At 40.9% G+C, this 63,261-nt stretch overlaps 1 protein-coding gene across 1 annotated transcript; it reads right to left on the bottom strand.

The window, feature by feature from the left end:
• Positions 1 to 7,059: 7,059 nt before the first annotated feature.
• SLC1A1 (solute carrier family 1 member 1) lies at positions 7,060 to 60,391 on the bottom strand. The gene is made up of 12 exons (XM_086479818.1): positions 60,301 to 60,391; positions 45,366 to 45,506; positions 28,134 to 28,226; positions 25,871 to 25,985; positions 23,515 to 23,557; positions 21,539 to 21,646; positions 19,961 to 20,145; positions 17,815 to 17,922; positions 13,224 to 13,346; positions 12,502 to 12,696; positions 11,864 to 11,998; positions 7,060 to 8,617 (listed from the first exon to the last, which is right to left on the bottom strand). Exons 1-12 carry the CDS (start codon positions 60,389 to 60,391, stop codon positions 8,371 to 8,373), a joined length of 1,584 nt encoding a protein of 527 aa, XP_086335944.1. The 3' UTR covers positions 7,060 to 8,370.
• Between the last annotated feature and the right edge of the window lie 2,870 nt (positions 60,392 to 63,261).

Here is a 63,261-nt window from a genome sequence, read left to right on the forward strand (position 1 = left end):
TGAGCATTTGTATTACACAACAAAAGAGCAATTACCCAAAGAGAGTTGTTTTTCACACCAGACCTATATGGGAGCATGAGCGGGCTGCTACAACAAAATCAGATGGGAAGCTTGCACAGTTTTTAGCCAGGACCAAACCTCTCATGCTGCTAGTCTCCAAAGATGTGCTTCTTGGTGACAGGACAAATACCATTTATCCATATTACAAAACAGCTCCCAATGAGAAGACAAATTTCTGTGATTTTACTAGCCTCTCTCCCTTCATCAACAAAAGAAACAATAGCCTTTTGGACTCCAAAAGTTATTTTTGAGTATTTTGACACCCTGACAACCTGCTCTGGGATAGTTAAAGTAAAGGTGTATTTGCCTTATGAGCTGTTTTTCTCCCTGTGCTTCCTATGCAGGCAGAAGCAAACAGGCCCTTGAGACTCCTGAGGCCTCTGACTGTGTAGTTCAGGAGGTGCTGGATTATGTGCACACACAGTATCAGAAGAATGCACGAGGGCAACACAAGCATATTTCTTCCTGAGACAACCAGGGAAGTCATGCTATTCATAACCATGCAGACTGGTCCTGGAGAAACACAAGCCCTAGGGAGCTCGCTGCTCAGGTAAACACTAGAAATGTTTCTTTGGTGTAGGGGTCAGCTGGAAAAAACCAAGAAAGCTGTTTAGTATTCGTCCTCACATGCAGTCAAAGAGCATGTGTCTCCACTGGTTTATTTCTATCATGTTATCAAATACCCTGTACACAACCATATTAACAGTGGTGCTCAAGGCCCCTGCAAAGTGTACTCCTGCTTTCAGGTTTCCTGTTTTAATCTGGGAATAACAATAAGTACGTTCTCTGTCTGGAGATAGGCCAAAGGCAAATGGCACATAGCCACTGGTGAGCTCTTCCCTGTCAACCAGCAGGGAATGGCCTTTCATACAGATGCCAATCATCTGAATGAGCTGTATGTACTCTCTCACACAGCAGACATTCTAAAAACTGCGCTGCAGCGATGTCATTGGGTTTTGCTGGCATTAATTCACTAACCACATATGGGGCAACAAAATTTATGTCATAATGCTTGAAGCTGAAATCGTTCTTAGCATAATAGCTCCTAAAAGCATTACCTATGAACACAATAACAAGAAGAGTGTGCAGCTGTTCCTGAAACAAATTTTCCTGGTTGCTGATATGACTGCTGTCTGGTATGCAGGACATTTTCATGCCAACGTGGTGCACTGGCTATTTTGCGTTAGCCATGCCCCAGTGTGCCCCAAACGCACTCCAGGTGCCACCCCACTTTCTTCACAAATGGCAAGGCATATGTAATCCCTCGTCAGGATTCATTTTTTGAAGTTCTTTGGGGTAAAATGTCCCCTCAATTTCTTTGTGATCATAGTCTGTTAAGGAGCATGCAGGCAGCTGTTCCCTTCTCACAATTTCAGCTACTATGAAAATTTCATCTGGGAACATTTGCTCATACCCTTTCTCAAATATCCCTTTTGTTCTAGACCCCTTGATGCAGTCTCCCTTTTTTGAGCAGAGCCACAGATTCTTTAATTTTAAACACAACCCCATATATGGTTTTCCAAACCGTTGAAGAGTTTAAAGTGTTTGTGTCCACAGGCCTGGCTCTGATAGCTCAGCAGAAGCTACGGTTAGAGCTTTTTGTAAACTTTGACAACACATCAATGTAGCAAGAAGAGTTGCATACTGTAAAATATCCCCACACCTTGTTTTTGAGCATCCTGTTAAAAAGCCCTATGACAGAGGCTTTTGCTTAATTATTAGTAGTAACAGGGTGAACATTATCTGCTTTAATAGCTTGTATACAGGCGGGTTTAAAAAATATTTTCCCTGGTCCATGTGTAATTTCTTAGGCTTGCACTGGATTCTAAAATTGTTTTAAAAGCCCCTACTGGCTCAGAACATGTTTTGCCTTTGGATCAATGGCTAAGGCAAACTTGAATAGTATGTCTATCACTGATAAGGTGTACTAAACACCATCATTATGATGGAAAACTGTTGCATATCCACCAAGACTGCTTCCCATGGTGCATCCATCTCTGCCATAGCCCCCCGTTTCTTTTAAAGTGCTTTCTTGCTGCCTTGTCTAAGATATAAGCCAGCTTGCCACTTGGCTTCTGTTAAGATCAGCAATTTGCACTTTAGAAGCTTCAAAAAGTAGATTTATACCCCCAAAGCTTCCCACCTTCCCAGCAGGACAGTAGATCTCTGCTAACAGAAGCTGTGGCATAGAGGTCTATCCACAGTGTATTACACACCCTTCTGAAAGGAAAGACTGGACAATCCGTTTAACTCAAGTACAGAGAAACTTGGCTAGCAGGGTATGAGGGGAGTTGGTTGCCAATCAAGACTTCTGCAGGCTTTTTCCTTTTTTCCTTCAACACCACTGTCACCTCTGTGCCCATGCTCCTTTCTTTGGCTGCTGCAGGCCCGGATAGGAAGGCAGGCAAGTCATGGCACGCTCCTGATTGTCCCTCACTTGGTCAGAGCAATGGTCAAACCATTTGTAAGGTCATTGACTGAAGGATTGGACAACATATATAGAAGCAGCCTGCACCCTATAGTGGTCTTACAGGTAGCTAGAACATCCCCCATAACCATGGGCAAAGGGCGCTCCCCCTGCCACCCCCATCTCTGTGTGACTCTTACCTCCAGATCCAGTTTGTGGTTCACAAGCCCATCAGCCAGTTCATCTGGTTTGCACGGAAGTTTGAGGGATTCCCTTATAGTCTTTTCCTTCTTGCTCCAGCTCACAGGATCGGTCTTTGCATGAGACAGGATTTGCACCAGGGGCCCCTTGGTGGCCTCCTGGGAAGAGTCCATATCCCTGAGGCACATTCCAACACGCCTGTGCTCCACCACCCTTTCAGCGTTCTTCTGCCCTTTTCAAGTCCTCCTACCTTGGACATGCAGTGCTTGTTCTGCAGCCTGGTAAAGTGCAGGACCCCGACCTGGCCTGTTCATTCCATTAGCTCTTATTAAAGAATGTTCTAGTCATTTTATGCCTTTGCTTTTAGGGCTATGTATATTTCTCTATCTTGATAAATATGTGTACGTTTTCTACTATTTGGAACAGGATAGTAGTAGTTCCTGTATGACATAGTACAGTGTATAATGTATCTATGTATAAATAAATAAAATACATATCTATAAATATTTACACCCCCCTTTCCGTTTATAATTCTAAATACATATATATTATTGTGGTGGGTAAGCCTTGGCCATCCACCAGCTGCCCACTCAGCCACTCCCTCATGCCACCTCAACAGGACAGGAGGGAAAAGTAAGATGAGACAAGGACAGGGAGATCAGTGATCAATTACTGTCACAGGCAAAACAGACTCGACTTGGGGAAAATTAATTCAATTTATTGGAAATTGGGGAAAATTAATTCAATTTATTGGAAACTAAAAATAGAGTTGGATGGTGAGAAGCAATCTAAACCACCCAACCCCTCCTTCTTCTCAGGTTCAACTTCCCTCCTTCATTGCTGACTCCTCTACCCACACTGAGCAGCACAGGGGGATGGGGAATGGGGGCTTGCAGGCAGTCCATAAGAGCTCTTCTCGGCTGCTCCCTACTTCTCACACATTTTTCTGAACGGTGGTGACAATGTAGGTTTTTTGGGGCCAATTGAGACTGTTGAGAACAGTGCAACATTTGATAAATACTATGAGGAGTAGTGGGTCAGAAAAAAATATCTCGTCTACTCAAGATTTTGCTCTTGCCAATGTCCAATGGAGATACTGACTTCCACAAAGACTATTTACAAACTTGTCACAGCTTTTCCCCATCGCACTTTCCACATTTTCAGCATGCAACGCTGGTCTGATGGTCCAAGTGCTGTGACTTGGTTGCTGTTCCTTGCCTTGTCTCCCTCTTGTGCCTTGGCAATCCTGCCTTGTGCTCTGCAGTCCGACAAGTGCTGCCAGGTGTTGGGCAAAGAAAATCTGCAGGTAGAAAACATGGAAAAACAGGAAAACTCTGCCTGGCCATAGCTCTGCACAGCGGTGCGTGCTCCATGGTTTGGCATCTCACTGGGTGACAGGAGATGCTCCAAAGTACACTGTACATGTTCAAATGGGGCCTGAAACTGTAACTTAGGGGATGGACCTAACCATAAGCTTGGGTGAGTGGTTGGTTGTGTCTTTGAAGATCTCAAACTAAGGCAGTTTCTGTTCTGATCAGGCAAGATTAAAGAACAAGTGAACTTCACATCATGACTGTTTTATGCAGTTTAACCTCTCGTACAGCTGATACAGCTGACCTGTGCATGTCGACAGAGCTGTGCATGTTATCAGCAGTCCTGGCTGACTGGGGAGGTCCCAGCAGATTGGAAGTCAGCCAGTATAACACCCATATGTAAGAAGGGACGCAAGGATGATCTGGGAAATTACAGGCCTGTCAGTTTGACTTCAGTGCCAGGGAAGCTGATGGAGCAGATCATCCTGAGTTCCATTATGCAGCACATGCAGGACAACCAGGTGATCAGGCCCAGTCAGCATGGGTTTATGAAGGGCAGGTCCTGTGTAACAAACCTGATCTCCTTCTATGACAGGGTGACCCACTTGTTGGATGAGGGACAGGCTGTGGATGTCATCTACCTCGCCTTTAGTAAGGCATTTGGTACTGTTTCCCACAGCGTTCTCCCAGAGAAATTGACTGCCCTTGGCTTGGATGGGCATATGCTTTGCTGGATGGAAAACTGGTTGGACGGCCAAGTCCAGAGTTGTGGTCAATGGAGTTAAATCCAGTTGGCGGCCAGTCATGAGTGGTGTCCCTCAGGGCTCAGTACTGGGGCCACTCCTGTTTAACATGTTTATCAATGATTTGGACGAGGTGATGGAGTGCACCCCTAGTAAGTTTGCAGACGACACCAAGCTGGGTGGAAGTGTTGATCTGCTTGAGGGTAGGGAAGCTCTACAGAGGGATCCAGATAGGCTGGATCGCTGGGCCAAAGCCAGTTCCACGAGTTTCAACAAGGCCAGGTGCCAGGTCCTACACTTTGGCCACAACAACCCCATGCAGCACTACAGGCTTGGGGAGGAGTGGCTGGAAAGCTGCCCGGCAGAGAGGGACCTGGGAGTGTTGATTGACAGCCGGCTGAACATGAGCCAGCAGTGTGCCCAGGTGGCCAAGAAGGCCAACAGCATCCTGGCCTGGATCAGCAATAGTGTGGCCAGCAGGAGTAGGGAGGTGATCGTGCCCCTGTACTGGGCACTGGTGAGGCCGCACCTCGAATACTGTGTCCAGTTTTGGGCACCTCTCTACAAGAAGGACATTGAGGTGCTGGAGAGGGTACAGAGGCGGGCTACCAGGCTAGTAAAGGATTTGGAGTGTATCTCATATGAGGAATGGCTGAGGCATCTGGGGCTGTTTAGCTTGGAAAAGAGAAGGCTGAGGGAGATCTTATCGCTCTCTGCTACTACCTCAAAGGAGGTTGTAGTGAGGCGGCAGTCGGTCTGTTCTCCCTAGTAAGAAGCGATAGAACAAGGGGAAACAGCCTTAAGCTGCACCAGGAGTGGTTCAGGCTGGATATTGGAAGAATTTCTTTACTGAAAGAGCAGTCAAACATTGGAACAGCCTGCCCAGGGAGGTGGTGGAGCCACCAACTCTGGAGGTGTTTAAGAGATGGATAGATGTTATACTTGGGGACACGGTTTAGTGGTGCTTGTAGAGCTAGAACAGAGGTTGGACTGGATGATCTTGAAGGTCTCTTCCAACCAAAACTGTTCTATGGTTCTATGACTCTATTTTTATGACCAGGTGCTTTCTTTTCTCAGTGTTAAGAGTTGACTGCCAGTCCCTGAGTATTTCAGCCGGAATGTGTGAGTGGGTAACCTTGTCTTCCATGACTTAGAGCTGTACACGCTATTCAAAATGCTAGGCCCAGTCCTGTAGTAGCCTCTGCAGCCCCAAAGACCCTACAGGAACACAAAAACATGGTGCAAAGGGCCAAAACCTGCAGGTGCTTTTCTGATGGGAGACTCTCCACCACTTTCCAAAGCTCCCAAACCAGGAGGCTGCAGAGAAGAGGACGCATTGCCATGAAGGATTTCTCTACATATACAGAAGGTACATACTCAGAATATTGTGTCAGGAAAAGCATCCTTGGACTTAACAGTATCTTCAGTATATGGTTTGGTCTCCTGGTGATGAATAGATGCCAACCCCTTCTTAGTTGAATCTGATCCATATAAATAAATAATAAATAAATAATCCCTTGCTTAGCATGTGTTTAATAGTATACTCCCAACCCAGATCATCTGTAGTTAAAGGGCTTTCTTGCAATCTCAGTGCCGTGTTCTTAAGCATTTATTTTATTGGAAGAAGAGAGTAATTCTTGCCAAAGCTACAGCTGAGTCACTAGTGAAGACAACATAAATCCTAAATTCAATTGATTTCGGTTTTCTTGCTATAGTTGAAGGAACTCAATATTCTACAGTGAGGAGAGGATGGCTAAAACAGGAGTAAAGAGAGAAATGGTTTATTTAGAACACATTAGGAACACTGTTCACAGTACATCATAACAGGGTGACTACATAATGGGGTGATCATAAAAGGGTGACTTGAAAAGGAAAGAAAAGACAAAGTAGCACTACTATAGGCTAGTTGTGGAAACTGGTGGGTTTTTTCCTCCTATAAGCAAAGCTGTACAAATAAAAACTGTCTCATACTATTTCTGCACAGGTAAAAGATTGATTTACTCAATCTGTAAATTTTCTTTATTTTGTATAAACATACCAATACTTAGATTAACACTTCCATATAGTTTACAATGTTCAATTTAAATACAGTATTATGTCTCATTCACTTGTTGATTTAAGGTGCAATTTACCAAAACCTACAGTAAATATTTTCTTCTTAATTAGTTCTCTTTGGCACGCTTTTGGTTTATTTAAATACAAAAGTGTAGGATTGAATCGAGTATATAACACTGCAGGAACTTGAAGGTTTTTTTGTTGGCATATGAGTGCAATTTTAGGTTTACTACAAGCTTACTTACAAACAAAGAACTGTATATGAATTTCAGTTTACTTTACACATAAAATGGCTAATGACTATAACGTGCTAGGCAAAAAAAACATTGTTACAGCAACTCCTCCCTCGAAAGAGTTATTTTTGCACCATGGAAATCTTGTATAAAATGTTTTAGAAAATGGAGACTTCTTATGAGGAAGCTCTTGGTGCTTCTTTTCCTACAGCAAGCCACGACTTTCTGGGTCTAGAAATGCTTCCTAAGATACAGTTTAGCTGACATGTTGGCACTGTAGTAGTGTTGCAGCTACAAACTTGAATGCTCAACTGGGAAACTAAACCAAGGAGCAAAAAACCAACCAGTTTGTGTAAAAAGCTTAGTGACAGTGGCTTCTTTCTAGAAAAAACGTATGCCTACATTCTGTATTTATTCCAAGGAGGAAAGGTTTAGAATTTGCACTATGTGTTGCTATGTAGTCTATTTTCATCTTCATGACCTCTGCCTACCTCTGGGCTGATTAATATTTGGTTAGAGTCAAAGGTGAAGAACAGTAAACGGACTTATTTCCGCTTCTGATGGAAGTGTACTAGGGGGCCACCGAAGTGGACTGAAATTGGTGAAGTACCACTTCACAAAAACACTTCAAATGCCAGAAGGGCAAGCCCACAGGAATGTATTTCACATCTGAAAGCAAATCCCAGCAGCTGGCACTCACGTGAAAGGTATAGGGAAACGTAGATACATAAACACTGGAAATTCTTCCGTGCCCAATTATTTCACAATTAAAGAAAAATGAAACCCTGTTCACAGTAAAGTATTTATTACAAGGCCTTTCTGGTCTTTTCATTCCTGCATCACCCAAGTGGTATCCTCTCAGCTGCAGAAACGAGTATTTTGGCACATGATCAAGTTACAGTAGGTGTCAAGTACAGTGCAATCTGTTTAGAAGGAAAGGATGTTAAAAGGGATTTCATACAGGTGCTTTGTAATAATGTGGGTAAGATGTGAAATGCTGTGCTACTCCTGAGTAAAACACATTTAGCTGTCCCAGCTAAGATACCCATTTATGAGCATGCTGATTCCAAAGAGGCCATTTCATAGGCTCAGCAATAGTGTATATTCTTTTTTTAAAAAAAAAAAGTATTTTACAACTGTCTTTTTCTTCAACCTATCAGCAAAGACTAAAAGTGGTGAGTTCAAATTGTAGGAGAGGAGATGAGAAGGGGGCAGAACTGGTAAGGAGAACCAGAGTCTGTGTAGTAAATCAAACACACGTGAGATGTAATTAATTCTCAATTATCCTTTAAGCTTTTTGAGATGTTGCATATGGCCATGTCCTTTAGTGCTCCTGTTTTACCTGAAAGCTACTGGCTTTAGAACTGAGATGTCTGCGTGAAGGATATGGTGTCAGATTTATCTACAGCAAAGCCACCGTTGATGTACGATTTCTTGGTCTCTGTTTCATCATTATCAAGTATCGTTGTTTCCAAGGCAAAAGGATTGACTATGTTGACTTCAGAGGTGACATCCATCTGCTCCAGCTCCTTTTTAGAGAGCTTTTCCACTATCCCTGTACCAAAAGCATCTCCCAAGACGTTCACCATTGTTCTGAATCGATCCCTATGGAATAAAAATGCTGTCAGACAAATCATTCTGTATGCTACTCAGAAAATCCTTTTAGTAAAAGTAAGCTACTCTAACAAATGCAGAGCTGTTTTTCCCCCAGTGCAGATTCAGGGTAGTTCTGCAATTAAAAGAAAAAGATCTTGTAGAATACGAAACAGTATTTGAAGAAATCTGGAGTCACTTTCACGACAAATTACTTTGTACAAGGTGTGCAGAACTGCAAGTCACTAGACTGTTAGAGCAGTAATCACACTGCTGTGCACAGCCTGACAAAGGGATCACTTCTCAGGCCCTGAAGTATGTTACATAGCTGGTTCTCTTTGTGATGAGACTGCTTTTATTGGGAGGAGAGACTGTGGGGTGCAGCAGAAGAGTCTGCATTGTGCCTTTTGTCTTTCTAACGGTGATTTCCTCAGCCAGAGGAGCACCTAGCACAGTATCTTCATTATTCTGGCTGAAATCCTGGAAATGGGAAAGGCTATCTTCTGTTAGCTTCTCATTGTTAAAGTGTTGAAGCACAAAGTTGTATTAAACAAGTCACTTAAAGGAATATGATACGTCTGTACTGTTGTTTTTTTCTCCCAACAGAAATGTGACTTGCAGGCCTTAAAAATCTGCCACTACTTGGCAGAGGAGCAACGAAACCATGTAAAGTAGCTAAGTTTGAAAATTGGTGTGGAAGTAAGGTAGGGACAGTGGAAGGTCATGCTTCCCTGTTTTTCTTTTCAGCTACACAGCACTGCAAGGGCTTTGTGGCAGAACGAGTTGCTCTGTCTGTGCAGAGATGTTGAGGTGAATATACTCACAAACAGAAGGGACTGCAAAAACAACAGTGAAGTGAATCGGCGTGTCTCATATACATATTCTTCTACTACTACTGCTGAACTCCAGTGCTAAAAAGTGCCCATGTGTTCTCCATGTGGAAAGGAAATATATGGTAGGGAAAGGAAGAGAGAGGGGTAAAGTACAATTCTGGTAGGATCAGTGTGACAAGCGAGGAAAACAACAGCACTGGAAACTCATCTTTCATAATACTTCTCAAAACTTTTCTGTTCTTCATTAAAAACATGGAAGTAGTCCTCAAGCCTATGTAATAAAACCTTGGTAAGTTCAGAATTAACTAGAGCATTGTTAATGAGCCACTACTAGCAGGTTGCTAAATAATACATTTTAGGCAATAAGTACAAAAGGCAAAAGTGTTAATTATCTACGTGGCATCATGATGTGCATTCCATCTGCTGAGGTGCAAAATGCACTGGCAATGATCCCTGGTACATGAAATTAATCTTTAACTTGCTTTACACAGCAAAACACCTTAAATCTGAAAAATATCTCAATTAGAATCAGAAACAGCTTGAATTCTTTGTCTGTTTCATGGTGGAACAAGTAGCTTCCATGTATTTGTATTGTGCTAAGAATCGCATAAATAGTGGATTTTCAAAGTGGAGATGAGATCAGATCCGCAAAATTATGATTACTGTGAGAAATAGGGGATTACTGTTCTCTTTCTCTCTCTCTCACTCCCATGAAAGAATTAGAGAGCATCAAAATACATTATTAGGACGTAGATTAAAACAAATAAAATTAAATATGTCTCTGTGCAACACTTTGTTAGGTTGTGGAATTCCCTTCCACAGGACTTGTGGAAATCTAGAAGTCCATATGGGTCCCAAAAGCAACGAGGCATTCATGGAAGGAGAAGAAATCACAAACAAAAAACACGTCTAGCTCAGGAACTCTGTGAGCTGCAATTTGCAGGAGGCTAGAAGAGTACTTTGGGAAAAGAAGCAGAATACATTTGTTCTGTTCCTACACTCTTCTTTAGATACCTGCTCTGAGCCAGCAGTTTGTACTGATCTTCACCATCCTTAACAAAACTAAATGCCCACTGGGAAAAGAAGAGAGTTGGAGAAAACAAAATTATGGTGGAGCACAGCAAACAAACCTATTAGACCCTATTGCAGACAGCTGATGGGGAGAATGTACTTGTGACTGGAGCTGTTTTGTTTGGAGCAATTACGCTTATACAGAAATTGAATTGATTCTTGGATCCATTCAACAGCCCTGTTTTTCTGGAGACTAGCACTTCTCTCTACAGCTTGTAAAACTGAGTTATATAGCCAAATAAATTATATCTATCTGTGAAATACATAGGTTGCTGCCAGAAATCCTTCAAGAAAATTATTGGAAAGGGTGGGGGAAGAACAGGGATGCATTTACCTTAGGTGTAAATATGAGCCTAAGAAGCAGACATGCAGAGACTATGAATTGATTAAGATCTCTGCATTGATACCAATGAAATACCATCAATGCCGAGTGAACAAGACTGGTCTGAGCACTAAAGCTCGCACAGTTTAGGAGTCAAAAAAGCTGTATTACAGACCAGCAATACTCCTTAACTTGTGAATCTTGTTACTCTTTCCCAGTGAATCATGGGACAATACTGAATGCTGATGTCCTCTTTCTGAACTCCAGAATATACTCCATGATTCTTTGTAAGTTGAACAGAAAAGATTTCTGGTGAAAACACTTCTCACCAGAAAGAGCTGCTTAATGGGACTGAGGGGTTTTGATGTGCTCTGAGGTGAGAAGGCTGGGATCAGGCATAAGGAATGCTTTCTGAGTTTGCATGTGTGTGCTCGTTGAACAAGGGGATGGGTCTTTATAAAACTGTCAGTGAAGAACAGCCCTAGCAAAGTAATGCTGGCAGCACAGACCCATGTGCAGCCTGCCATATGCGTGCACGTGGAGTCCAGGACCAGCTTTGCTTAGTTCATGTTGTGCTCCACTACCTCTTCACCACTGTATGGATTTTATGTGCTTTGCAGTAATCAGCTGAGGTGTTTTGCTTGTGTCTGCACTTGATTTTTATGAACAGTGTATGAATTTAGCATAGAATTTAGCCAGAGGCACTCCTCGGTACTGTCAAATTTGTCTTTCCTGAGTATTATGCTCATGATTTATCAATGCTGTGGCCACTATTTTAAGGCTCATAGCACCTCTGGATGTGAGGTTATTCACTACCATCCCATGCAGTAGGACTTCTCTCAGAATTAAAGCCACTACTGCATTCAACTCTATCTTGATCAAGCCTGGCCATATGAAGAATCTTTCTTCAATTTCTGCAACAGTCCTAAATGATTTTGTTGCTTTCTTTCTCAGACCCACATGTCCCCACACAACTTACTTAAACATTAAAAAAAAGGAAAAATAATTAAATATCAAGTGCCTCAAACTTACAGAAGCCAGTCAACTGCAATGATCAGAGTAACATCTTCGGCGGGCAGGCCGACGGCACTCAGTACAATCACCATGGTGACAAGTCCGGCTTGGGGGACACCTGCAGCCCCAATGCTGGCTGCTGTAGCTGTGACACTAAATCCCAAACAAAGCCCAGAAAACGCATTCAGAATACTTGTTGCTCACAGAAACTATTTTCTGGCACAAATAGGCTTATTTCACTGCAAGAAAGAAGCCCAAATGTTCCAGTTTCCCCGCTGAAGAGTATCTACTCAAAGTCTGGTGACAAGTCATGTACAGAGACTGTTATGGTTACACTGCAGAACAACCGGCAACGCATGACTAACAAGCAAACTGGACAGATCATAGGCAGAGGCCAAGTTGGATTTGCAAGTGTTTGCAGTGGAAGAATAATGACAATTTCCAGAACGATGTAGTATACCAGCTACATTTCCTGGCCCATCCCACCTCCTCATCAAGTTGCACAGGCAAGGCCTCGGACCAAGAACTGAGAATGTGTCTGGTACTTCCTGTGTTGTGAATAGCTTCAACTTTCCCACGGGGTATCTCAAGTTAATGTACCATTAATTAAAAAAAACCCACCTCCAACTGAATGTGTGTGATGGCTTTAGTCTTACCTAATGGTAACTATTTGGCCAATATCCAGTTCTAAGTCATTCAGCTGTGCAATAAATACAGCTGCTACTGCTTCGTAAAGAGCTGTGCCGTCCATGTTGATGGTAGCTCCAACTGGAAGAACGAATCTGGTAATTCTTTTGTCGATGAAGTTTTTTTCTTCCGCACAGCGGAAGGTGACAGGCAAAGTTGCTGAGCTGGCACATAGATAAACACACAAAGTAAGCACAGGCAACACCATACCATCTCCCTTATCCTTCCTTTTCCTCAGAGCCTGATCTGCTCTAAGACTCAAACGGAGATCTAAGACAGGCAGGAAGCCTGCACCATGAAAATGCAAAGTAACTTTTGTTATCTCTTCTAATTGTGGGAAGAAATAACAGGGTTATCCTCAAAATTACATGGTAAAATTGTCATGACGTATGTAGTCACAGAAACAGTGCAACTGCTTACACTCTAGCAAGTCTGTGACTAAGGAACTGAATGGCAAAGAACTGTCTCCTCTTGGGAAGGGCAGACTCTCAGCTGGTGTAAGGCCAGCGCAATCTATAGTGCCCCTTTGGTTACTACAGAAATAATAGTGAAAGTAATGTTTCAACCTCCAGAGGACTGAGAATTGTGCAGGTGAAACCAGGGTATGTAACAAAGTAGCAATAAAATCAGAGCACAAACAATGCAATTACTACTAAGAACATTACAGAAAATAAATGTTTCTTTTGTTTACCTGGAAGAAATCATGAGGGCTGTCAGAAGTGCCTGAGCCATCCCCATGGCAAACCGAAAAGGATTTTTCCTTACTATTACTAAGTAGATCAGCGGCAGAATTATAGTGGAATGGATTGCAAGTCTGCAAAATAAAATCGACTAGTTAAACAAATGGATCCATCTCCTTGCCTTGTTTTAATAAGATGGTGATAACAGGTATCTAGTTCTGTCCTCAAGTACACTTATGAAACACTAGAGGTGACTTTCGTGACACCTGTTTCAAAATTTAGAGAGTATATCATCTTATAAATGCAGACTAATGCTGTTCTACACTTTCTTTTGGAAGGGAGAGAGAGATTATTAATTGTCTCTCTTTCCAACGTAGAATAAGAATTATGAGCTAATATATTGGAAATAATTTTAAACTGATGAATGTGAGAAAATTAAAGTAATAAATAATATTTAAACTGATATGCAGAGGGTGATTTGAAATAATGCTAAAACACTCCATTCTCCTGCCAATTCCTTACAAAGCAGACTAGAGACAAATCAGAAAAACAAAACAAATTATTTTTCTGAGTTTATCTGCCTTTAATATAAGACATATTTTGGAATTAAAGGTAAATATGGTTCCTAGTCAGGGACAGATCAAGTCCATATCTTTCTGTAGAAACTTCAAACATGATCCTATAAAAAAACCTACACTTACTTTATGGAAAACTGTGTAAGCTTAGGTCTACAGTTAAAACGTAGTGAGGTATTTCAGACTATACAAATGAGATATATGTAGTCTCACCACCTTTTGATGTTGTAAAATACTGTAATACTGTCTTTTAAAGTGATTAACTTTTAAAATTGTGTTGACATGCAAAAGATCAAATTGTTCTCTTGACTTCAGCTGCTCAAGTGTATTTGTCTGGATATTGGGGTGGGTCTTAGGGACAAATTCATCCTTCAGCTTGTGCATTGGTTTTCAACATTGTGCATTAATCCTGAATGCATATGAATGCAGAGCTTTGTGGGTGTTAAGATTAGAGGTAAGCATCTTGCTGTGAGTACATCTGAAACGAAATATATGTGAAGGATCTGTGAAACATCTCCTGTGTTTCAAGGTTGCAAGCAATTACAGCAACATCAGCTTCTTGTGAAAAGAAACTATCATAGCCTGGAAACATAAAGCCCAGAACTGTTGTCATGTATGACCTTGGGATTTTTATTCTGATCTCACAAGATGTTCTTGTGAATGTTACTGTGTTGTAATAGTTCTTTATGATTTCAGAGCAGCTGATAAAGACAGCGATAAATCATGGTACCATTTGTTCTTCCAAAAATAAACAATTAAGTGTGTGGTAGCCACAGCAGAAAAATCCACAATAGCACCAAAAATCACCCACAAAACCTAACTATCTGTTTTCTTGAAAAAACAATCTTTGGAAAAACAGCAGGCATTAAATTTTCATTCTGTATGCGAACAAATGATTTATTTAGTGGAATGTAAACAACAGCATGCAACATGTATTGACAAAATTTTATGAAGAACTCTAGAAAGAAATCTACCAATTTATATAATGGTGCCTGAGAACAAATTTTTTTTCATGCATGAAATGCAGCTCACAGCAAGCACCAGTAATTTTTTACACTAAAAATCATAATCAGCAACTGAAAAGAGAAATTCTAATAGCATTCAATTTTAAGACAGGAAGAATCTTGTTCCTTAGAATCCTGAACTGGCATTCCTTATAGTGTCCAGAAATGCAGCTGCTTTGCTGCTTTCAGAAGAGACAAAGGCACAGCAGCTTCCTTTTTATTTTTCACCTCAGGCTGTGAGTCCTCTGGCACTTGTATTATGTCTCCCACTTTGACTTTCCTTTGTTTTTTCCTGACACTGCAACCCTTTAAAGTGAGAGGCTGAAGATATTTAGTGGCCAGTTGGTGCAGAGGCAGTGGGGGAGGTCTGTTGCCTCATGGTGACCTGAATGACACATAAGGACTGAGATGTGTTGAAGACAACAGTGGGCGAGAGCCAGTACGGCTGAAAATGTGAAAGGTGATGAATAGTAAAGCTGGGAAGAAGGTGAGATAGAAGATGAGCTGGAGAGGAAAGTTAAAGGAAAGGACGAGGAGGATAAGACACACCAGCCCTCATGCTCTTGCACATTTTTCTTGATAGGGAACACAAGAAATATGTATAAGATAATGTGTAATTTTCAGGATCAAGCTTAAAGGCAGGATGATGGAGAGCTACAGAAGATGCTGACGAACAGAACACACTGCAAATGGACAAGGTCAAGCAAATAAGGATCAAACCCAAAAATATGGTGGGAACAGCAGTGTTTAAGAAACCAAAACAAAGAAAGAGTACAGATTTGCCTGTTTGCTGAGAGGTGGGGAAAAGGGTATTCTTGCAGGCTGGAAAATGTAGAACAAGCACCTTTTCCCTGCAGCCTATAGCCCTGTGTGTACATCGTCATCTTTGTTCCTGTGATCTGATTACAACATGCTCTCCCTGATGGCCAATTTTGTAAAGAATGTGCTGGTGTTAGCCCTTCTCCACAACACCTTGAGCATCACCCGGTAAAGGCCATCCCTTAAAAGACAGAAATGCTGCAGAGATCTACCCTAGCACCCATCAGGGAAAACCATGGCATGTGCAAGGAAGTTCGGTGGAACAGAGACTTTTTCCCTCTAAGGATGCAAAGGTGGGTACCCTTACTACATGCAATCTTTTTGATGGCACCAGCGAATCTACTCAAATTTGTTGTGCCTGTCAAGCCCACAGTTACCAGCCAAACGAGAGACTATATGTGGTGGTAGTTACTTTGCAATCAAAGTACTCCGGAGAAGGCACTGTGTCTCCAGCACACATCTTAAGGAAGATACACCCTATCACAGTACAAGTCATAAGCACTAATAGGTAAACAGCCAGAAAACTTGCTATCAGATCTAAAACTGCAAAATTTGCTATCTGATCTAAAACTGAAGTCAAAGGGCAGTAATAATCCATCCAACATATTCCTCCTCTGAGTTAACTGGAGTTAATAACATAAAAACCTGCAGAGGTGATACAGTGTCACTCTACCAAACTTGTGGTCATGGTCTCATTTATATACAAAATATTAGTCTTGATTTCCAGTCTCTTGGTAAACATCAACTTTTGCATCCTTTAAGAATTAGATTTCTCTTCCAAGTCTAAATGGAAACTCACAAAAAAATGCATTATGCATTAGACAAACATAATTTGCACTCATCTCAGTAACATTTTTAAGAAGTCATGATTCAGTGCTATTTCTGGAGCTGTAATTCTTACTTACAAAGTCATTATATCTCAAATTAATTTTGAACAGCTAGCCCAAACATACTGGCTTACGCATAAAACAAAAGAACAACTTTGAAATAAGTCTGATTATCTAGCAAAGATTCATGCAAAAAAAAAAGGAGATCCTTCTTGACTATTTATAGAGAAGTTTGCATTTAAGACTAATATATTACCCTTCTCTCTCCTTGGTTGTCAGAAAGCATGTGAATGGCATTTGAAGAACACCCTTCATATGCATAAAGTGGATCTTAAACAACTTCGGATCTAGCCTCTAAACAAAACATGAATAAATCCTTAGTATACTGAAGGAGTTATAGGAGTGGATGCTAAGGCAATGAACCAAGATAGCCTACAAGTTATGCTTCACTGAACTGGAAACAGAAATTTAAATGCATTATTGGGACTGTAATATCCATTTATCTATCAAAAGGGTTCTTTGTAGGATAGTCTTCAGACATATATGATGATCTGTATTATAACCTGTATCACTTGAAGCAGGTAAGTCGCCCCTTTTAAGGCTCCACATCTGCAAGGCTCCACATTATGAAGGTGGAACCTCCTCCATCCCAGACTGCTCTACACAGCCAAGGGTCTAGAAAAAGAATAGAAAAAATGTTTTGATGCTTGGCTAAGTTATTCAGATAGCAACTGCTGCTTTTGCAGCTTCACCAGGTACCTTTGCCTTGAAGAAGTAACTAACAAACAGCACAATCCTCAGGGCTTCTCTTGATGTCAGCTGTCTGCTCTGCATGGAGGTGGGAAGTGATCACTTTCCTCTTTGGGATCATTTATGGTGCACTGCACTTACTATGCATTTGTATTGGGCAGTGGAGCTGGGCCTATGCTGACACACCTTGGGCCCACAGGGCCCATGGAGGTTCCCAACTTAATCCAGATATTCATGTATTTTCAATAGGCTGGCAACCCCCAGCAAGCCATAATTCACAACCTCACCCTTTTCCAACTTCTTCTAGTATCTAAGAAAAGCATTACTACTCTCAAAAACAAGATGCTATTACCTGTTTCAGCACCAAGCTGAGAAGATGAAACAATCAACACAAGAACAACCTTTGCTTTTGTTGTTTTTAGAATGCAAGACAGTGACTTTTTAAAACAAAAGATGCATTCAGCAAATGCGCATTTAAAACATTCTCACACATTCTCACATAATGTTCACTGACAAGAATTTTCATCTCTGACCTAGAAGAGGCTGGGTGTTGTGGATAACTGAGTTACAAACAACTGAGCTCTAAAAACTGCACACATTTAATTTTATCTTTAAGGAATGACATACCCACTTAGTACTGTAGCCATATAAAGACCCAGTTTACGAAAGATTTCCCAGTCCTCAACTTCTATTATCTTCCCAGCAATTAAAAACACAATACCAATTGGCATATACCTAGAAAGCAAAAATAAAGAAATTAAAAATGCATTCTGAGAAATACTGCGTGCTCACCACAGAACAATTTCTTGCACAGTGTAACTTTTTACAACAGATGGAAGTTTTTTTGTTATATTCTATCACACAACTGAAGATGTTTTTCAACATATTCTATTATACAACTGACTTTATTCACTTGCAGCAAGACTACAATAGAGGTGATGAAAAAGATCAGAAAATCAGAGTAAATGTAACCCTATGCATAGCCTAACAAGTACTGTATGACCTGGTGTCACAGAACACACAGAAGTTGGGAAGCAGTGTGGTCTTCACCCTACTGCAGCACATGTTTATGCACAGCCGTAAGCTTACTTGGAGGTGAAAGTTTGCAGGGCTGAGACCATATCTGTGTGTTCTACAATCACAGTGCTTACAGCAGCTGCCTTGCAGCACTGGGGGCTACATGTGGCCCACCTGCACAGAATAAGAGCGATTTTAGGATGTTCGGATAGTACAGTCTACCAGTGTGTTGCTCGATGTAGAGGTCCCCATCCTGCAGTAAACTTACACAAGGCCATGCCTTACAGATATGAATAGCTGCATGGGCTACCACCCACAGAAAATTTAAGGTAAAAATGAGGACTTTGCTAGCACCAGCTCCGCTGCCTTCCTTTTGGTACCAGAAAGCAGGCTGTCACAGAAGCATGTTGCCACTTCAGAGCTTTGAGTAGTATAAATTAATTTACAGATTTGTGAATATAGAAAATGCATCCATTTTAAAATATAAAATAGATATTTATAAAACATGTGTGTGTTCTCTCACAAATAAAACTACCTTATCCCTGTGCAAAGCAGCGACTCCCAGTTCCTTCTGAGCCCTGAACCTGTTGAAAGCAGAACTTACTCCTCTCATACTGCCAGTGCCAAACTTTACCTTATTCAAGACAACAGCTCTCACATCTGTAGAAATATAGGGAGCCTGCAGCCACAGCTTCAGGCACATGCAAGACCATAGATAGCTTATGGGTAGGATCCTGTATTTGTGGCATGTGCTAACTCTTGGGTCTCGTTAGTGGAGTTTGCTGCAGAGTGAGGCAGCCTATTTCATGGGGCTGTAATTCAGCTGGGGACTTGGGCAGTTGTCCAGCACAGGCCAAGTTGCAGAAACTAATTTACCTTTCTTTAAAGGCAGCAAGAAGTATGCAACTAAACCCTGGACAGGTTTACTCTTTTACAGGCATCTAAGTGCGCTGGGATGGAAGAAAAATCCATGGAAGGCCCTGATCTGACAAGCTCCCATTTGTGTGAAACGTGGATATAAGCAGAGTATCGCAGCAAATGGCACAAGGCACTCCACATGCAGGATCAAACTCTGGAAAGGATTGTGTGTGCTTATATTCCTGATCCTGCACTTGTGATCAGCATGAACAAAAGCTCTGTGAATAGCTGTGAAGTCCAACCAAACACTATCAGATGAGCTGCTACATTTTAAAATTGTTTTTCCTGTCTGAGAACATTATGAGAGAATATTGTGAGAATGCTGTCTCACAAAACCTATTAGCAGAAGTCAAGTGGTGCTAAGTTGTGTTTTGCATACCATTATGGATTTTGCTCTGTGCTGTGGCTTGTATATTAATTTATATTTCTAAAGGAACTTTGCTCCAAGGACAGCTATCCTGCGAACATAATGCTTAACAGAGAATAGTGTTCTGAGACTGAGAATGTGGGTGGTAATGCTTCCGCAGTCCTCAAATCACTAGTGCAGTTGTACTGGTTTGATACAAACCTCTAGCAAGAATGTCCGAAAAACTCGGGTTTCTCGTGTACAAATAGGACTGTTTCTTCAGTATATAGTAAGTGGAAGCCCTGTCTCCAGTTTCCTCAAAAGTATCAAATTCTGTAAAAAGGAAACTTTTTACCAGCCTTTCTTTTAAAGTTGTTTGCTGTAAAACACTACACAAAAGCAAACATGAAGTATGAGTCTGCTGCTATATCTTCAATGACAAAACCCACGTAAAAAAGCTGTTAGAAAATGCCAGTATGTCCTTGGACTTACCACATAATTATCTGAACTATTCTCATTGTAGCTTCATTCAGTGCATTGAAAAAATCCACCAGCACTTGTCCTTTCTCTCCCATTTTCCCAATAACCACTCCAAAAACAAGACAAAAGACGATCAACCCCAGCACATTGATGCCATCGGAATACATGCCCACGATTTTGTATTCTTGGGTTTTGTTCTATAGATTAGATTCAAGAGAAAAAAAGTTACTATCTGAAAACACTAAATTTACTTTAAAGAGTTCTAAAATGAAAACACATTTAGATCTTTCTTTGAAAAGACACAGAGCTCTTCCCTAGTCACTCTATTCCCTTTCTGGCAGTGCCAAGTGAACAAGTTCAGGAACGAAGGTAGAACTAAATTGTCTTCGAAAGCTTTGTATTTTAAAGCTATGCAAGGATCTGACTAAATCCTAGCAGGGGATAAAGCACCCCTTAATTTACGTTGCACTTCCTATAGACTTCTGACATAACATGGCAAGGTTCAGGTATCCACAGTCATGCCTTCAATATACTCAAAACTTACTGTGTACTGTGGAGAAAAAAACACAGCTGATGTAGAATCCTTGTGGCTATTTCTGAGCAACTTGAGGATTTGTGTCTGGATTTAAGATAAACAGTCCATTGTGTAAGAACTGAGACAATGGTGTCCAATTTTGCCCCAAGTTTAAAATGTATTGTTCAGCTGAAATCAGTGAAATTGCATAATTTATAGCAGAATTGGATGCACATAACAAAAAAATCCTACTAAATAGGTAGGTATTCACACATTCTTCTGTGTTTGTGCAGTATGAACATATGAAGGAAAGGATGCAATTCTTCATTACATCCCGCTTCAGTATTTAACTCATGTTCACACGTTCTCATGACTATGAGCTGAAATTTGGAAGGAATACAATAAAATGCATATTAATTTGGTACTGTTCATACTTCTGTGTTTATATTCTATTGAATTCATTTCTCCCTCTCCTCCAGTGGAAGTCTAGGCTTTATAAACCACTAACACCTATAAACTTTCCACACCTCTAATCAGAGGCTTGTTAAACCTCTTCTTCACTTTTGTCTCTTTACATTTTTTTTCACAGAGTAACAAACTATCAATTAGCAAATGCCCTCCATTGTTTTGCTTTCCATTAAAAAAAATTATTACGATTTTCCATTCCTTTCTTTCTGCAGTGTTTACAGTTACCTCATTGCTGCTCAAACATCCCTTGCTGATATACATCTAGCTTTTCCACAGTGACTGTCGTCTTTAATTTCTCAGCAAATGGACAATTCATATACATTTAGTGGAGTATATGAATGGATTATTTTCTCGTATCACCTATTATCTTTCGATTGCTTGATTACCAGTGCAGTCCTCCGGTGTTCCTAAAGCTACTTGAACATCCTCATAATCACCTCTAGGTTTTACTTATTAAGTTTTGTGCCCTTGCTAAAATTTATTTATGTATTTATGTAACACTTCCTTCCTTTTCTCAATCACTAACCACATCAACTAAATCAAATTTATTCTATGTTCCTTCTCTCCACTTCATATATTATAAAGGAATGCAACAATAAAGGTCACACCTCCGAATTTTCTGCTTCCGTAGTATTTGTAACAGGTTCTTCTGTAAATGTGGAGCTATTTTTATCCACGCCAGCTGTAGCTTCAACTTTTTCACGTTTGGTTTTATACTGGAAAAGTTTTTAAAAAAATACAAAACTTATTTAGAAATACGAGGAAACTGAAGAATGGACAAAGGCATAGCCTTTGCTCAGTTAAAATAAGTGAAAAATGAACCAATCTGACTTGAAGGTAGAAAACATAGGCAAACACGTTATTTCCCAAATCATGTGAGCCATCATGGTTCTGTACTTCAGATGCTGTAGATCAAACAAGTGATTCACATACAATCTGCTCCCCAGGCTCTCAGATGCCCTGTGGACCTGGTGTAGTCTTGTGTGGGATGACTTACAGCTCCTAGCACTGGCAAGGGGACCTTTCGCTGGGACAGTCTGGAGAGAATTGCTGACAGCCGCCCCCGGAGAGTTTTGTAGAGCAGATGCACCTGATACAACCAGACCCCTGGTAATGTGGTTAGCACAACTAACGCTATTGTATAAGGCAAACAGCCACTCCCTATGGCTGAGCTGGTCACTTATCAGTCCCCTTTCCCCTTATTATCAGGCCCTGAAGGTCCTGTGCACCAAGTAGGTGAACTAAACAGATTTCTTCCTCCTCTCCTTACTGGCGTCAAGATTCCTGGGCACCAGGCTGACTACTCCCCTCCTTATCAGCCTTGATGGTCCCAGGCACCCAGCCAGCCAGATGGTGGTGATGACCCTGTCACAGAACTGGGAAGCATAACAGCACCCAGAGCATTGTCCATAACATCAAGCAGTTACAAGTCCTAAGGGGGAACTGGGACCAGAGCTGCTGCTGAACAGTACGACCAGGACCCTCCTGGTGGCCAGGGATGTCTCCACTATTGTCTGCTTCCTTTGAGGACTGAGAGAGTGACTCGTATACTTTTATATGATTTTTGAGTCTAGATTATGATTGTTATGTTGATACAGCAAACCATGTACTAAGATTTGACCCGATCTGCAGAGGGTCCAGGTGATTAGAAACCATAAGCTAAGTGGTGCTATTATAAAATTGTACTACACTGATTCGGCTTATAGAAATCCTGTGCTATTCCAATTATAAATTCTGTGATACACTAATCATAATATCCTGTTAAGAAAATAAAGCTTTAATTGTAACTGTGATTTAATGCTGTTGTAATTCTGCCAAGGATCCCTAAAGGAACCTGTCTGTCCCCTCAGTGTCCAGTGACAGTAATTAACATATGAGAAAAACTACATGAACAAGTTTTATAAACTGGAAATACGTTCAGTGCTGTGCACAGCAGGTCAGTTAATATCATTTCCTGGGAAAGGTTAACTACCTCACATACAAACCTCAGATAAACTGGTAGGCAGCTGCTGGGGAAGACAAAAAATGGAAGCAGAAAGCACCACAATAAAGAGTTGATATATTTACAGATAAAGATGACTGAATCTGAAGTAAATCTGATGTATATACAAGTTTCCTCTTTCATTTTACAATCTCACTTTTTATGAAAGATGCCTCAAACAGACTCTACCAATTGGCAGCCTTTTCCTTAAGATGGAACATCAGGTCTGGCAATGCACTTCAGATGTGAGACACATCAGACACTGAGGGGTTTTAAGAACAAGCGAATAGATCCTCATGACATGGGTCTTCTAACTCCGCCTGTCCCAAAAGGAAAAATCTTGTCTTATACACTGCTTGGTTTCCACACCCAGCTCTTAAACAGTGTCTTTTTGCAAGGGATGATCAAGGACTTAATAGCTGATAACACAGTGTTTATCATAATGGAAATGAAACCAAGATGCCTTAAAAAAGGAAAGATCAAGATACTGTTGGACTTCTCAGAAATAATTCTTACCCAACATAGTGTTTGGGGTCACAAAAGAAGAGCAATTTGTAGTTACCAATGAAAACTACTGTAGTAAATAGGAATGTTCAAGCTTACCTGTTGAAAACAGGCCTGGACAAGGTTTTCTGGGAACATATTCCTATTAAAAAAAGTAGAGCCATTTCAACACTATAGCACACCAAGAAGTTGCTCATATTAACAAAATTATATAATCTCCTGCTTGAAAAACAGATCAGGTTGTGTTCTCTTATCCAGAATGCAGTGTATTTAGCACCATCAGATATAAAGTCCAAAGAAATTAAGGGTTCAGGACTCCCAATGATCAGCTGACTGTCTTCCTAATGTTGAATTTTCAGGCTTATTTTTCAGTGTTTGGCATTCTGTTGGCAAGCTACTAAACTCACAGCTTTTCCCCCCTGTTGCATCATCTCCATCACTGGCATGAGGAATACAGGACTCATCATTTTTATAGGATTTGTCAAATACAGGCAGAAAAAAAAAAGGTAACTCTTATAAACACTGTGCGGGAAGAATCAGGTATTTGGTGTCCTTCTTTTTTCTGAAGAATTTTCTGAATTCTTTTGAAATCAGAAATCAATCTTGGCTGATGGAAGATTCCCATGTGTTATTCCAGAGTCAAGAACCACTTTTGCACACTGAAAAATTAGGAAATTAGATCAAAAGCAGTGCAATCCATTTCTAGGCCTCCATTCCAACTGTCAATTTCAGATTCAAAAGACGGCAGAAAAAAGTATTAATTAGCTATTCATCGAATATCCAATCCAGTGTGGAAAAAGGCAGTTTATATATTGAAGCAGAAGTCTTTATCTCCCTTCCAGATTTTTCACAAACTCCTCCCTTTATTTTTCATTTTTAAAGCAAAATTTCTTCAAAGGCAAGAGTAGTTTGTACAAGCCTGGCATTTCCCTTATTCTTTACAAGACTCTCTGGATTTGGATCTTAAATCTGACGAATATAAATTAGGAAAAGAAACCATAATTCCTTTAAATGAGAATTTCAGATCTCAAACTCATTTATAGTATTTAAGTTTGTTTGCAAGAGGCTGAGCTACAAACGGCAGTAAAAACTCAAACTACTCTGAACTACAATTCACACCGCTTTTTACTATAGGTAGAGTTTTTTCTGCATGGAACTACATCAACCCTGTGAACACGTGTGGAAATGTTCATCTGGAAGTTACTGGTAACAAACTGCATTGGGTTTTATAAAGCAGCTGATCGTACAGTTCCCCGCATTGATTCCTGGGCAAGTGATCATGAGGAATGAGATGAGCCACCCAAGGAGCTGCCATTCTGGTCCTGAACAGGCAGCAGGGGATAAAGGCTGTGGATTGTTAACATGCAGCTTTGGGGCTGAGGACTGTTAACTTTCTCACATAACCTCAGTGAAACCGACTTATTCTTAAAGAGGCCTACCTTGATCTGTGCTGAGGCAGAGATGCCCCAGATGACAGCAGACATTTGCTATTGAATAGGACAGTGACTTTTTCAAGGCAGATATATACATATAGGTATATCTGTGTGTGCATATTTTACAGATGTCAAAGAGCTGTGTATCTGAAGTTGCATCTGCAAACGCCAGTCACATTTGCTGGAATTGTAAATGCTAAGAAAGCCAATTTTAGATATGCGGCAGTTGATTCTCACATGATAGATTAAGTAAAAATACTACAAAAAGAAAATAGTGAGGCGGAATAGTGACACAGAACAGAGACTAATTGCAGCTGGAGAAAAAAAAATAATCCACAGAAACATTTTTGAGGGAACTATTTAGCCACTACTGGAAATGCAGCCCTTTTTTGGCGAAATTTTTCTAATTCCTTAAACACATTAATTCTGAAAACCTGCTCAAGCCTTCTGCAGACTTTTCTAGGGGTTTCCTTCTTCTAATCACTTCAACTAGCTATCATTTCAAGGATGCTGGTGGGGTAAGACTCATTACAAGGTTGCCTTAGACACTGGTGATGCAGCAAACTTGTTGACTCTGCAACCCCAAGAAACCTTTGCATACCGCATCTGCTACTCTGTATCCTGCCTTGAGGAGGGGAAACGTAACACTGCAATTTCAGGTGGTTGTCTATGCTGGGTGACACAGACACAGAAGCTGCCAGTCAGTAACCCACCAACCATTTAATACTTTCTGGATACTTTCTTCATAATAGGCAAATCTTGCATATCAGTTTCTGTGAAGGAGGGAATTTTTGTTGTCATTGGTTTAGTAACCAAAGTCTATGGTGTAAAGAGAAATTTTTTTAACAAACTGCCTTGAGTATACTCCAAAATGTCTAGCCTGCCGGAATACAAGTTATTCTCTCCTTATTCATCCAAACAACATTAGAAAGTTATTTTGATTGTATTACACATCACAACTTTATTTGTGTTTGTTTGAACTTCTGCAACAAGGGTATGGAAACTGAAAAAGAAAACATCACCTGATCAGATCCAGCATGGCATCAACAGTATTGACTTCTGGGGTACTGCCCACTCTGTCGATCTCATTTGCTGTTTGAGGCACTCCAGGTTTAATGGTCACAACTAAGACAATCCCTGCAGCAAGAGAACCAGAAGAAGAGCTCACAGTGCAAGCACAGACATTGGTGCATCCTGCCTCACTATATGCCATGAAGCTAAATTCTTCGTGAGCTAAAACACTTTCCCTGTGTGCTCATGTAGGGCTGTTCAGAAAAGAGAAGTTTACAGGTGCTGTCCTTAAACATCTGGGTTCCCCCAACACAGCAGCTACTTGTGGCCTTGCCACTGGACTTTGGCACTGTAGCTTTATTTTTGCATGTATGGTACTAAATCACTACTGCTTACTAAGAGGGTAAATTACTTCAGCTGGGCTTCAGATGAAGTGTTCTGCAACTTTTGCATGGTGATATTTCGAAATGCTATTTACCTTTTCCCTATATGCCCTTCTTGGTACTAACTAGCTTTCAGATATGGACACAAATCATAGAATCATAGAATCACTAGGCTGGAAGAGACCTCTGAGATCATCAAGTCCAACCGTTGACCTAATACCCCCATGCCCACTAAACCATGTACCGAAGTGTCACATCTACACGTTCTTTTAACACCTCCAGGGTTGGTGACTCCACCACCTCCCCAGGGAGCCTGTTCCAATGTTTGACCATGCTTTCAGTAAAGAAATTTTTCCTAATGTCCAATCTAAACCTCCCCTGGCACAACTTGAGGCCATTTCCTCTTGTTCTATTGCTTGTTACTTGGGAGATTGCATTGTCCTGTGACCCCAAAGTACAACAGGATGTTTTGGTAAAGTTAGTTAGCAATAAAGTTACATAAGAGAAAGGCTTCAAAAACATACTGAAATTAAAAATTATGGGCAAGAAATACTAGCTTTGTCCTTGTGGATACTGAAATCAATGATAAATTTTCCATTTACATTAGTGGCTTCATTTTAGGCATTTTTACTATTCTATGAAATACTAGGCCTTTCCAAATGTGCATAATTTTTCTTCTTTTTTCCCTTCCCCCATTCTGACCACAACTAACGCAAACGAAACCACTAACTCTCAGGGTAGGGAGAAAAAGGCATTTGGATGACCCTTCAACCAGTCAGGAACAAGGCCTTCTAATGACAGACGTGAATAAAAGCAGAACTGAATTTGTGTAACTCTGCACAATGAAACAAGTAATATCATAGTATCACAGAATAACAGAACAGCAGGGTCCTCTGGACACTGTCTGGTTTAACAACTTTCTTAGGGTAGGGACAATTTCAAAGTTAGATACATATTAATGTTAGTCTTTATTAACTTTCCTCACTATGTATTCACAGAAAATTCCCAGACAGATGAAATAGCGTAACCAGTGTATCCGCAGTGACGTATTATTCTCAGTGATGCAACCTCTAGAAATTAATCTGGTCTTATATGTCTGTATGTGATTCTTTTTCTACTGTTAAATACTACTTTGCTTTACAAGTAGGCCACATATGATGTACTTTATGTCCTTCAAATACAAGCACGTTTCTTTTTAGTGGGTGACAACTTGGCACAGTATTCACTTGGCCTCAACAAAATACAAAGATAAGCCACAAAATACATGACAGCTGACACAGGTGGGTTTAATTTTATTTCTTACTTAAGAAGGCAGGCTAAAGATGTTTAAGCAAACATGGAAGATTTCAAGGTTGCCTGTAGGGAATGAACTGTCTGCAAGAGGAAACATGGACTTCAGAAAGGTAGGAGTGGAACCTGGCAGTGACAGAGGGGACAAAAACCTTTTAGGAAGGAACTAAGATGACAAGGAAAGCAATAGTTTCTGTCATTCTTTCAGGTGAGACACATTACACATTCTTGCATCTGAGAATCAGCAACAATCTTTCATTTTGCTATTGAGGAAATTCACTTTATAGTTAAGCCTGGCCTTTGATGTTCATTCAGCTTTCCCACTGCTGGTCACTGTTTACCTAAGCAGACAGCTCCTGTCTTCCCTGAGCTGAAATGTATGGCGAAATTGCCTGTGGCTTCATATTGGATACGAATACAGCCCAACTGTGTACAGTGGGACTAACTTCTCCCTCTATCTGGCTACAAGTATGTCAAGGTGTTTGGCACGATTCCTGACTCTTCTCCCCATCCTGTCTTGGGAAGTTAGTAATGTCACAGTGCTGTATACTTCTAATTAGGTGATGCTCAGGATTTTAAAAGTTGTAGTATCACAAAGTACCTAGTATTACAGCAATGACTGTAGTGCAGAAATAATATATGACTGCTCGCAAACCAATCTTCCCAGAAACACTGGAATCCAAAGCAGCAACACCTGCAAAAAAGAACCACAAAAACAAAACACTAAAAATCAGTCTTAGAAGAAACTTCTTATTTTTGTAGAGACGATTATTTATTGTCCCATTCCCATGCAGGAAATTTTTCCTTATTCAAGACATTTCTAAATACCCAATTGCCAGTTGTACTTCTGAAACTTGTCTGTAGCAGACCAACATATTTGCTTCTGCTTCATTGCAAAAATCCGGTTTCTCTGGATTTTTCTAAGAAAAAGATAATTAAGCTTTTCTGATTCCCTGATGTTTGTGATGAATTAGACTGCTTTTGTTTATGAAAGTATGTTAGAATTTATTTCTGTATTCACCTAAATAATAGCTTCACTCTCTTTAAGATCTGTATCCTTTTTGTCTTTAAAACTAAGAGCCATGGTAAGGGAGATGCTCAGGGCTGTTACCCCAGGTTGCTCAAAGGCACATACAGACAATTAAGGCTCACTCCTGGTGGGCTTGCCTTCATGTTAATGAAGGTTTCCTTTTTTTTTTTTTGACTAACCTTTTCTGAAGTCTAGGCCACTCCTCCTGCTCCACCTGTATCTGTTATTGCCAGGAACTGAGGGCAATTTTTGTTAATGAAGGTGGGGAAAGTGCTGGGGCAGGTGTTATGCTGAGGTCAACTTAACTTCTGGCAACAACATTGTTTCAAACTGCTCATGAAGTATTTTTTAATTGTTTAAAAGAGTTACGGTTATATCTGTACACATCAATTAAGTAACCAGGGTAAAATGAGCATTGTGACTGTAAAACTTGTCTGCCTATAACCACAATAGTTAATAATTCACTGCTATCTCTTTATTATACATTTGTGATCTATTTCTATTTCTATGTTTATTGAGTCAGATTATCAAAGACTGGCCAAGATTACCTTCTACAGGAAATCAAAAATACCATGAGGATATTTAACCTCAGAGAAGCATGACTTTGTCGGAAAAAAAAAAAAAAAGACGTTTCAAAGGAAGAAAAATCAAAAGATCTTTCTGACACAAATGTAACTTACTGATCTTTGAGCTCAAAAGGATCTTAACAAGCATACTTTAACCATGTGTTGATGTCTCTTTCAGAAGGTATATTAACAGCAGTAACAACTTGTGCCTAGAGCATTTGTATAATGCCTTACTTGTTTTGTTAATTGTTATTCAAAATGCAAACAGCATTGGAAGGGAAGAATTAAGGTTATTTTATTTCACCATCAATTTGATTATTTCAGGGTCTTCCATGGGATAGAATATCATCAGACTGAGCACAGAAGAACTACATATACATGCAGAAATTACGATGTAAAGACTAATTAATTTGTGCAGCAAATAAGGATAGTAAGAGAATGAGTAATATGGCATGGGAATACAGACCAACGCACAGAAAAAAGCAATGCCACAGCTATTACAGGACACTGTCAGCACTAAGGATCTTGTTTGAGGTACAAACAACAGAATGGACACAGAATCTCGGCCATCATTTTTATTTCTCACCTGGAGAAGTGGGAAAAAACAGATAGGCAGGGGGATTTTCTCATCGCTGTGAGATCAGCTGGGGAAATTATGGCAGTGAGAACTCTTGAGAATGGATAGTAATAAATAATGGGTTCTGTGGACAATAGAAGAGCTGGTTTCAAAGGCTGTCAATGTTGAAACTTTTGTATCTGACATATTAACTTAGAAGACTTTACATCGTGTTTTTAAAAGAGAGCAAACTGGTATTGCCACAGTTCCATATCTTCTAATGAAAAGTTCATCAAAACTGGAAATCACGGAATTTTATTCTAAAACGTGTTGTAATGCTGTCAATAGCAGACAGTGGAGGTAAGATACTAAACTTTTCATGGGATGGAGTGCTTCACAAAGCTTGCCTTAAGATTTTTTTTTTGCCTGACAGCCAAGAGCCTAATAATCATGCAAAGTTATTTCCCTGGAGTACTCGGTTATAAAAATTCTACAATTAGTATGACAAGAAGTTCCTGTGACAGCCATGCTTTTGGCTCCAAATGAAATCCCTTTGCAAATTCTTATGCTCACTGGAGTTAGAGAGGTATAATTAAGGGAAAACTTTGCCCTGCCTTTTTAAACCAGATAATGATCCTGTTATTGAGTGAGCTGTGCTAGAATCCAGCCTGGGCTTCCAGTGTCATGTTGGTGCTGCTTTGCTAGTACCTATAAAAATATGCAAATCAGTCAAGACAGACATGACTGAGTAAGTACAAGTATGCTCTGGGAATGACGGGTGTGGGTTTTGGTTTTTTGAAAACTGCTGTACTCTGAAACAAAACTGCATTCAGAATTATGGTTCCATTTGGAGAATGAAGTAGCATTCACTACAAGTGCCACAGACACAGGTTTACACTGGGTGCTTTATGCTGCTAAGCTCCTTTTTTCATGTTAGCTTGTTACACACAGGAAAACACAATCTATAAAAACAGATTTCCCTCCAGATACATCCTACTGTCATTAGTGAGCAATTGATAATATATTATAAGTGGTAACTACTGGCCTTCTTCTCAAGCCAACTGAAAATTAAATTTCCTTTGAAATAATATAATGGTTTTATAATTTCTTCTGACATAACTGAAAGAGCTAATAGAATATGTATTAAACAATGCATATAACTAACACTGATTTCACTTCATAAGAAAACTTACTGTTCAAAATAAGATGGCACACATGCTACTCAAAATGGAAAGCCTGCAGTGTTGTAAGTAAAAGTGAGATCACAAAACCAGTGTAATTAAACTTGGGTATCTACTGTGGATTACCACTAAACTTTTAGAACTGTTTTATTTCCTCTTTCCCTCCCTCAGCCTATACCCAAGTTCTAAAGTGTTTAAACAGGTTTGAGCAGATAAACAGCAAATGTAGTCTACTGTACAGAATTTAAACAGGCATGATGGACTCTCCTCCATCCCTGGGTGTTTCAAAACTGCAGTGTTTCAGATTAGTTCCTTGAATTTTCCTACAAGAGATGTTCTAATTCAGCTACAGCCACTGAGGCATGGAAAGCAAGCTGTGATACACAAGACTTAAGGGAGATGATCACAAAAGACACCAGCTGGTGTTAACCTACCTCTCTGCCCATATTATTTTAGCAGAACAGAGTTAAGGTTTTAATATCTGAAGCCAAATCTGGGAATCAATTGCCTACTCTTCTGCAATTCAGCTTCCACGTTTTTCCATGTTACAGTCTATTTTTCTCTTTTTGCCCAATTTTCTCTAAATGGCAACACACAAACTTGTAAAAGAATAAAAAAGGAAACAATCAGTGAAATCAAGTCTCTCATATCTTCTCTTTCTTGTCCCAGGACCTCAAAACTCTACCAAAATCAAATGCTGTACTGTACATGCACCTTTTTTTTTAATGAAAGAATGGGAGGATAAATAAGATTGATGTTAATAATTTTGTTTGACAGAGAATTAGAAGGCTTCAAAGCACAATATGGATGAGGATGGTACAGGACCCTCAACAGAACAGAAGAGGTACATACTTTTGGGCAAGATACATAGACATCCTATTTCAAATGCTGGGAAAAAAGGAAAACTCTAATCCAGCTGTTCCTTGTATTGCAACAACTTTTTTTATTCTGTATACAGTCTTTTTTTTTACTTGAGTCTCTTGGCTGGTATTGCAAGGAAGCCTACCAATTTAATTTTCTTTTATTTTTGTAGCTGTTGGTTTTGCTCTATTACTAGAAGATTCCCAGGACTTTCCTCTTTAAAAAATAACCAGAAAGGAGGACAATATTGTGAAACTTGCAAAAAATCAGAAGTGAAAAAATGGAATTATTACAACTGACCAGTTTACTTCTGTGTTGTGTTCAACTACTGATTTTTGCATGTGGAATACATTGTCTGGCCAAAGTTAAAGACACATAGCTTCTCTGACTCTTTCTTTAGAACCCCTGTCTACCTGGTTAAGTGCATCAGACCAAGAGTCTTGTTAAGTCTGGATGATAGCACCGTCATCTGAAACTTTTGAAGACCCACTGAATTATTTTTCATAATCTTTTGTTGTACATATGTAGAGCTGCTTCCCTGAAATGCCACTGTATAAATCTACTTTACCTAAGCGAATAGTCCGATTTAAACAAAACTGAGCCTTAAAAAGAAACACGATGTTCCAGAAATTTTTACCAGTACCTACTGATGGAAGCACGAATCATTCTTCCAGTTTCTCACAGACTTAAAAAAGTTACACTTTAGTATAACGTAAGGCTGGAACTTTATGACAGACCAATATTTACTTGTCCATTTTCTCTCTGAAAAGAGTGATATTTTTTTCCATTTTGGTATCACAGGGGAACAGGGAGTGTTCTGTTCTAAACAAAGCTGTAATTTTGAAAGTGCTGGAAAAGGTATAATGAAGTCTTGAAAAATCATTGAAATATATGCTTCAATGGTACTGACACCGTTGAAGCTTTCTGAAAATCCAGCAAACTGATTTTCTAAACTTTTTGTGATAAACACTTATCTTTGTCTTGCTGCTTAGAAAGGTTGGACACTCTGAACACAAAATGGTCCTCAGGTTTTCTTTCTTTGTCCTCTCTGCTGCTACTGATAACTCCACTCCCATTAGATACAGGAGTGTCTTTGCTCACCTGCCAACAGAGTCAACCTCTTTTTTGTTGCTTCCAGGTTGGTGTACAGCTTTTTTATTGTTTCCCAGGAAATTTAGTAAGATTCTCAATGATTTCTGTACTTTCCTTTTAGTTTTCAAAAACAGTTACTCAGATATTTTGGAATACAAATAATGCATAATATTTCAGGTAAAAGAAACCAGGTAGCTAGTATAAAAAACCTCTGCAGGTACTGGAGCCAGGTAAATTCAGACAAATTCATAGTCACAAACCAGACCTGTCTACCACTCCCAAATGGCCTCTGAAATCTGAAATACCCACAGGTTTTTGTTGGCATTCTAGCTGTTTACTATGCTTCATTAATCTTGTGGTCCTGTGAGATCTGGAAGTGAAAAGCGTTGCATTAAGGACTCCTCTGACTAGTAAGTGATTATCATCTTACTGGTCCTTAGGGAGTAACACCTACATACTCGGAGTTTGTTATACCATTCTACAGCGGTGTCTCAACTAAGCACAAGGATTTATGCTTCCAGGTGTTCTTTTTCAATATATTACGAGAGACTGCGTCTACAGTTTGGTGCCATGACTGACTCTGTTCAGTAGCAACAATCATGTCTAGACACTTTGGCATTTTTTTTTCTGTCCTACAAATTTCAGTGTCATCATCAAGTGCACCTCCTGCAGTACTTCTTAGCTGTTCTCGTATGCCACTTAGCCAGCTTCTAGCACTGGTGGCAGGCTCTTCTCCTTTAGTGTGACTTGAAGCCAGAGGGAAGAGTCTGGCTCAAGGGTCTTCCATGTCCAGACAACTGCCTGCCACATTGTAGCTTTCTCAATTAGTTTTAGGAGCTAATCACATTTCTGAGGAGAAATAACTGAAGTATGGCACACATCAACTGTATACAACTCCCTCAGGGTTCTGATAAATAATTCACTACGGTAACAAAAATATAGTTCCTAAACAGCAGAACATATGGTTTTTACACCTCCTCATCTATGACATCTAAGATGTTGATTCAAAGACAAAATGCAGTTCTAAAACTGCTCCAAACTGCCATCAGTATTATTGCTTTAATTGAGGAATTTCTGCAGATGCTAGAGGAATCATGAAAGAATTCTCAACTTCTCCGAGGTGCACACATTTTAATTCTTCCCTTCAGTCTTGGCTCTTCTGGCAGCAATGTGCAGTCAGTACGTCACAAAATTGATACGATGGACATTCAGGGTAGTCATGTCCATTTAGAATTTTTCTACGGAATGTTGCAACAGACATATGAAAATAGAAAACCAAGAGAATCTTAAAATGCATATAGAGAATTTTGGTAAGCAGTCCTTCTAAGGGGACCACAATGTTTTATATAACAATAGTAGTGTTGTTTTATCACCAGGGGTGCACTATGTTATGTGTTGTTGCAAAAATGTAAGATATACTCTTTGAAAAATACAAGGGAGTTGAAAAAGAGATTGAAGCACTGCAGACACAGAGCCCTTGATAAATGGATAGCTGTCTGAAATGCATGAAGTTCCTTGGCTTTAAAAGATGGAGATGGGAGTGTTTCTAATTTAAGCCATGCACAGTATCAAAATTTCAACTGCATATGACTGTCTGGTATGACCTTTACCCTCTAATATGTTTTTTCGAATGTCATTTACCTCGTACTTACTATTCTTATTTAATCCTCTGATCATCACAGAGCTGGTGGTCAAGTCATAACAGCAATCTTTCTTAGAAGCAAGTGACAATTTTGAATCAGTTGCCATACTTTTCTTCTACTTGCAATGGGAAACACTAATAATACTAAAATGGTATTTGGCCTGTATCTTCAGAAGTGACACATCACTTTTGATTGACGAACTGAACATCAAATTCTAGCTCCAGTGTTGACTTGTGCAGCAAGCTTATTGCTTACTTTTTTATTCCTCTATGTGTCTAAGAGAATCCAAATGTGCATTCTTCTTCCATGGGCTACTGCAAGCTCTAATCAGCTACTGCCAGGAAAGGAAGGGATCTCACACATACAAGATTAGATTTCATCTTATTTCCATGTAAATTTTGTCATTGTTTGATAGTTGGGAGATGGATACAAGTGGGAAAGTTTCCTTTTCACAGCAGGGAGAGGTCTTCATGAATTCAGGACAGTTCATAATCATGAAGTCAGGTTTGGAGAGATCTTTGTGCTCAAAGTGCCTGGCATCACCTATGCAATCTCCCTTGTGACTCAACAGTCTACAGTGATTCTTCCTGAACAGGGACACGTGTTGGAGTCGCACTCCCTGAGACTCAGAAAGGGTATGAATAGACTAAACATTAAATTCGCCAACTAATCTGCATTTTTTTCACCCATCCAGTCTCCTGGTGATATGGCTATATCTGCTTTGGATGTCTGCTTTTGCAAGGCAATCTTATCACTACCTCTTAATTTCCTGTGTGAAGAATGCTCCTCTCAGGGCTTCTGAAAACCAACGAATAGTATCAAAGCCACTATATTGTCCTTGGCCTATGCTCACTTTTTGAAGGGAAAGCCATGCTGTACACTATACACTTCAGACAATAACTGCTGCACGGGGAATCACCGTAATACTGGTGAATTCAGAGCCTATACTTTATTGAAGCTGTCTTTGACTCACTTGTGATTCTTCCCTCTTCCTGTTCCAGACTCTGAGCCTTTTCTCTCCCATTCTGCACTTCTAGTTGGAATAATCTTGCAGTACAAGTTTACCCTGACTGTGATTAGGGATTCCTTAAAGATCACTTTCTTCATGTTCTCCCTGAAATCTAAATTTACAAATTAGGTTCAACAGGAATTACTGTTGTTTCCTTCCAAGGGCTGAATGGTGAATCTTTTGTTTGAATCCCTTTGCTCTGTGGAATTCTCTAGGAAATGCAATACCACATCCCTTGCATATGAACAAGACTGTCAGAACCAAACAAGTAATTCACAACTGTCTACTGAAATACCACACTCAGGACTTCAGACAGCATGATTCTATGCACAACTCCACTATTCATCTGAGACACAGGACTCAGATGCTGCTGTTACTACCTGTAGATCATTCTCAACCATCTTTCACTTGATATGCATCTCTCATAATTTTCCACCTATTTACTGTGTCATGGGGCTCTGAATTATCTTTTTTACCTAGTCTTCCACTAGTTAACTGAGTGACATATATAGCTAAGTCTCACTAGAAGGACAGTTTTGAGTCAGATGTTGGCCGAGAAGATCAGGTAATGAATAAGGTATGGCAAATGGAAACCTTGAAGACACTGTGATACGTAGTCTCTCAAATGAGATTTTTGGTGACCCACTACCTCCATCTTTAGTGCTTGTTACTAGAAGTCTTCCATTCCTATTCTGTCAGTCCCTCTATCACAGCAGTTATCCTGTCTACTCAATTTCTTTGTTACTTACTGTAAAGGAAAAGGATTTCTATGGCAGCTTGTAGCAATCACCTTTTCAATAGACCTGATAGAAATTTAATTAATTTCTCTTCTTTGGTGCAAACAATTGTTATTCCACAAGTACCGTTCTGTAAATGCAACAGAAGAATGTCTTACAAATGAACTAAAAAAACCTAGTAAATGGTGGTGGGTGGGAAAGTGGGGGGAGAGAGAATGAGCTGCATGCAGGTAATGAATAAGCATCTGTTAGTGCTATTTAAATACCACAACAAACTTAAATAAGAAAATTCCCAATTCCTACTTACATGATCTAGTGAGACTACTACTGGATTAGCGTGACAAATATTGGTCTTCTAACTCTGAAGAGAGGCATTGAAAAAAGTATTAAAAAAAGAAAAGGCAGACTAAAGCATGGAATGCAATAATAGTCATAAAGAATATTCCAAATACTGAAAGATGATGTCCTGGATGATTTAGGATGGGGTTGAAAAAGCAGTTGTTATGAACCTTTCTAAATACCAGATAGAAAGGGAGGAATAATGGGAGATGAATAGCTTATGGCAATGAAAGGGACGAAATCACTATAAAATGGAAGGAAGTTCAGATAAGATATAAAAAAAAAAATTCTGACCCTGGATATCAGTTTGCTAAGGGACTGTTGTGGCATAATCAGCACTGGCAGCATTGTAGCACTGCATTATGATATTTCCCTAGAGAAATTATTGGACTACATGCATAGAAAGAAGGTATCAGTACTGCCTTCCAATAATTCCTCCAATTTGCAAAGCATATCACTTGTAGGACAATTTTAATTTTCCTCTAGAAAACTCTTAGACAATATATAATCTCAAGTTAAAGCCTTTTCAGGAGATATGATGTTCCTTGGGTGGAATATAAGAAGAGCTTATAAGGAGGGAAGATGATGATCAATCTGCCAAGATGGACAGGCTAGCAAGATTCATAACAGAAATCAGATTTAGCTCATGGACGCAGCAGAAATATAGCCTCTGCACCATCGCAGGTGAAATACATATGGAGTGAATACAGAAAACTTGGAGTACTGAAAGTATTTTAATTACTTCAAAATTAGTGGTGGTAAAACATATAGGTGGACAAATTTTAGCTTCCAGACACTTAAAACAAAAACTTTAACATGACACTACATTTTTAACAGATCATGATGTCCACACCCAGGCAAATGGAGTAAAAAAGTGAATGCAATCTGTTTTATACAGTGGAATTGTTGTTTATGTCCTGGGCTCCAGAACAGAAGAGCAGAAGACACTAACTCACTTAGACCCATGCACAGCAGTGCCACTAGCAGCTGCCTGGAGATATGGCTGGGACAGGAGGCAGTGACTGCTGATGCCACAGAATGGCTGTTGTGCTGGGGCTCTTTGCCCTTGAGAGCTGGTGGTAATCACGCTTCATGAACCAGAAGTGCACTTCAAAGCTCTATTACTATAATTTAAAACCTTAAATAATGTAGGGGCTGTCTCAGTTGTGTAAGGTCAACTGATATTGATGGGAAAGGAGTAGATGACTGTGATAGAAATAATCCAAAGAGGATGGGCACAAAGCCTTGCTCATTAATAGCCCATGACTCTGCAGTCCTCCCTGCCTCAATGACTGCACAGGACCTCCAGTGTCCCTCAGTACAACTGAAGACAGAACTCATTAACAGCAATGTAACATTTTCTGTCCTTTGCACAATGTACATGGCACAAGGGGATCTTCCTACCTGAGCCCAGATAACTAGTTTACTAATATTATACACAATGGATCTGCTTTCTTGGAGGTTCTTTTGGTTTCAGAAACATAGAAAAACTAGTGAAGAACATGCAGGTATCTCAAGGGATAGTCTCTGAGTATGTTAAGCTAGAGCAGGGATTCCTCAGGGACTGGAAACTAGTATGCCTCCTGGGGACGCACAGGGCCTGTTAAGTATTCTTCAGTCACAGAGCATCTCTCAATAGCTGCACTTCTTAGACTTGCAGAAATGGGAACTGCTGAGGCAGCTGCCACCCCAGGAATGATGATACCAAAGGAAAATTGATTCCAAAGCCCCCTGCATTATAGGAAAAAAAAATAGATCTGTTCTTCTGCCATTTCCTTGTCTGTGCTCCTTTACAGTACTTTAAATCTGTGGACTTCTCGTATTTAATGGAACTGGCAGGTCTATTCCTCAGCATAGGCACAGCTTCAGTGTGTTGTAACTTCAATTACTAATACAGTGGACAAATAAAACCCTTGTTTAAGTCTGAATTGTTTTGACTTTCAAAGACAAACACGAGAAATAAGAACAACCTCATTAACAGTCTGATTATTTTCTCATTGCATTCCAGCTCTTTTATCTCCCATTTTGTACATTTTGTCTCCATTCACCTAACATAGTGTCACTGTGATAAAGCTAACTAGTAACTTTCCAAACATAGATCCAAGGTAGCAAACTGACAACGTAACTTTGAACAACGGAAAAGAATAAATAACCTTTTTGAGATACCCATCCATTAGCCTTGATTCGACATTTTCTTTCCACAGGGAAAGCAATTGTCTCTGCAAATGGGAAAAGTCACATGGCCTGGATACTTCACTGGGACATTTTTGTTTCTCACACAGTTGTTACAGACAATTGTCAGCTAGAATAAGGCATTTGTTGTGGAATCATTACCTTTGCACTATGAGCAAGAAGTACAAATAAAAGAGTGTGCAGCTGCTAATGGGAAAGGTGGAACTGGCAGCACGCTTCACACAGTACTGAAGAGGTAATCAAAGCAGGCCCTGGAGTAAAGGAAGAGTTTATTTCCATAGTCATGGAAACCTAGTTGTTGAAGCATTGTCAGACCCACAGCAAGGCAGATATTGTATTTATAGCTCACATACAGCTGCCCTCAGAAAGGCAACTGATACTGTCTTTTTTCCCCTGTTCCTGACGTATGCTGTGCACATCTAGAAATACCTCACCAATTGCTTTAAGGAATGTTGGTGTTCCCCATAGCCAACCCTGCACAAATTCATGAGCCAGGAAACTCTCATGCATCTGTTCTAGCCTCTTTGGAGGTGCCTATGAAGGCTGGAAGCACAGGGGAGGTCAGAAACATAAGAAAAAGCTTTATTAATGTTTTGTCAGGGAGAAAAGATAGAATCATGTCATCAATATTGAGATCTGGGACATGGACCTGCTGTTACATCTTTCAATTGAAAGCATAATGCAGAAAACAGGACAGACATGACCGCTACACAGATAGGATCTCTGGCATTTGTAGGTAGCTCTGGGAACATCATCAAAGAGAGGTCATTTATCAGATATGTGATGCCAGCTTTTAGGGGAAGTTTTTGACAGAAAACATTCTAGCCCTGAAGAAATACCTCCACATCATGGTCCATGGCTTGTAGTTTGAAAAATTAATGAGATGGGCAGTCTGAAATAACCCCAGCTTAGAAGGACCGATTGAAGAGAGATGGGAAGCAGAGCCATGACACTTTGGTAGCATCTGCAGGACTGGGGGTGTGTTAAGATCTTAGGACATCTGACTCTAGCTACTAAGATGGGACAGGAAAGAAGGCCACACACTTTGTGTGGATTAGTTAGCTCCAGGCTGGGCATGTAAGCCTCCCTGACTTGTACCCAAGTACAGGGGAATAACTGTTCAGGAAACTGGAAACTAAGTTCTGTTGGGATACAGACAGAAAACAGATTTGCAAACATTTACTGCCATTACACACCCTGTGAACCTCAGTTCATGAAAAAGAAGGCTAAAAGTGACTAAAGGGCACTAGTCTGGTCAGTGTGCAGACATGTGACGAAATATACTATACAATTCTGGAGAATTTTCATTCTCTGAATGAAGTTAGAGTTGTGATTTTCCAAAATTTTCAAAGACATTTTATAGGCTTTTAATTACTCCCAGAATTATTAGGTTTAAGCCTCAAAACCGCTAGGAAGCACTGAAGAGATTTCTCTCAATTCTTTCTCCCTACAGGACACCTAAAAATGATATATTTTTGGTATTTGTCTAATAATTTTTTTCTTTCAGAGCATTACTTCAAAGAAGTGGATTTGGGGTATGGAGTATTACAGTACAGATGTAGTTCTGGATGTCATAGCAATGGTCTTGAGTAACACTCTTGTTTTTTGATTTTCAATTTTCCCATGCCACTACATTAGGAAACAGAAAATACAGGTAATTCCTTCATGAGAATGATGCATTAGAGTACTATTAGCTATTTTGATGGACAGAAATCCCATGGAGATCCAAATGAGCTAGACACTTTGAACTGAATTACCAATGACGGGTCAGAGTAAATTAAATTTACATCTGCTATTCATTAAAATAATTATGAGAAGAAGAGAACAATTAAAATTCAGCTCCAAGGTAGACTAAGAATAATTTAAAAGAGCACTGCACTACTCAGATTCTTTTGACCCCAAAGCAAGGGCCTATCAACCACCCTTTTCAAGTTTTTCCAAACAAATAAACGCTTAGTCCTTACGTTAGTTTTTTACTAGGTTACAGTTCAGCCTCCAGGCAGATCAGCGGAAAAATACCACAAACTGCAACTCATATGCTGTGTTCCCTCTTTTACAGTCCGAGGAACTGGGTTTGCGAAGGAAAACCACATTCTACGAAACCCTCCATTTAACCAGAGGGAGAATTTTGCCTTTTCAATTTGAAAATAGACACTGTGTGTTCCTGCTCTAATTGAAGAAGTCAGTGAGAGTTTTTCCACTAAGACAGGAAATTTGTTGGGGGAAACCCAAACAAATTAAAATGACTAATAGTTTAAATTTTACAGAAATTCCTGCAGTCTCAAGGAGTGATTCCCACCATCATCGTCTTTGCTGACTTGATTTATATCATTATGTCCAAGTGGACAAGGATCTGTTCATATGCCATGCATTTGTGCATAGCCCACTGCCTCAAAAACACGTATAAGCTGATGTTTTTCAGGATGTGACATTACTTTTTAAGACATTCTAATCCTAAAAAAGAAAACTACAGGTTGTATTTTCAATAATTTCTTGGTGATTCTTGTGCATATATGTTACTAGTCACCAAAATTCAGCATTTTGACATGACATACATTCACAAAATAGCCTCCTGTAGGCAACAAAAAACTTCCTACATGCCTTTGTACCCAGTACCATATCTGGTTACAATTATGCACCAAATGAGCCATTGCAATTGTCTCTGTGCACACTCTTAGCCTGCAGCAAAGGCACAATAACAGGAATTAATGTTTAACTTTCTTTCTCTCATGGTGACCTAAGTAGCATCCCCTTAGCATGTGAACTAAAAAGACAGTCATTCAGGACCAGCTGATGTGTTGTCACTAGTTTTACTGCAGTAATTTCTAAATGTCTGCCACTGAGCAGGTTGAACATGTACACAGGTCTGAAAGCTACGACCATCGGATAGAAGCACTACAGATGTCTGCATAATATGCAAATCCTGAGGAGGTGGTAATACCCAGAACACATCTGGCCCTGCCAAAGACAGCCAGCATGCAGGCTGGGTGCTACTTTTGTATGTCCTGTGTTTAGTCAATAATGACAATGTTGCTTTTGAGGAAACTACTTTTGTGTCTCATCCCAGGGAATGTTCACAGCCAAATGCAGAGATGTACCCTCGCCACTAACAGCGAGGTATCTGTCTTTTTCACAGACATAGTTGAAGACATATCCTGGATCCTCCTTAAATTTTTCAGTCCTATTCTTGTTCTATTCTTTACAATATTTTTTGAAAGTATGAATTTTGTTTTGGTGCTAAAATTGAGAATTGCAAAGAGGTCATGTTATCTGCCTTAACTTTACTAAGGCTTCTGACACTGTGTCCCATAACATCCCCAAGGAAAAACTGACGAAGTACAGGTTAGATAACTGCACAGTGAGGTGAATTGAAAAGTGGCTGAATGGCCAGGCCCAGATGGTTGTGATCACCAGCACAAGTCTGGTTGGAGGCAAGTCACTACTGGTGTACCCCAGAGGTCAATATTAGGGCCAATACTGTTTTACAACACCTTCACCAATGACCCAGATGATGGGGCAGAGTGCTCCCTCAGCAAGTTCACAGATAATACAAAACTGGGAGGAGTGGCTGACACGTAAGATGGTTACACTGCCATTCAGAAGAACTTGGACAGGCTGGAGAATTCATCCATGACTCAATCTCAAGAAGATCAAAAAGGATAAATGCAAAGTTCTGCATCTGGGGAGGAATAACGCAAGGCACCAGTACATGTGGGAGGCTGATTGGCTGGAGAACAGCTCTGCAAAGAAAGACCTGAGGGTCCTGATGGACAATAAGCTGACCATAAGATGGCAACACCGCATAGCAAAGGCAGACAACAGTCTCCTGGGCAGCATTACGAAAACTACTGCCAGCATGTGGAGGGAGGTGATCTTTTCCCTAAACACCAGTGAGGCCACACCTGGAGTATTTTGTCCAGTTCCAGGTTCCCCAGTACAAGAAAGAGATGGACTTACTGGACTGAGTCCAGTGAAGGGCCACAAAGATGATGAAGGGATTGGAGCATCTCTCACATCACAAGAGGCTGAGAGAGCTGGGACTATTCAGCTTGGAGAAGAGAAGGCTCACAGGGATCTTATTCATATGTATAAATACCTGACAGGTGGGAATGAAGAAGACAGTACCAGACTCTTCTGGTGGTGCCCAGACACATGACAACAGACCACAGGCAAATACTAAACGTGAAATTTCATCCGAGCAGGGAAACACTGTTTTACCGTGAGGCTGGTCAAACACATTGCCCTGAGAGGCGGTGCAGTCTCCATGCTTGAAGATATTCAAAACCTGAGTGGACACAGTCCAGGACAACCTGTTCTAGCTGCCCTGCCTGAGCACAGGGGGTTGGACTGGATGGTCTCAAGAGGTCCCTTCCAACCTCAACCATTCTGTGTGACTCTGTGTGAAAGAGGAAGAATGACTAGTGTGCTTTATGATTATACACAGGCCTACTTATTCAATTCAAATGTGCATTTCTGATGCTTGGAAGGTTACCGCATTTCTTTTACAAGAGGCAAAATATCTCATCAACATCCTGAAGAAAGATGCTGGTGAATTGCGAAAACCATCATGCATGGACATGCCTGGTCCATTTGCTTGCCACACATTTCAGCATTACTTGCACAAAAGCAGATAGTGCTTCTGTCTTCAAGAGCAGCAAAGCTCTACATATTCAATTGAAGTAGCCTCTGTTCTTTATAAATCTTGTTTCCTTTTTCTTGCCTAAAAACCTAACAGAAGTGTAGAAAAAATAAGCCGTTCTTTTCCATGCACTTTACGTAGGTATGCCAAGGTCACACCAAAGCATCATGTTCTCATCTCTGCATATGAATTTAACTCCTATAATCTGCAACCTTTAAAATCAAGGCTCGTGTTAGTAGTCACAAATGCAGTTTACTCAATATTGGAATGTTAAACATTAGATAACAGCATAATATTTTTAACAGCATAATTCTTGTTTCCCCTGGCTGCGGGGGGGATACATTTACTAAGTAAATAATTTCATGGTTATCCTAATGATATAATTTATTTCTGAAGACATAAACCCAACTTCACTCACAAATAAAAGTTTGTTCAAAAAACCCCCACCATGTTAGTCTTATCTTGGCAGTTTTTCCTGAATCTCCTTTCGCTGACTCAGTTCAATATGATAAAAGTAGAGTTCAGTTTTCCTTTACGTTCTGTCTCGTTTCCTCCTCTACATAACATGCTGGTGTCCTGTCTAGTAATTAAAACACCAAGCAAGCCCTTTTTATTCCTCTCTCTGGTCTTCTCTCTTTTATGTACTAACAACTGTTTCATCTCCCTTCATTCCTTTGGATACAGCCCTTGACTATTTTCTGCCATCATTTCTCACCCTGCCTCTTGCAGCTTTCCTTTCTAGATGTCTCCATCTTGCAGCTCTTGACATTCTCCATTTCAATCCGAACACTGGGTTCCTGTCACTCTGCATTACATATATGCGCCAAAGGCCTTCGCAGCTTTCCTTGGGCTCTTCCAATCACGGGGCCACTTTTGGGTGTGCTGCTCAAATTAGTGATATTTTTGGTCATGAACTTTGAAGAGCTTGGGAGTTTGTATTCAATATCCTACTCTTGAAAGCACTTTCATAGCATGATCAAAATTCCCCTTTCATTTTCTGATTACAACATGCTCTCCCCTTCTGTAGTCTGACATATTTCCATGATCATCCAACCAAACAACAAACACCTGGACATGAATACATTCCAAAAATAGAGGCCTTGTGGAGATGAAAGAGGACAATATAGTGACAAATGTGTCCTGATTCATTGTAGGAAACTAGAAGAAAACAGTCACAATCCTTGTTCAGTCAGTATAGTCTTAAAGAATAAAGACAAGTTTGTTTGTCTTTCTTTACCTTCCCTCCCACCTTGGCCCAAAAGGCTATTTGACATTCAGTTCTGCCTCTGCTTGGGGCTTGTTCTGGCAAATCTTTCCTACTGGGTGACAGCTTTGCTTTTCTTCCCGTAACCCCTTCCTGGTCACAGAGACTCCCTCCCCACTCTCTTGCACTTCCCCAAAACTCCTTTGAACCAAGGATACCAAACAGATTTTTTTTTTTTTTTTTTTCTAATTTATAGATTTCTGTCAGGTCAGTCAATTGAATGGACTCACAGAAGGATTCAGTAAATGCCAGAGCTCATGCAAGGTACCTCCATGGGAGTTTGTTGAGACCAGGGAAGTGTACGTCAGGAATCTCCTCTTTTTATGACAGTAAGCTATGAGATCAGCTCTCCCCTTCTTGTGAAATGGCAGCATGAGACTACTCATAATAGTTAACTCTGTACCTGAGAATATGCAGTTGCAGCTTTGGGCTTGCAATTTGCAACTGTTTAACCCACTCCTGAAAACAGGGAGAAAGAGATACAAGAATCTATAAACTTGTAAGTTATTATCTCACAGCTCTTTATAACTTAATTACCAGATAATGGTGCTAATCCTTCCAAATCCATTCTCATTATATATGGAAAAGCTTAATCTAAATGTATGCAATGTATACTTTTCATTACAGAGTTCCATCAAACTGTTTTTTAAAGTTATTTCTTTTAGACAGAAAGCTAAACCACAATGATAATCTCATCAGCTAACAGTACATTTCCAGTCATACCTGTGATCATACTTGATATGATTAATGGCAAAATGATGAGCTTAAGCATTCTCATCAGCACTTCCCCGGGAAAGGAAAAGTAGAATTTATCCAGATTAGACAGTCTGCCATACTCCCGTACCAGCATGCCGACTCCAATACCTAAAAGGCACATAAAAAGAAGTGACACAAATTAGCAGTAATTTATAGTAGGGACACGGAGGAAAAGGAGGAAAACCAGAAGCAGAACAGTAAAACTACAAAAGCAACTAACAGACACATTTTTACAGCCATGGTGGAAGTTCTAAAGCAAATTAGAGATGTTTCCTTTTCTGTTCCGTATATTGATGACAGGCACAGTAATTACACATATAATTCTGAACTTGAAGGATGTCTTTAGGTATGTCTTTGGAAAAAAGCTTGATTACACCCTCTGATTATCAGTCCAGTCCAGCAGTGACTTAACCTGCTTTTACTAGCTCTAGAAGACCAATAACTGGCATTAAAAAAAAATCAATATAATATTTAAACACTACCAAACATTAAAGAAAGAAACAAAGAAAGAAAGTGATAGGATATAAATATTTTAGACAATTTGAATTGGCGAAAATATGTTTACCGAGCAGGAATGCTTTCAGTAATTGCTGTTGTACATAATTAGAAAAGAGTGTGACTACAATCACTAAAGTAACTTAATTTCCAGGAAATTGATCAACAAAAATACACTCAGCCTATTTCACCCTCATTCCCCTACATGACTGAGCTACAAAACATCAGACTATAAATTTAATCAGTGTTTGAGCCATGGCACAAGGCACCTTCCTCTTATCTTTGGATTAGATGAATTATCAGACAGTTCTAGCTTCTGAGACAAATCACAGATAAGAGTTCTACCAAAAGAAAATAAATCATAGGCCAAAAGACAAAATTTCCTCAGTTTGACAGGCAGTACCTTTATTTTCAACATGACTTTCAAATTAAAATCACCACTATAGGAAATGTATTCATCATGTTTACAAAGCATTATGACTGTTGTTTCACATATGAACTTCATAATGCTTCAGTCCTGGCTAAACTGAGCGTCAAGAGATCCACTTTCTGACTGGATTCAGCAAGAGACATGGCAACTCAGAACCCTTCACTACCCACCAAGTGCTGAAAGGTCTTATTCATATAAATAGCCTCACTTAAGTTAATGGAATTATTTACACCCTTTGGTATTTTAGTGACATCAGTGGTGTGTATTTCGCAGCAAAACTGTTACAATGGCACAAGAAGGTGCTACCAGTCTACTTTTACCACCCTCAGTGGCTCATGTAAACTTGAAGGGTCACAGGAAAGCTGCTAGTACCCAAGCCAAATGCACCTCTTACCTCAGTTTTATTTTTCATATAATCATAGAACCATAAGACAAGGCATTTAAGTTAGATGTTGCTCAAGAAGCTGGTGTAAAGTCTGACTAAACAGGCTTACAGGATATGTTCCTTATTTTAAGTGATGGAAGTTGCAGAGGCAGACAATATCAGCAGGTTCAAAATCAGCAGGTTCAAAATCAGCTTTAGGCAAATCCACTGACAACTGGTCTGTAATGTTGATATCGAAGAAAACAGACAGGGATCCCATATCCAATTCTCTACTAAACATGAAACTCATTAACATTCTCTTCTACAAAGTAAGGATTTTTGCCAAAATCCTCCCTAAAGATTCACCATGGCTCTGGTTTGTGCTAGTTCACATGCTATCTGGATGTCAGTTGATGCAGAAATGTAAACTACTAGTTACCTTCACAGTATTTGCCTCTGAGAGCACAAAAAGATAATGAACCACCTTTTCTGTGCTCTAGCACATGCAAAAACAAGGTGAAAGCAAACAGAAGCAGATTATAAACTCCTACCAAGTCTCTCCTGTCAATAGAGAGAAGGAAAACGAAAAAGTTAACCTCTCAGACAAACAGGCTGCTCTAAGCAACTATTAAGATTTCTGACTTAGGTGTCATCTGCACCAGTGAACAAGGACAGTTTAAATTCCTTGCAACAATCCTGAATCTTAATAGCCTTGAAGATATTTGCAATATTATGTAAATGTCCTTCATCAGTGAATGATAAGATGCAATGCTGCCTAATTTCTAATCTAATCTAGTGACTGAAGTAAATGTGTTGAAAATAATTAGTGTACACTTTAAGATAAGCCCAAGCAAGAGAAAACTCTGTAAAATGGTTACACGTATTGAAGTAAGTTGCTAAGGCTTTGATCCTGAAAATACCAGTGTAAACAGCTGAATCTAAGCATACAGGTAATCTCCATGTCTTCAGACTATTCACATAACTTAGGGTAGGTATATGCTTAAATTGCACCAAGACTAGACTGCATGGTTATTAAAAATTGTGTCATGCAACATTACCTTGAGCAAGTGTGACTAAGACATGTTCTAACCATGTGGCTTTCATTCCAGGTGGTGACTGTTGTGTTTGACCAGCTGGGAAGTTTGATCATTTTACATTTACCAGGATTACTAGCAGATAGAAAGATTCACCCTGATTTTCATTCTTCAGAGTTCTCTTTTCCCCTTCTTTAGGTTTCACTATAAAAACTTCCCATGTGCTCTCAAAATTTTAGCTGGGTTTCCTTAAGCTTTTTCACTTACATTTTTTTTTTTTTTTTTTTTTTGGTGAGGATATGATTTATCTAGTGGCAGTAACTGTGGATAGACTTCCTCATTCTAACAATCTCTTGAAACTACATTATTGCTTTTCACTTCCTTGTTCATGCTATTCCTTTACCAGACAGAGCGCTTATATCCATATGAACATGTGTAGTATGACAAAATACAGTATAATGCAGCTACTTTTTAATTTGAGCTAGCATTTAGCATATGCTGCTTGAATTTAACAGAGGAATATATGAAGACATTTTATTTTCTAAAAGTAACAAGAGATGGTTAGAAAGTTAGCAGAATAAATTTGCTTATGTACTGGAAACAGACATTTACAGGACTTTTTGATCCTCATCACAATAACTAAGTTCAACTGGCATTTTCTTCCTGGGAATTATAACACACAGAAAGAAGTGTGGCCCAGCATTAACATATTTCACATGGTCACCAGTGGTTTTAATATTACTTTTATTACAGCAGCCCTAAGCAAGTATAGATGAAAGTCTTATAAAATGTTAACTTCTCCACATGAATGCTACTGATACTCCACCATTTCTAATTCTTACATGTGCAATTACTTCTAACAACCACAAAACACCCCATAGTAGTCAAAGCTTCTACTATATATTAGGATTTTTCCTTTCTTTTAATTTATCTTTTTTTTTTTTATTTATTTATGGAATAATTTACTTCTGCTTTTTCTTAAAAGAGCAGAACATCACTTTTCCTGCTTGCCCTCTTCCTCTTTCCCCAGTTTCAACCACTCCACCTTTCTTCTTGTCCATGCTAAATTGTTTTTCCTTCTTCTCCATCCCCTCTCCGAGCTTTTCCTTTTTGCGCACATGGCTAAGCTAGTTTATAACTTTTACCACAAGAGCAATCATCTCCTTACAGTTCAATGGCATGTACCCCTTAAGGTCCAGATTTCTGCAACACTGGGCAGAAGGGAAGAATGAAGGCAGAAAAAAACAGTACAATCCCTTGTCTTTAATTTAATTTTCTAAGGCAAGTATCTCCTTGAACTGTGCACAGTACAGCATATGCTGTATAGCACGGTGTGTACATTTTCCCTCCCAGCAGACACTGACACAGAAAGTGAAAGGAGTAGCCTGGGTCCATGGGATTGTAACACACAAATTCCTTGTCTGAACCCCTATGAAACAACACATGCCTTGACTCCTTGGCACTACTTTCCCAGGCAGCACATAGTCTTTTTACAAGCTTGCTAACAGAGAAAATCCTTCAAATAAAGGCTGTAAATGCAGACTAAGAGAAGTGAGGGGTGAGTGTGAGAAGAACAATAAAAGAAAAACAGAGTGGAAGAAAACCACTGAAAATGAGCATAACAAGAGAAATCTGTTGGCACCCATCTTCCAGGTAGTCACAGGAGTCCCAGCATAAAAAACTAGAGGGGAATACATGCTTCCCCACATGTATGGAATGACCCATTTTTTGTTGTGTTACCCAGGAAAAGGGGAGCAGGAAGTACTGCAAAGGGATAGCACCTGCAACTAGCAGCACTGCATGTAGCACTCAATCCATCACATCTGCCAAGCCTGAGGCTTTCCAGGGCCTAGGAGATGATGGCTGGGTGTAATAAGGTGGCAGAACTAGTTTCACCTGTGTGCAGTGAATGGAGCTCAGAAATTAAGTAAAATGTGTCTTGGGAGACCATTATGTTGCAGGTTCTGTACATCTGCAAAGCTAACTCTGTGGCATTTGGGTATCTGGTGAACAATCATTTGTCACAACCTGACCTAAATCTGGAGTTATGTCTTTTCGCATATTGCTGCTGTTTCTGAAATGTTGTCTAAGGGAAAAGGTGAATTATTTGCATGGGAACAACTACAGCACTACTACATTTTTCTTAAAGTACTGTGCTGCAGGTTCATGACAGATTTGGAAATGAGTAAGAAAAGAAACACACATCCTGTTCAAACAAATTCCATAATGTCTGGGCTCATCTATACTAGCACACATGAGGAGTGTCACAGGTTGTCCTATAGCTATTGTAAACTTGCAAGAATGTGCCGCTCTCTCAGCAGCCACCTGAGCAACCACATGTCAAGACTATTTACAGTTTTTCAGGGAGTAGTGGCTAAATCCTGAAACCTTTTTTGTATAATTTTGTGGAGTCAACACAATTCAGATCTTGAATTTGAAAACTCAGAATGCCTGAGTAGCTGAAGCTGTTCAGGATATGCAGTATGACCTGACTGCAGCTACTTGCTCTATGTCATTACCTCTGTGGGTTAGATGGTCTTCTGAACCTGATTACATCTTTGATAACAAGATGGCATGATACTATGCACCTTTACTTTACCTTCATTCACAGGTAAAACAACTCACGATTTGGAAGCAAATAACTGAAGTCCACACATAGACACGCCTGGTCCTGTTTCTCACTGAAAGAGAATATAACCCAGATAAAACTGTTAACTAACAGGTAGGACTCCCTAACACGTTATTTGCACTCATGGATAACAGCACTGATACGGGATGCACGGTGTTAATTGACAGGGAGTTCTCACTCCACCAGTGTGCATGACACTACAGAAACAGCACATGCCTTCAACTCCCACTGACTTTATCATCGGAATGATCCTCAGGAATGAACCATAAAGACAACGAGAAAAGAAATCCAGTGTATATTTCTGGAGAAAAAATAATCTGTTTTGTAAAATGATCTATTCTGAATTACACCATGTTGCGCTCTGAAAAAATGTTGTATTTATTTTTCCTGTTTTCATATAATTCCAGCATGTAGAAACTCCCTTTCACTGGAGCAGAGTTAGTGATACTGGCTGATACTGAGAGACACTGGGGGAATTAGAGGAATTTTGCTTTGATATAGCATTGAAAGAAGAAAAAACGTGGGCCCATTTTGTGGTTCAAACGTGATATTTAATTGTACTGTAGCAACACGGATTGTGCTATTAACAAAGTGATTAAGCTCTTCATAATTTCACATGATATGCTGTTCAGGTGACAGACTAAAATACTATTACTTCCATCATACTGGTGGGTCTTAATTGGATTATCTTTAAAACAGATGACTCATGGGACTGAAAAGGCTGGCAAAAAAAGATCATGGATTTGATCTGAAGGACAATAGAAAACATTCAATATAAACATATCAAATTGCAGCGCAGGCAGGCAAAATTTTTGCAGTCTGTGACATAATCTGAGGCCTTTAATAACATTTCATAAAATCCATTTTGTTTCTGGTCTCTCTAGAGTTTTTGTAGTATCACTGACTGTTTCTTAGCTACAAAGAAATACAGAGTGTCAGCTACAAAACACCGAAAGAGAGGGTGTAGAAGAAATTGTTACTTACAGTAACACTTACAAACTTATTTCATCTTATTAATTCAGCTCTCTTTGCATTCTTTTTAATATTTTCTAATGTCATGTATTTTACTGTTTTACACTACTTGACAATTAATATTGCTTCCAATAAACATACTGATGTGACTGAAAAAAACAAGATTCTTAGAAAACTGCAGGCAAATACTGAGGTAGGATTTAGAGTCTCTGGGGTATAATTGCACGGCAACTGATCTTAATTCTCTGGATGTCAGTGTTGCCCAGGCTACTAGCTTCCTTACAAAGATATGTGAAGAAAAGTTCTGAGATATCTTCCAGAAGAAAGTCAGATCTTGGTCTACTGAAAAATACTTAGTAGGAATGTATTAGAGGAAGGTGTGCTCATTCCTCTGCCGTGCTGAGACCCTCAGTCCTCTCTCTGATTAACCTGTTGAGGGTGCAGCAGTTGTAAATTCCTTCACACAAATGACACACTGTCACCTGACTGCAATGTGAGGAAAGTTCGGGTGGACAGTGACTCCCTGTGATGGACCTTCAAGAATGAAGGCAAGGTGGAGCACTGGCCAGAGGGGAAAAGCCAGCTTCTCCAGTGTGGGGTACTTCCCTTACTCACAGCAGGGGTGAAGGCCACTGCAGCTGGCAAAGCCACATAACTCCTGCAACCTTCTGTGCGGCAGGAGCCTGTAGCAGGGCTGATTACACAGAGCAGCCTGTAGCAGTCACTGATAACACAGAGCGGCCTCTCTGCAACGCAGCCCTGCACAGGACCCACACCACCTTTAGTCAAACCAAGTGCAGTCATTTCATTAAGCCAGGGAAAGGGAAATAATGGCCATTCTCCTGTGACTATGAGTGACCACAGTTCTGCTGAACGCTGAACCAGTGTTCCCCCGGAATGGCAAGGTGCAGACAGTTAAGCACTTTGAAAATTTAACTTTCCTATTAGAGTCTTAGTTTCCTCTCATTTATCTAATACACTGTAGATTAATTTCATGTGTGCATGTCTTCAGTATGCAGATGTAAGCTCTACCTGAGAAGGCAAAGATAAAAGAATACAGTTGAAGGAAAGAAAAAAACTTTACAACCACACGTCATGTATATATATGTATCTCAGCACACCAGCGAGAACTGCCATTACAGAACCTACTTACAGGAATAGACCATTAACACACAGAAAAAATACAGAGAGGTGTTGTGAAGAATTCATTCCTTACTTAATCCTCAACTCTGGTAAGATAAATCAAGTTGTATCAGAGATACAACTTGCCTCTTTCACAGCTTTTCAACAAACTCAGCGACTCATTAGGTTTGTGAAGTTAAGTACTTTACTTACAACCTTACCATCGTAAACACCATATTATCAAGATTATGTCATAAATTAAGTAATCTGGAGAAAATGACGGTTCTTTCCAAGCAGCTATACGACTTCATGAATTTGGATGTGTCCTGGTGAAAGCACCTGTTCTGTTGGGGAATACTGTGTGAAACTCATTAAGGCTTCAGGAAAAGTGAACTCAAACCAGAACACACACAAAAAAGGACTGCAGAGTGATGAAAAGAATGAGGAGTCTACCTTCTGAAAAGAGATTAGAGCTTGGTTTGCCCAACAGGGATGAGTGAGCTAGAAATACAGAAAACAGTTGAATAGCAGAGAAAGAGCAATGTTTTAACAAATGGATGCATACAGAACCTGAATATGTTTGGACTGGAAATTGTAAGGCTTTCAACAGACTGATGAATATAGCTTCCTAGGAGGATGTGCAGCATCAAGAAGCCTGTCCAGCTTTAAGGTGGAGCACAATATGTTACAGAAGTTTACCTAAAATGGTGTAATCTGAAGCAACAGTAGACTAGATGTGATAATCCAGGAGGTATCTTTCCATCTTGTATTTCTGTGTTTTACAGTAAAATTGAAATGTAACTTGGTAATGGTAACTTGCCCTTCTTTTGCAGACCTTCCCCATGACCCCTTTCATCCATCACTTCTAAAATCACTACTTCACCCCACCCATCTGTAACTTGGGAGCCTTCTTTAACTTTGACCTCTCTCCTCTGCAGTCATCCAGACGGGTACAGGTCTTGTTGCTTCCTCCATGTCTCCACATCCACTCAATTTTATAAAACAGTGCTTTCATTTGGACCCCTTTTGTAACTCATTTCAGATACTGTCATGTCCCCAGTTCTGGCGTTCCTAGTCTCTAACAGTTTGCTTACTTGGCCTAACATATTACAAGACTAGTGGCACCATTTCAATACCACTCAAAAAAAATAGAGCTTCTCACCCTTTCTTGTAAAAGACCACTGATCTTCTGTTCTCTTTCCACAACATTTGCTTGCTATTCCAAAGCTATATGAGCGCCTTTGTACATCCTGTATAGCCCAAGAGATATTACCTCAATAGAGCACATCAGGAAAAACACATCTTCATTTAAGATCCCTGAAACACACAAGAAACTAAATGGTTGGCAATAGTGTAAGAAAGGTGAAAGGCTAGTAACTGGGAATATCTGCCAGATTCTGACCCTTGTTACAGCTTCTGTTTTAAACTGTGATGAGACGAAAGGACAGTAAACAGGACACACTGTTCTAGCTATCACCTTGTTGGAAGGGCAGTGGAATGATTCTGACTGTAACAAATTGAGATAAGCAGCTGGAAAGGCAATATAGTGGAAACTAAAGAGACAGATAGGACATGCAGAAACATCATTATTCTGAAACTAATGAAGACGTCAAAGTATTGAGAAACCAGAGATATGACCTAGAAAAATAGTTCAGAGTAAGCAAGGCCAGGTTGTTTACGGTTCCAAAAGCATGAAAGGACCAAGAAATGGGTGTTTTGCAATATATTGTAAAAATACTTAGATTATATAAAAGCCAGAAATTGTTACCATGTCATTTAATCTTCTGGCTTGGTTCTCAGGGAATGTGCAAAATGTGGAACAACAGTAGACAGAGGAATAAATCTGGAACACTATGTCCAATATAGCCCTGATCTTCAGCATAATATATGATACAGACGTGCAAGTGTTGTTTTTGAGTAGTATCAACCTGAACATTATCTATTTGTTGGGGTATACAAGACAAAAGTGTATTTAGGCTTTGTTAAGATGTAAACGGAAAACAAAAAAAAAATTTTGTAATTACATTGTAGTATTTTCCCTTAAGTCATATTGGGAAATTTGAAACAGTAAATATTTTGCTGGTGTTAGTATTGGTGTTATTGTTTCAAATGGAAAGAAATATTTCAGTGACTTTGGTAGCTTTGGGGCTTTTCAGAGTGTGAATAGACCTTAGGCTCACTCCTTCCAAAGCTCCCTTTATTTAAAAGTTCAGCTCTAGTGACACTTCACCACATAAAGTGGAACCCAAGCTTTATCTTAAAACAAGACACAAAATACATGGACAATAGGAAAACACTTTACAAGTCGGAAGAAAAAATAAAAGTTAGGTTTTCTTTGCTTCAAAACAGCTCAAGAGGGTTTGTGGGTTTCACACATTTCTGAACAGAACCCATCCTGTATCAAACTGCAGTGTGACAGAGTTGAATAGAGAGATAAGCATCACAACTGTCTAAAGAGGCACAAAAAGTCACAAGGACCACCTATGCTACTCTAAATCACACCACGAAGAAACCAGAGTCTTCTGTTAAATTTCCATGCTACCACAGTTGATTCAGGATGTCTGGTATTCACTTGTTATAAATTCCAAATTAATAAAATGTTATGTTTCAAAATTCAAAAAATTAATCAGATGTTTGCTTTACAACTATACTTGTCAGAAACTGATAGGGTATCAATTCCTTTGCTTTAGTATATTCCCTTTAATTCTTTTTCCTGCTGTGAAGACAAGAGCTCTGGTTTTGCTAGTGTATTTCAAAAGGCAGTTAATCTGCTTCATTGTTTGTAAGCTCCACACTATATCGTGCAAGCAAAGAGAAATGGTACCAAGGACAGCCTTAACTAAGCTAATAGGCAACTTTTGGTAAGGGTACAAGGAGGTGGAAATGAGCAACAGTTAAGCCTTACTCCATATCCAGAATGGGCTTTTTATTTTTAAATTACCTTTGTCAGAGACAGAAACAACTTACTGGGAGAAACTGAAAGACTTTATAGGTTTATGGTGAGGCTGCAGGCTACATTTGCAAAAGAAACTTTCCACCCTCAGGAGTATGGCAGCTCCCTGGATTCAGGGTGGCCTTCTATGTGGTGAGAGGCCGTCAACAGAGTGACATGTTACTAATTGTTCTGTTGTCATCACTCTGCAAGGCATTAACTCTTGTAAGAATGCACTGGTGGGCTTCCAGTAATGCTAGCATGTGCTGACACTGCTCTGACATGGATGAATTGTAAAGGAACTAGTTCTTTTAAAAGCAGCTGTTGAATTCCTTTGTATCTGATTACAGAGGGGGTCTAGCCTTTCAGTTAGCAGGTGTGAATGCACCTAACAATGTGGGTTTTTTTAAACACAGGCCTGTGAACAAAAAAATATAGGGAGCTATTATTACTTAATAGTATAATACAAAATAATAATTTTCATTACAATTAAAGAGAATAAATTTTTGGCATATGGACTGCTGGGATGATATCATAAAGCACAAAACAGAAGCTCCAGTGGCTGCTGCGTTTATCAAATCCTGGCAAACAGCTACAGCCGTACCACTCAGAGCTTGTGCAATGCTGGTGTCACAGATAGGAACAACGCATATTTTAATCTCACTCTGAAACGCAGGGAGAAGAGGAAGTCTGATGCCAGCCTCAACCTTCCCACACGGGAACCGCACAAGCACGGTGTCTGATCCTGCAGGGGCCGAACACGCTTCACCTCGGAGGCGCACAAGTCAGCTACTACGGCACGCTGGAGGCGTTCGCCCGCCCCCTCCCTCCCTCCCTCCCTCCGCCACCTCTCCGCCGCCGCCCCCCGACTCCCGCAGCTCCGCACGCCGCCGGCTCTCCGGCCGCCCGGTCCCTCCCGCGCCACCTCGGACAGCTCCCGCCGCCCCGCCCCGCCCCGCCCCCACCCGCACCGGAGCCCCGCTTCCCTCGGCACCGCGGCGCGCCCGCCCGCTGAGCGGAGCCTGGAGGGCGGCCCCGGCGGCGGAAACGGCGTCCGCCCACCGGGACGGACAGGGCTTTCGGCCGGCTGGAGAAAGGGCGTGCGCCTCTCGCAGTCTCTGGCGGCTGTACCCGCCGAAAAGCCGCACTTCTCGTACCTTCCCCGCGATCATCTGAACCACTCCGCACGCGTGCTGTTAAAAACCCAGCCTCCAGAGTCACAGGCAGGTCCACAGGTGCCTCAAGTTCTGAACTTGTTTAGGAAGCGACAGACCGGCACCGCATACCGTAACCGAAAAAAAAAAAAAAAAAAGTACCTGTAACCTGCAAATTTATGCACACCGAATCCCTCAGAAACATGTTCCCTAACCACAGAACTACTACATAGACAGTGGTCTAATAGATTTGAAAAATGTAAGTATTAAAAAAAGGATCACAACCTATTTGCGTATACTCTCCAAGTAGGTAAAAAGACCTCTGCTTTAGTACAGCGCTGCTACTGCAACTCCGTGCCTGAGACCATATGTACTCAAATCACTTCCACTGTAAGAAAAAAGCTGTCTTCCTGAAGAATTGTCTAGAACTACAAGCTATCAGGCTACAACCTGCGGACTAATGAATAAGTATTTACACACATCATCAGCCTTTTTACCTTCATGACCAGTTTGGTTGTGCTGCAGCAGTGACCTCTTGGAGACGTAGTGACAATAAAAAATAGATGCTCTGTGAGAATCCTATGAAGTGTGACTTAAACTCTCTCTCCCCTTGCAATTGTCCTTTGGAAACTTGTTTCAGGGTGACTAAATTTCAGGGTAACTTCTATCTTCTTTGACTTGATTATACAAACTGGAAGCAATACAATTTTCTTTATTAAAGGGTGAAGAAGCACTTGAAGTAAGTTGACTTTTAAATCACTTTTGTTAGCTCAGCCGCTTTGGGCTCAATATGGCCAGAGGAGCAAAAAGATTCAAGACACCGCTCCTTTTGCAGTTACCTACATGAGGCTGCTACTCTTCTGCCGCTCTGCCTCCCAGAGAAGGGCAGTGAGACAGGGGAGGCACAGACGAGCCCAAATCTCACCTCTGAGTCCCTGGTCAGCACAGATGACCCACTGCACGACCCCTAAGTATGCACTAAGAACTAACAAACAACAAACTTGCTTCTCAAGCCCAGTATTCAGGCAAATCTATCACTGAAGAGACACAAACCGCAAGCGTCAGATTCAGCCCTCAATCTGAAATTCAGTCAGCTTCACACTCCAAATCTGAGTTCACAGATCTCTCCCCATCAGTTTAGTGGTCTGAAACAGAATCGCTACCAAGGTAAGAAAAATAACCTCAAGTCTTGAGTTTTGTTTTTGTTGACTAATACATACAGGTGTTTCGACCAAAAAGACGTGACATTCTTAAGATCTTTTGTGTACAGATTGCAAACAATCCCTCCCCCGACATAAGAGGAATTACAGTATTTTTGAATATGGCAAATGATTGAATGCTTCAAATATAACTCATAAAATAATTACTCTTGAAGGAAAAAGTGTCTGGAATTCTGAGGGGTTTCTGTCTGTTTCTGTCTTCTCTTGTCAGAGATGCACACAAGTAAGCAGGGAAACTTTTCAGCTAAGTAAGGTTACTAGCCAAGTTAAGCATATCTTGCTAGGATGCTTAACATGGCTCTGATAATGACAAGCGAAGTCATGATTCCATATAACAGTGCTGGAATATCAGGCACTTTGCAGCACAGCTGGACAGCTTTCACAGTACACTTCCACAGCTTGCTGCATTCGTTATTTCCACTCCTCACTCATGTATACTTTTCTGAAAAGTCTAAACATATTTTCTGCTTTCAAAATAAGTTAGAGTCCTTTGTTCACGAATGCTAAATTGTTCTTCCAAACTAAGTAGATTAATAAACCTCACAGCAATTTCCCAGTGTATATTAAAGAAGAATAAACATGTAAATTTAATTATGAAGGGTTTGTGGACTCCGAGTATATTACAAACATCCCTCAAACTGTAATGAGAAGATAGTATACAATTCAACTGAGCCATCCATACAAGAGTTTCACTGTTCTCCTTGTGTAACTTAACTTCACCTCCAAGAAATAATGAAGACGCAGCAGATACACAGCTACTTGCAAAATGTGATTTAGTCCAAAGCTCAAGGAATTTTTATGAAGACTCTCTCTGATGTATTACAGAGCTCCCCTGGGTTCTGAACTGTTAATTACAGCATAGCAGGTAGAGAAGTCTAAAGTCACAAGAGGTATCTGGGTGCCTGTCACTCTCTCACTGTGAAGTCCCATTGGGTATTAGGGGGACCAGGGTCAAATTGTCTCCACAGTTCCCACACTGCCAGGCTCTGTGGCTCTCAGTGAAACCTCATTTCAGAATGATCAGCTTGTAGGAAGACATCTTCCACTTCAGTTCTACCTACATTCATTGAAGATAATGAGAGGGAATTATTTCTTAACAACTTCTGTAATTGGGAAGTATGACAACTCATATAAGTGTACCTGACAGGAGTACATGAAAAGGCAATTACACGTACACAAACACAGACACACATACACAGTCCTCCAGTTGTACAGCCAGATTTTCAAAGCAAGCCCTTAGCACTTGGTACACAGAACTCACAAAAATCTTTCCACTGACTGAAGAGGTGAAAAAACCCTGACATCTTTCAAATGCTGAATGCGTAGAGGAATGCACACATGTGTATGTAAGTACACCTGCGATCACAGCTTATAAATGGCTGGGTGGCACTCCAAAAGAATAATTCTCTCCTGAGCAAACATGCACAGAAATAGCTATGTTCCAGCCAAAATTCAAATCAGCAGAAAAGTCATCTGAAAGAGACCCATCAAACAGCAAGCGTTGTTAATGAAGTACTTAATGCAGCACTTCTCTATGGGAGCAATAATGCAAAGGAAGCTCTCCTTGCTTAGCATCAAAATAACCACCAGGAGAAAATGGAAAGGGTGTGTGACTAGGACCAAAATTACATCCTATGAAAAAGTCTCTTCGGCCAAGTCGTTCCACAGCTTCTCCTGGCCCTTTTGCTCACCTGTTCTTAATAAGAGGGCCTTAAACTAATTTCTCCTTCAGAAACTCGCCGGCAAGCAGAGGAGAAATCCTCCTATCTTTACAGTGACATCCCTGAAAACCTCACCGAAAGCTGTGTGGCATCGCCAAACTCTTCCTGTTGCATTACTTGCTTAGGCTATCAGAAGCACCCCAAAGCCACTCCAACGCCCCGCTGCCCAGCAGCCTCCATCTCAGCGGGGGTCCAACCTGCAGACGAGCCGAAGGCGCTGTCAGTCGGCCGTACTCCCCCTTGGCCGCTCCCGGCTCACCGTGCTGCGGCCCCCCAGGGTGGCACGGCCTGCCGAGAGTGGGCCGGGGAGACCTGCGGCGCCCGTGCACGAAGGGCTCACGGCCACCCGGTGCACTTGCAGGTGTTTCACAACACGGTTTTACCCTACTAATCACCAGACCTTTGTCATCCAGGCTGGAGGGAGGCATGCCGGGGGAGGACCGGCCCATAGGGCCCCGGGCGCCCACCTCGCGTCTTGGCACCCGCTGCCGACCTGATCGCTCGGGGGCGGGGGCGCTGCGCTCGCCCAGGCGAAACCCCGTTTCAGACCGAGCGCCACGGCCCCGTGCCGCTGCGACCCGTTCCCGCGGGCACGGCTACGCGACGCCCCAGCCCCCGAGCACCTCAGCCGCCCTGCGCGCCGCCGGGGGAGGGCAGCCGGCCCCCCTCGCCCGCCGTGAGGGCCGTCAGCTTTCCACGGCACCGGCGGCGGGCGGGGGGCGCCGCGCCGGCCTTGCGACGGGCAGGGCCGTAACGTGCCGGGCAAGGCCGGGCGGGTTCGGCGGCGCCGCACTCCCTCCCTGCCGCCTGTCTTCCCCACCTCACTCACCCATCAGCACGGCAGCCACTGTGCTCAGCAGGAGCCAGTTTTTCCTCAGGAAGCCCGGGCAGCTGCATCCCTTCCTGCCCGCCTTCGCCATAGCGGGCGGCGGCGGCGGCAGGGGGGGGCGACGGGCCTGGGGCGCTCCGAACCTAGCCGAGGCGAGCCGTACCGCTCCGCACTGCCTGCCTGCTTGCGTGCGCTCCGCGCTGCTGCACGCTCACAGAGGGGAGGCGGAGACGTTGTACCTCACCTGGCAACGGGAAAGGCCGGCCCTCCGCCCGCCCCTCGGCCTGCCCGCCCGTCCGCCTGCCCACCGCGCTGCACGCCCTCCGCCTCCCTGCCCCCCAGCCCCGCTACCTTGCTCTCCGCCCAGGCGAGCCGCGGGGCGACACCCGGCCGCCGGTCACCTCTCCTTGCTGGCCTTTCCCGCAAGTCCGCCGAGGCTACACATGGGGCACGGCGTCCTCCCGGGGCGCGGGCCAGCGAGGGGAGAGGGCAGGGCCTCGCCCGCCTTCCCGGGGGGGCCGGTGTCCGGAGCGCTTTATCTCTCCGACCCCACCAGCCGCGGGCGGCAGGGCAGGGCAGGGGCAGGAAGGTGCCACGGTGGCTGGTGGGCCCAGCCACGGGCTGACAGCCTGCGGCCCGCGGCTGGAGGGGTGCCATGCCCAGGCCCCACTGCCCCAGCTTGGTCCTGCTCTTGTGCCCTTTATGCCCCAGTCCGGGCCGGGCCACTGGGTTTTGTGCCAAGAGACACGCAGCCAGCTCCCACGATGCCTGACGACCCCCGCACCGGAGGGAGGCTGTCCTATAGCGAAAAGCCTGTGTGGCCACACTGCCTGCCAGGCAACCTCCATGCTCTGCAAGGTGGTGTAGGAGGCCCACACCTCCAGGCAGAAGAGTTGGTCCTGGGTGTTGGTGGCTGCTAGAAAGCCACCAGTGGTTGTACTGGGGATAATCTCTGATTAAATACTAAGGCAAAATATTCTGCCCTATACTCATGGTGTGAAAATTGGGGGTAGAGAGTACAGAAATGGCTTGTAGGATTTCCTACTGGGATTTTATCCTGGAAAGTTTAAAGACCAAAATTGTGAAAAAGCATTTATTTCTCCATGCAACTCCCTGACAATGGTGTCCTTTTCCCTTCCTGCCCATAAGCATGATTAAGGTGTATATAATATTGGGACACAATTCCCTGTGCGATTATGGTAGAGTTTTCAATATCTGTTTATAAACTTGTTGACTATCGTTTTCAAACTTGGAGATCAATTGGTAAATGTAAGTAAAAAAATAAAATAAGAAAGACTGCTACTGTCTTGCTGAATGACATGAAGGAAAGCTCAGAATGAAAGTTTAATTTATCTTACTTGATTACACTTGATTCCAAAACACACACTAGTGGAGTTTGCATGATTTCTGTCTGTGATGACAGGGTAACTAAGGCCTGGGGTAGATCAGCAGCAACTGCAATGGAAAATGTGTCACATTTCCTCTTCACAGCGATCCAGCCATTCTGGCTGAACGGCTTGGGGAAAGAGGCAAATACACACCTTCTGAGGCAGGGTAGAGCACTGAAATCCACCTGGATGAAAAGCAGGAGCCATCGTCTATCCTAAGCATTAAAACCTAGAGCCAGCTGCATAAATTTATATTGACACTCCTAAAAAGGTCGCCTTATTTTTCAAATGTGTTGAGCAACTGCAGTAATTTGTTTGCGTCTGTCACCATCAGGAAAATTTAATTAAAAAAATAAAAGGAAGCCTAGTGGTAGAAAGGAAGCAGATGAGTAAGTATCATATTAGTATAATTAAATCCTAAAAGGTTCTAGACCACTTAAAAGGAAAGATGGCATAATACCATGTTACAAAACTACAGAAAAAGCAAACCAAAAATAACTGATGCAAAGAAACAGTAAGAAACAGCAGACTTTGGTTCAGAAGTGTGGCAAAGCATGAGTGGCATTGAAGAGGTACAGGAAGAAAAAGGCACGTGACGTTTCAGGATGGGCAGAATCAGGCTTTGTGTAGAAGAGCTCTGGCCTTGGTTCTTACTGCCACAGAGTGTAATTCTTTGTTTCGCATTTCCTTCCACACATACTGTGAATCTCAGATATTGCTTTCAGCATGTAAAAAGTCACATTTGTCCCAGGAGGCGGGGAGGTGGTGCCTCTCTGGACAGCAGCCACAAAATCAGTTGCAAGACAACTTCAGAGTTTAGGCCTTCCTTTAATTTTCTGTCTATTCACTCTCTCATGTATCTCTTCTTAGAACTTTGCTTTTCTTTTGAGCTGTTTGGGTGAGCTAGTGGAAACAACGGCAACACAATGGTTTCTGAAAACTAGCTAAAATTAAGTTAGAGTTTACTTCTTCCTCCATGGCGTTTCCATGATACGTGTGTTTCTCTTAATGCTTTAAGTAGCCTTTTTTCACATTAAGGATTTCATAGTACCTTTTTGGGAGAGCTAGAATTGTATGCAGCACTCTTAGCACAAAAAAATGCCCTCCTCCTGTAAAGCAATGTGATTGTAGCTGACATATGCCTTCCTGGAGCCTGCAATATCTTAAAGAGGTTGTGCAACCTTAGGAAAAAACATAATACATTTATGCTATATAACTTGTGAAGGCTAGACGCATATCTTATTTCCATGTTCTACAACATAGAACAACATATATTGAATTGTATTGAAGACCTCTACATACTTTTTAATTCCTGTCAAAGTATAATGTTTCTGTTCTTTTCTGCTAATGTTTTGTCCCCAAACATATTCAAGGAAAAAAAGCATGACAAAATTCCGGGCTTTTTTCTTAATATTTTGTCTTTTTTTTTTTTTTTTTTTCACTTTATCAAATGTAATTTCATGGGCATGACCTTGAAAAAAAGAAGCTGATAACTTATGGCATCTGTAGAAACTTAAAGAAGCATTTTTAAAAAGACTTAGGCAGGTGAAATAGAGATGTTTTAAACATCCTG

The sequence above is a fragment of the Leptosomus discolor genome, chromosome Z, assembly GCF_034619465.1.
Source record: "Leptosomus discolor isolate bLepDis1 chromosome Z, bLepDis1.hap2, whole genome shotgun sequence".
In the NCBI taxonomy this organism is placed as follows: domain Eukaryota; kingdom Metazoa; phylum Chordata; class Aves; order Leptosomiformes; family Leptosomidae; genus Leptosomus; species Leptosomus discolor.

Excerpts from the sequence above, each read along its gene's own strand:
- SLC1A1 (XM_086479818.1), bottom strand. The coding sequence starts at position 60,391 with ATGGCGAAGGCGGGCAGGAAGGGATGCAGCTGCCCGGGCTTCCTGAGG. Across the intron at positions 25,986-28,133 it reads AGTCATTGCTGTAATACTAG|GGATTGTCTTAGTTGTGACC; the intron begins GTACTTTGTGAT and ends CTCTTGCTGCAG. Across the intron at positions 23,558-25,870 it reads GCCATGCTGGATCTGATCAG|GAATATGTTCCCAGAAAACC; the intron begins GTGATGTTTTCT and ends TTTTTTTAATAG.